Source organism: Budorcas taxicolor, chromosome 25 (assembly GCF_023091745.1).
Source record: "Budorcas taxicolor isolate Tak-1 chromosome 25, Takin1.1, whole genome shotgun sequence".
Classification (NCBI taxonomy): domain Eukaryota; kingdom Metazoa; phylum Chordata; class Mammalia; order Artiodactyla; family Bovidae; genus Budorcas; species Budorcas taxicolor.
Genome location: NC_068934.1, coordinates 38,913,934 through 38,975,269, shown reverse-complemented (window position 1 = coordinate 38,975,269; position 61,336 = coordinate 38,913,934). Strand labels below are relative to the sequence as shown.

General features: G+C 41.7%; 2 pseudogenes; both read left to right on the top strand.

Moving 5' to 3' along the window:
- The first annotated feature begins 18,928 nt into the window (after positions 1-18,928).
- Positions 18,929-27,746, top strand: LOC128069175 (pregnancy-associated glycoprotein 1-like; annotated as a pseudogene).
- Positions 27,747-54,422: 26,676 nt separating this feature from the next.
- The window catches only part of LOC128068915 (pregnancy-associated glycoprotein 1-like), a 10,684-nt pseudogene continuing 3,770 nt past the window's right edge, over positions 54,423-61,336 (top strand).

The following is a 61,336-nucleotide window of genomic DNA, read 5'->3' as shown; positions in this document are numbered from 1 at the left end:
TTGTGTGCTCTTTGTTGTTTTTTCCCTTGCTGCTTTTAATATTTGTTCTTTCTGTTTGATCTTTGTTAATTTGATTAATATGTATCTTAGGATGTTTGGTCTTGGGTTTATCTTGTTTGGGACTCTTTGGGTTTCTTGGACTTGCATGAGTATTTCCTTCCCAAATTGAGGGAAGTTTTTGACTATTATCTCAAGTATTTTATCATGGTGTTTCTTTTTGTCTTCTTCTAGGACTCCTATGATTCGAATGTTGGGGCATTTGACGTTGTCCCAGAGGTCTCTGAGATTGTCCTCATTTCTTTTAATTCGTTTTTCTTTTTCCTCTCTATTTCATTGATTTCTACCATTCTATCTTCTACTCACTTATCCTATCTTTTGCTTCCATTATTCTATTCTTGGTTCCTTCCAGAGTGTTTCTGATCTCATTTATTGCATTATTTATTATATATTGACTCTTTTTTATTTCATCTAGGTCCTTGTTAAACCTTTCTTGCATCTTCTCAATCCTTGTCTCCAGGCTATTTATCTATAATTCCTTTTTGTTTTCAAGATTTTGGATCATTTTCACTATCATTATTCAGAATTTTTTATGAGGTAGATTCCCTATCTCTTCCACTTTTGTTTGGTTTGGTGGACATTTATTCTGTTCCTGTAGCTGCTGGGTATTTCTCTGCCTTTTAATCTTGTTAATATTGCTGTTTTGGGGATTGCCTTTCAGTATTCTGGCAGTTTTTGGAGTTCTCTTTATTGTGGAGATTCCTTGCTGTGGGTGAGTTGGACGGGTGGCTTGTCAAGCTTTCCTCATTAGGGAAGCTTATGTCGGTGTTCTGGTGGCTGGAACTGGATTTCTTCTCTCTGATGTGTAATGAAGTGTCCAGTAATGAGTTATGAGATGTCAGTGGGTTTGGATTGACTTTGGGACGCCTGTATATTGAAGCTCAGGGCTATGTTCCTGTGTTGCTGGAGAATTTGCATGGTATGTCTTGCTTTGGAACTTGTTGGCCCTTGGGTGGTGTTTGGTTTCAGTGTAGGTATGGAGGCATTTGATGAGCTCCTATTGATTAGTGTTTCCTGGAGTCAGGAGTTCTCTGGTGTTCTCAGAAATTGGACTTAAGCCTCCCGCCTCTGGTTTTCAGTGTTATTCTTACAGTAGGTTCAAGACTAGTTCTCCATCTATACAGCACCAATGATATAAAACATCTAGTTTAAAGATGAAAAGTTTCTCCGCAGTGAGGGACTCCAGGGACGTTCACAGAGCTACATGGAGAAGAGAAGAGGGAGGAGGGAGATAGAGGTGAACAGGAGTAGAAGAGGGGGAATCAAAAGAGGGGAGAGCAAGCTAGCCAGTAATCACTTCCTTATGTGCTCTCCACAGTCTGGATCCCTCAGAGACACTCACAGAGTTACGAAGAGAAGAGGGAGAAATGAGACAGAGGTGGCCAGGGGGATGAAGGGGGAGGGGGATCAAAAGGAGAGAGACAGATCCATCCAGTACTCAGTTCCCTAAGTGTTATCCACAGTCCAGAACACACAAAGAGATTCAGAGTTGGGTGGAGAAGAGAAGGGGGAGGGAGGAGATAGAAGCCACCTGGTGGAGAAAAAGGAGAGCCAAAGGGGGAGAGAGCAATCAGGCGAGTGATCTTGCTCCCAAGTACAAATGGTTACTGAAGATTTGGTTCTTAAAGGTACAAAAGCAAAGATTAAAAATCTAGAGTAGAGGTTGGATTCTCAAAAATACAATATTAAAGAAAAAAAAAGTCAGAAGAATTATATATATGAAGTTTGCTTTAAGAAATAGAGTCTTTTTTTCCCCCAAAGTAATATTAGGTTATAAAAAAGAAAATAAAAGAGAAGCAGAAGACTTAAAAATAAATAAAAAATAAATTTAAATAATGAAAATCGTAAAAACATATCTAGGACTTTCTCTGGTGTTTTTGTGGACAGTGTGGGTCAGTTCACTTTCAGATAGTTACTTGAACCAGCTTATACTTCTCAAGATCTATAGGCCCCTTCTTATGTACTTGGTGCTAACTACAGGATTTTGATCTATTGCACCTGTCACTTCCAAGGCGGTTCCCTCTGTTGTAGCTTCTTCTGTTTGCTGGTCTCTTCAGTGTTTAATTTCCACCCTGACCCAAGGGGGTGGTGGTGGAAAATTTTTTAGGCTCACTTTGTTCAGTTGTGCTGTGGGGAGGGAGGGACGCTGCCAACAGATAACACTGGTGTGTGCTCACAGTAATTTGGCCACACTGAGTTTGCCCCCGCTCATGGCGTGTATGCTTTCCCAGTCTACACTGCTCAGGTTCTAGGTTGCTCTGCCCTGAACTGTCTGAGGTGGGCCCTGGGTTGCATGCACTTTCCAGGTCTAAGCTGCTTGGGTTCAGGTACTCGAGTACACCCCAAAGGTGCAGATGCTTTTAGGCCTTCGTTTTATGCCCTACCCTGGCCCGAGCTGCTCAGGTGACCAGGTGTTTGGTGAGCGTGGTCACTCCTACTTATCACCTCTCCTGTTCCTTCTGCTTGGTTTTCTGAGTGTACAACCAGCTCATCTTCTCAGGTGGATGTTGACCATCCAGAATCTCATAAAGTTTAGGTTAGCAGTGAATACTGCTTGCAGTTTGGTAGATGACGCCTCTCTGAAGCTGCAATTGCCACCTTCCAGCTCTGGCTGCCCTCTCTCCCCTGTTGGCAGGGGATGGGCCAGTCTGCAAACTCTGCTCACTCCTTTATTCTGTGAGCAGGCCTGGTGGTGTCTTAGCTTAGGACTTTTCACCGGGGTGGCTATCCCAGGGTCTGGTTTGCTATCTCATGTTAGTTCCCTCAGATTGCCCTCTGGCCATGCAAGCCCTGTCCTTACTCTAAGCAATGCAGCCCGTCCCTCCTTGCCCAGCCCCCACTTGCTAGTGGTGGATGCAGGCATCTGTGCAGCTTCTCTGTTGGGAGTTACCTTTGGCCATGTAATCTGTGGGTTTAAATTATTTATTTATTTATCCTCCCAGATATATTGCCCTAGAGGTTCCAAGGCTTGCCACAGACTCACTAATGAAAGTGTTTCCTGGTGTTTGGAAACCTCTGTGATTTTAAAACTCCCTTCCTGGGATGCATCTCCATCCCTACCTTTCTTGTCTCTCTTTTTATCTTTTACATTTTTTTCTACCTCCTTTCGAAGACGAGCTGCTTTCCTGGGTGCCTGATGTCTTCTGCCTGCATTCAGAAGTGGTTTTGTGAAATTTGTTTGACGTTCAAATGTTCTTTTGATAAGTTTGTTGGGGAGAAAGTGGTCTCTTTGTCCTATTCCTCCAACATCTTAGGACCACCCCCGAAATTACTCATAATTCTCATGAGATCAATAGGGCCCTGAAGACAATATTGCCTTGCTAGTGGGGAATAGTAAACCTGGTCTAAAGGCTGGTTTCATCTCAGCTTAATAAACAATACAGCAAGCCTTCAAAAAATGCAGTTGTTGCCAAGAAATTAACAGTGTTTGCAAACAGTGAAAGGAACAATTTGTAAAAATTTAAAATCTCCAGCATCCAAAGGTAAAGTGACCACATCCACAATTCAATTTAAAATTTCCATATAAATTGTGAAAGTATTTGTCCTAGTTTCATCTCAATTTTGTAAGGTAATTATCCTCTGATTAAGATAAATAATTAAATTTAAAAAGAAAAAAAAATCCAGATGTCTAAAGAAGCCTGAAAATATCCATAATGAGGGAAAAATCAGTTAGTGAAAACACAAGTTAAATATATATTACATAATTAGCAGGGAAGGACATTAAAATGCTTCAGTTCAGTTCAGTTCAGTCGCTCAGTCGTGTCTGACTCTTTGAGACCCCATGAATTGCAGCACACCTGGCCTCTCTGTCCATTACCAACTCCCAGCATTCACTCCAGACTCACGTCCATCAAGTCAGTGATACCATCCAGCCATCTCATCCTCTGTCGTCCCCTTCTCCTCCTGCCCCCAGTCCCTCCCAGCATCAGAGTCTTTTCCAATGAGTCAACTCTTCACATGAGGTGGCCAAAGTACTGAAGTTTCAGCTTTAGCATCATTACTTCCTAGGAAATCCCAGAGCTGATCTCATTCAGAATGGGCTGGTTGGATCTCCTTGCAGTCCAAGGGACACTCAAGAGTCATCTCCAACACCACAGTTCAAAAGCATCAATTCTTCGGCACTCAGCCTTCTTCACAGTCCAACTCTCACATCCATACATGACCACAGGAAAAACCAGAGCCTTTACTAGAGGGACCTTAGTCGGCAAAGTAATGTCTCTGTTTTGGATATACTATCTAGGTTGGTCATGACTTTACTTCCAAGGAGTAAGCATCTTTTAATTACATGGCTACAGTCACCAATTGCAGTGATTTTGGAGCCCCCCCCCCCAATAAATCAAAATAAAATAAAGTCTGACACTGTTTCTACAGTTTCCCCATCTATTTCCCATGAAGGGATGGGACCAGATGCCATGATATTCGTCTTCTGAATGTTGAGTTTAGGCCAACTTTTTCATCCTCCACTTTGACTTTCATCAAGAGGCTTCTTAGTTCCTCTTCACTTTCTGCCATAAGGGTGGTGTCATCTGCATATCTGAGGTTATTGTTATTTCTCCCGGCAATCTTGATTCCAGCTTGTGTTTCTTCCAGTCCAGTGTTTCTCATGATGCATTCTGCATATAAGTTAAATAAGCAGGGTGACAATATACAGCCTTGTCACACTCCTTTTCCTATTTGGAAGCAGTCTGTTGTTCCATGTCCAGTTCTAACGGTTGCTTCCTGACCTGCATACAGATTTCTCAAGAGGCAGGTCAGGTGGTCTGGTATTCCCATCTCTTTCAGAATTTACTACAACAATAATCCTTATATTCATGAAGCTGAAGAATATTGAGTATGTTAAATAGAGACATGTAAAATAGAAATGCAAAGACAACGGGAAAAATTAATTTTGCAACAGAGAGCTTTGAAGTAACTTAAGTGTGCTAAAATGTATGTTAAAATGAATCCCACAGAAAGTGAAAGATGGGAGAATAAAGCGAATGACTTCATAATTAATGGCTGAAAATTTTCCAGGTATGATGAAAGCTTGTAACCCATTAACACAGAAGCTCAATTAATTCAAGGACAAGAAATGAGACAACTATACAGAGGCACATCATAATTCATGGTTTAAGACAATCAATCAAAGAAATATAACCAGAAGGAAAGACAGATACAGTAGAACAGAAAATGGGGATGACAGCAGATTAGGCAAATGAAACAATGTTAGCCAGGAGACACTGGTGCCATGTCTTAAATGCTGAGATAAATGTAATTTACTCAGAATTCTATACCCAAGAAAAATACATATCAAAAACAGGAAAAAATACATTCTCAGACATACAACAACTACAAGACTGCATCTCCACCAACAGACCAATGTAATAAATGTTTTCTAAAAGGTCTCAAGTCAGAAGGAATTTAAAACCAAGTGAAAATCTGGATCTACAGGGGGAATGAACAGTACCCAAAAGGATAAACATGTAATATGCGTTAAAAGGTAAATATAGCGACTTTCTTGGTAGTCCAGTGGTTAAGGATCTGCTTTGCAATGCAAAGCATTTGCAAATGGCAAAGGTTTGTTCCTTTGCCAGAGAGCTAAATCTCACATGCCACTGAGCAACTAGGCTTTCATGTCTCAAATATAGTTTACATGCTGCAAGTACTGAGCTTGCCCTCCTCAAATAGAGTCCCTCCCACAAGGAAGATCCTGCATGCCACACTAAGACCTAGTACAGAAAAAGAAATGTAAATGAATAAAAAATTTAAAATTATCATAATTAATAATGATAGACTAGCAAGTTAAATATGTATACCATGAATCTTAAAACCACTTAAAAACTCTTATGCTTAATAAAGTGACAAAGGATATAAAAGGGAATCAGAAAAACTACTCAGTCACAAAGAAGTCAGGGATAAAAAGAGACATGGAAAGAAAGAACATGGGACAAACTGAAGATGGAGAACAAGATGATCAAATTAAAGCTATCTAGAGTTAATTCCTCAGATGTGAACCCAGAATGAAGATATAACCCAGGCCCCAGACAACAGCAGATCCCCATACACTGCACAGTGCAGCTGAGCAGAGCCTTCCAGGCGACAGGGCCACATGTGCCTGGGCACAGAATAGCACCAAAAGTTTATATGGAACAGTAAATTAGAAGACTTCAATCATACAAAGTACATCCTCTGTTTATTAAAAAATGGTATTAAAATCAATGTTCACTGGACAGAAGAAGAATAAGGTGCTAGCATAGTGTGGACCTTCCCTCTTTTACAACTCTAATTCTTCTCAGGAGGGAACATAAAAATTGACAGGACTTACATCTCTTCAATACTAGACATACTTGACATACATAGACAATACTAGACATTCATGTTTGATTCTCACGGTTCAGTCTCCTCTCTCTTCCCCTCTCTTGCTCATCCTGGGCAAGAGGGACTGCTGCTATAACACACAGCTCAATCACTACACACAAAGCTGGATGATATTTGCAGAGTCTTCCCCATGAACCAGTGAAAACTTGTTTCTTCCTATTTCGCACTCTTGGCTCTTTTCAACCAACCACGGCTCTTCTCCTACCTCCTGGGATTCCGGTCCTGTCACTTGCAGTCATGTTCCCATACACCAGGCCTCAATTACACCCAATGAAATTCCTATTTAGAGAGGCCATAATACATCAAAAAAGGAAAAAAAAAAAAAAAAGGGAGCTCCTTATTTTCCTCTCTTTTTCCTTCACTATATACATTCACTGAAAATCTGTGTAGAAAGTTTGTTACATACAAACGTTCAAGTTGAAAACTTTCAAACATGTAAAAGAGCATTTACATGTGCAATCACATCAGTGAGTTCACAGATCTGACACACATTGTTGCAGAAACATATAAAAAAATTAGATGTGCATTTGTGTAGTTTACAGTACAGAACTGTATGGAGTACAATAGTGCAGGACTTTTATTTCAAGCCTACACTGTTTGCAAGGAAGCATAAATGCAGTGGTAATGTAGATGGTACTACTTTTCTATTTTTAAAGGTGTGAAGAGTTGCTCAGCTGTGTCTGATTTTCAACATATGGACTGAAGTCCACCACACTCTTCTTGCCATGGGCATTCTCCAGACAAGAATACTGGAGTGGGTTGCCATGCCCTGTCCAGGTACTGCAAGATTAAAATGTTTCTTTGATTGTTTGTGTGGTTTTTTTAAATGTATTATTTGTGTGAAAAGTATCATAAAGCTAATAGACTACAGTAATATATAGCCAATTATCTTATTTGGCTACCTAAGTAACTTTGCTGAATTTTTGAAGAAATTGGAAGTATTGAGCACCCCTTTCAAGTGTAACTTTTTCATATACAGGGGATGTGCTCTTCTGCTAAGACCTGTAGATCCAAAAGTGAACAAGCCCCTCCAGGTCCAAGGAAGTCACATTCTTGGTTGGGATTTTAGAGGAAAAGTGAGATCTCCATAATTCTAGCCATTTCAGTCTTTTCCAAAGACCTTGATCAGGACAAACAAATGCTAGAGTAGAAATAGTCATTGTGTTTCTACCCACTTCCAGAAAGTGTTGCTAAGTTCTCAACACTGGATCTTGTAATGCTGGTGGACTAGATGGAGAAGCGATGTGAACAGAAACAGGGAAGGTGAGACAGGTAGGTCAGAATGTGAGGTAACAAACACAAGGCATTTAGAAGCTGAATAATTGAGAGAGATTTGAGACCTGAGTTGAAAAAGCAGTTCTCAAACCAAATTGGGTCATGTGGTATGTGTAATCCTCATTTCAATACTTAGAAGATCTCCACTTACCAGTCTGCCTCTATTTTCTGGAGCACAGTTCAGATCCATCTAGCTGTTTCTCATTGCTGCTCTTTTCTCCTGGCTTCCACACTGTGCCCAGCCATTCAGCCTATTTCATTCATTTATGTTGTTGTTGTTCTTTAAGGCAGGTGCAGCAGGCTATGTACAAAATGATCTATTTTCTGCTTCTCTTTCAAAACTGAAAATACTTTGTTATATAACCATAAGCCCAATAGCTTCAGGACTGCACTTCCTACCCACCCGTGCTCTTAGTCATGACTGGTGACTTAAAAATGCAAGCAGATCTGTAAGAGGGTTTTATTGGAAGACTGCTTTCAAGGAGCTGATTTAGCTGAGTGATGGGACTCTTCTCTTCCCTACTGTCTTTCTAACTTTTGTCTGGATTTTACGTGTGATGGCTGGAACTCCTGCACTTCTATTTGACAATAATGTAACCTTGGAAAAGAACAGAATGGGAAAGACTAGAAATCTCTTCAAGAAAATTAGAGATACCAAGGGAACATTTCATGCAAAGATGGGCTCGATAAAGGACAGAAATGGTATGGACCTAACAGAAGTAGAAGATATTAAAAAGAGGTGGCAAGAATACACAGAACAACTGTACAAAAAAGATCTTCATGACCTGGATAATAACGACGGTGTGATCACTCATCTAGAGCCAGATATCCTGGAATGTGAAGTCAAGTGGGCCTTAGAAAGCATCACTAAGAACAAAGCTAGAGGAGGTGATGGAATTCCAGTTGAGCTCTTTCAAATCCTGAGAGACGATGCTGTGAAAGTGCTGTACTCAATATGCCAGCAAATTTGGAAAACTCAGCAGTGGCCACAGGACTGGAAAAGGTCAGTTTTCATCCCAATCCCAAAGAAAGACAATGCCAAAGAATGCTCAAACTACTGCACAATTGCTCTCATCTCACATGCTAATAAAGTAATGCTCAAAATTCTCCAAGCCAGGCTTCAGTAATATGTGAACCGTGAACTTCCTGATGTTCAAGCTGGTTTTAGAAAAGGCAGAGGAACCAGAGATCAAATTGCCAACATCCACTAGATCATGGAAAACGCAAAGGAGTTCCAGAAAAAACATCTATTTCTGCTTTATTGACTATGCCAAAGCCTTTGACTGTGTGGATCACAATAAACTGTGGAAAATTCTGAAAGAGATGGGAATGTCAGACCACCTAACCTGCCTCTTGAGAAATCTGTATGCAGATCAAGAAGCAACAGTTAGAACTGGACATGGAACAACAGACTGGTTCCAAATAGGAAAAGGAGTGCATCAAGGCCGTATATTGTCACCCTGCTTATTTAACTATGTGCAGAGTACATCATGAGAAAAGCTGGACTGAAAGAAACACAAGCTGGAATCAAGATTGCCAGGAGAAATATCAATAACCTAGAATATGCAGATGACACCACCCTTATGGCAGAAAATGAAGAGGAGCTAAAAAGCCTCTTGAAGAAAGTGAAAGAAGAGAGTGAAAAAGTTGGCTTAAAGCTTATCATTCAGAAAACGATGATCATGGCATCTGGTCCCATCACTTCGTGAGAAATAGATTGGGAAACAATGGAAACAGTGTCAGATTTTATTTTATTTTTTGGCTCCAAAATCACTGCAGATGGTGACTGCAGCCATGAAGTTAAAAGACGCTTACTCCTTGAAAGGAATGTTATGACCAACCTAGACAGTATATTCAAAGCAGAGACATTACTTTGCCGACTAAGTTCCATCTAGTCAAGGTTATGTTTTTTCCAGTAATAATGTATGAATATGAGAGTTGGACTGTAAGAAGGCTGAGCACTGAAGAATTGATGCATTTGAACTGTGGTGTTGGAGAATACTCTTGAAAGTCCCTTCGACTGCAAGGAGATCCAATCAGTCCATTCTGAAGGAAATTAGCCCTGGGATTTCCTAGGAAGTAATGATGCTAAAGCTGAAACTCCAGTACTTTGGCCACCTCATGCGAAGAGTTGACTCCTTGGAAAAGACTCTGATGCTGGGAGGGAATGGGGGCAGGAGGAGAAGGGGACGACAGAAGATGAGATGGCTGGATGACATCACTGACTTGATGGACGTGAGTCTGAGTGAACTCCGGGAGATGGTGATGGACAGGGAGGCCTGGCGTGCTGTGATTCATGGGGTCTCAAAGAGTTGGACACGACTGAGCGACTGAACTGAACTGAACTGAACTGAACCTTGGAGATGGATACCACCCAAGATCTGGCTGGCCCACATCCAGCTGTGTTTCAGTGGGAGAGAAAAATCAAGTTTATCTTGCTAAAGTTACAGTTGTTTTATTTTTTTGCAATGTGCTTCCCAACTTAATCCTGATACTACCATGTGTTTATTATGATATCGTCTTATTATTTTGTTGGGTTTAGTGAATATACTTATATTTTACATTTCTCTAATTTTTTATTTTATAAATTGATTCATCAACCATTATACTTAAATTGTATAAATGCAAAATTACTATTGTAAGCATGCTTTCTGATGAATTTTGAATTTTTATACTTTCTTATCTTCTTTCCTTTCTTTCTTTTTTTTTTTTTTTCCATATTTGTACAGGCTGCACCATGTCCTCTCTTATAACTTCATCCATATCCATATCTGCAAGCTAAAACAGACTGAAAGCTGGGTGGGGAGAATCAAAGAAGAATGAATTACAGGGGCATGAATGAAGGGTGGTGGCCATTGTTACTCATCATGAATGTTCTGTAGTAGGATCTCATTCCCCTGCCCTTCTGTGTGTCCACCAACCTCAGGTTTTCCATGATCATGAAAGATACTTCGGCCAGTGGAATTTGAGTAGAGGTGATATCTCACTTCCAAATAGAAGTATTATTTTCTGCCCCACTAGCTGGAATGCAGATATAATGACAGGAGCTGGAGCAGCCATGTTAGAGCAGAGGTAAGTAGCACAGGTGCAAGATGTGACAAGAAAGAAGTGGGCCCTCATTTCTGTGGAGAGACCTGCACTAACGTTATATGACAGTGAATTGAAATTGTGTTGTATTTAAGAAAATGTTATTTAGTTTTTTATTACAATCATTGAACCTATAAAGTAGCAATCATAATAGAATAGCTGATCTTCGTGTTAGCCTTGTCTTGACATTAGTATCTGAATGAGACAGTATCTACTGATGTATACTTACAAGTGAGTCAAGTGACAGCCCTGCCCTCTGGAATTGTGGTCTAGTGTGGGATTTAGTAACTGAAGAGGGAACAAAGCCACATGGCAGGAGAGCTTCAAGATCCTGTAGAAACCCTGGGGAGGGGAAACTCAATCATTCCTGATCTCAGGAGGTTGCTTGAAACAGGGACAATCCTCTATCAGTCTCCTCATAAACAGTCCATGTTGCCAAGTTTCATGTAAAAGTGATGTATTTCAAATTCCTTCCAGAGTGCTTTCCTGCCAGGGTCCAGCCCTGGTGGATCCAGGGCAATTCGAAGTGGGCTGGTGTAGGCGATAAGGAAATAATTATTTAATTAGAGATATAAAGAGAGATTAGGGAAGAATAGTGTAGTGAGAGAGAGGAGGGAAAATAGAGGAAAAAATGAGGCTGTATTCCTTTGTTTACATAGAAAGCCAATAAAACCGGAGACAAGGGACTTGCACCATTTATGTAGATTGCAGGCACGTGCTTGAATAGCAGAGGGTGCCCTGCCTTATCTCCCTCTCATGTGGGTCTTAGAAACCCAGGCAAATAAGTAGAAATGGCGAGACGCTATGCTCCAGATGGGAATCAGCCAGAAAACAGAGTAAGAAAGAAAAGAAGACATGGGGGGAGCCAGATTTCTGAGAAACTAGTCCATCTTTTTATTTTCCTGGAAAGCTTTTATACTTTAGGTTGTACATAGAGATCAATGGATAATACAAAGTCATGCAGGGTCAGCAGCCCTGACCCTCATTGAGACCAGGCTTTCTCTCTGTATACCTAGCTGTATACACAGGTCTTAGGTGATTTACATCATCTGCTGGCCAGGAGGCCTATTAGCATTTTATGGCCCTTTTCTGATAAGGGTCTGTTAACCAGAAACCTTATTTGCCCTAAAAGTGTTGTTCTTACTAAAGTCTGGTTCCACTCTCAGAAAGCACTAATTAAGGTTACATTCTTACATATAGAGGATACAACACTTTATAACAAGGAAAGAGAAGTACAGTGATTTATAACAAAGAGAAAATTCATTAACTCAAAAGTCTAGTATTGCTAACATCAAAACTACCATATTCCTTTTTCTACATCCTTGTTACATTGATTAATATTCTCCAGGTGCCAAAAAGATAAAGGATATGGAGGCCTGGCAGCAATCATTCACTCGAAAATGAAAACCCTTCACCAATATAATTCTTTAGTACAGTTCAGTTCAGTTCAGTTCAGTCGCTCAGTCGTGTCCAACTCTTTGCGACCCCATGAATCGCAGCATGCCAGGCCTCCCTGTCCATCACCAACTCCCAGAGTTCACTCAGAGTCGCGTCCATCGAGTCAGTGATGCCATCCAGCCATCTCATCCTTGGTTGTCCCCTTCTCCTCCTGCCCCCAATCCCTCCCAGCATCAAAGTCTTTTCCAAGGAGTCAACTCTTCGCATGAGGTGGCCAAAGTACTGGTTTTTCAGCTTTAGCATCATTCCTTCCAAAGAAATCCCATGGTTGTTAGCTCTTAAAAAAAAAAAAAGGCTCTATCATTAAGATGTTTTAAGCTTCATACCTCTTGCGGTTGGGGGACTGTAAACAATCACATGCATAGTTGTAAAAGTCCGGGTAAACCTGTCAGGCAAGTTAGAGAGCCATCAGAGGGATCTGAGCTGAGACACTCCTTTTATATGCAGGAGACTGTTAAATGGAGCTCTAAGTTAACTTTTCCCTGAGAAAGGTGGTCGGGGATAGACTTTGTTAATGTCAGAGGAGTCAGTGAAAATCATAAAATAATAAGACAGACAGATTCTGGTTTTGGGGTATATGCTCAAGAAGTTCCAGGGGGCCCCCACAAGGCCTGATCCCGCCTTTGCATATCAGATCTCTTCCTCATGACCTTTGCCAAGGGCAGTATTCCCCATGCTGATTCCCGGCACTTTCCCTTTTGATCCAGAGCTTAAGATGTGTGTTTGAGACCTGATTTCCGAAGATTGCAAATGCCCCAGGGCAACTAAGCTGGAGGGCCACAACTATTGAGCCTGGGTGCCCTAGAGCCTATGATTTACATCAAGAGAAGCAGAAGATTGAAAGGCCAGTGCACTGCAATTACAGAGTAGCCCCTGCTCACTGAAAACAGAGAAGTCCTGAGCAGCAATGAAGACCTGCTGCTGCTGCTGCGTCACTTCAGTCGTCTCTGACTCTGTGTCCCCATAGACGGCAGCCCACCAGGTTCCGCCATTGCTGGGATTCTCCAGGCAAAAACAGTGGAGTGGGTTGCCATTTCCTTCTCCAATGAATGAAAGTAAAAAGTGACAGTGAAGTCGCTCAGTCGTGTTTGACCCTCAGCGACCCCATGCCCTGCAGCCTTCCAGGCACCTACTTTCATGGGATTTTCCAGGCAAGATTACTGGAGTGGGGTGCCATTGCGTTCTATGCAATGAAGACCTAGTGCTGCCAAAAAAAAAAAAAAAAAAAAATTCTCGCAGATAAACCAGTGACGTCTCAGGGGAAGCAGGACGTGAAAAAGGAAAAATAAACAGTCTGTGTCTGATATCATGCAAGTCATGGACAGGGAAGCTACAGCCTGTTTTCACAGAGAACTTGGGATATAAGTTGTGCCTCAAATGTGCCCTAACCCAAGGCTAGGGAGCTGGGATTTCACTTTCCCACTAGCACCTCCCTCTCATCCTTCAACTAACAACAAGCTGATGTCTCCAAGCTCTTGTATTAGATCCTCCAAAGACAAATCAAAGGTGACACTAGAAGCAAAAGACACAAAAGCTCAGGAAAAGGCAACCTCAGATAATATCTAGATTTCTGCACCCAGTCTGCCATATCCAGCATCATATCTGAAATCCTGTGATTCTAAAAAAACTCCATGGGTTTCTAAATGCAAGCATTTATATATATATATATATATATATATATATATATATATATATATATATATATGTTTTAATTTATATAGGAGTGTAGTTGATTTAGAGCATTGTATTAATATTAGTTGTATGAGAAATTAATTCCCTTATATATAGACATGTATCCATTGTTTCTTAGATTCTTTTCCCATACAGGATATTACAGATTATTGAGCAGAATTTGTGTGCTGTACTGTAGGTCTTAGTTGATTATCTATTAAATAAAGTAGTATACATATATTAATTTCAAACTCTCAATTTATCCCTCTCCATCTATCCAGTTTTGTAACTATAATTATTGTTTTGATGGAGGGAAGGGTCTAGGCACTTTTTGTATCAGGGTCTGTGCTTGTGAGAGTGCAGTGGTCAGGGAAAGCAAGCCTGAGAGAGATTCATTTGAGATGATGATAAATGTTAAGAAGGACCTGGTCATGCAAAAAGCTGGAAGATAAATATTCTAGATGTGGGAAGTAGCCCCTGCTAAGGACCAAGGTAACCAAGCTTAATGAATGGTTACCCTTCCACTACTAATCTTCCTTCCATTCTTGGAATTTGGCCTACAGGTCAACCACCATGACCTCATTCCATGCTTCAGGTGTGAGTTAGCAGCAATGAGGTATGTCAGCCTTCCCAAGAAGGGAGAACCTGGGGCTATCACGAGGCTGAATATGCTCTGGACTAAGGGAAATGTCCATAAACTTGTTATCACCAGGAGCATCACGTGCCAGGGGCAACACCAAAGACTCTGACCATCTTCATGTACTTGTTCTCAGGAGTAGAAATGCCAAGGAACTGATAGAGGAAAAAAAAAAAAAAGTTATGACTCTTGTTTCATCTTGCGCCGTGTAATTCCCAAGGCCCTTTAACCACACTGCTCTTGGCCCAAAACTCTCCTCTTTTGCTTCTTTGAGGATGTAAATTACATCAGCACCTGACCGTGAAGCCTAGTGGCTGGAACTCAACTCACAGTCAGGTGAGACACAGAGATGTCCAGCCTTTTCCGATGTTTCTGTCCTTTTTCTCCAACCAGATTCATAAAGCAAAGTCCCTACAAAATATAAGGGTGATTGTCATTCTCTCAAGGCCTTTTAATCTCCAAGGTCTATTTGGAGCATCAAAGAGGGAACACATTCCCTGCATCCAGGCTAGTTTCAGACTCCAACCTTGCTCAGCCAAGTGTTCCCTGAGGAAACATAAGGCACATATCTAAGTTACCAGAAGGCTGAGAAGACAATGCAGGTTCATGTTACCCAGTCAGCCAAGGGTCTGTCTTGTGTGAATGAGGAGCAGAAGCTCTGGGGATCTGAGTTGGGAGTGAGTCAGTCACCACCTGCTGGACTGCCTCCTAGGTTCACCACAGCTGGGGCTCTCCCACTGTGTTTGGAACCCAGAAGAAACAACCCTGAATATTGCTTTCCTTCCGCTACATGGAAGCAGGTCTGCTGATAAAATCGGAACCAGACTTGAGGGACAACAGGAAAGAAACTTCCACTCTGGTCCTTGCAGACATCTTAGAGCTACCCAGCAGTGTATGCAATTGAGCTTTCTCCCATCTTTCTCTTCCTGGAAGTCTCCTAGCCTGGGAAGCAGAGTTCCTGAGTCCCAAGTTTTCACTAACTCACCTGCAGCTAAAGTGAGTCATACACCCCAGGGTTATGTTTCCCATCTCTTGAATGAGGGAGACTGGACTTTCTGCAGAACACTTGTTCCGACTGAGGCTCAATGCCAGTGGACAAGTGGCTCAGAAGTGAGTGTTGATGAGGATGATGAGGTTGCCTCTAGTGGGCAGGGGCATGTAATTGGCTGGTGATGTTCATGTGCCGAACTGAGAGTGGTAGACCAGTTGGCATACAGCTTCTGTGACACCAAGGACCTTAGAGGATTTAATCACTGGAACTTATCATCTTTGGGATCTGTGGGATGAGATCAGGTAGTTATAAGCCAGGAGTTACCAACGGGGATGCTTGTATATTCCTCAGCAGAAACCCAAATTACGCTGATGAATCATCTCTCCAAAAAAAAAACCACTCTGGGAACTAGATATTCCAGGACTCTGAGGCAAATATTGTAGTATTTTAAATACTATTTAAAGTAGGTTATCTTTTGGATGACCTGCCATTTGCTCTCTGGCTTGGGATGATGCCCACAGTTAGAGAGGAATCAAAGGGCCTCTGGGGGAGGCTGTCCTTCTCCCTGTCACTCATTAGCAGTGAGTACAGCTCTGTCCCCTCCACATCTGGAGCAGGAATTCCAGCAGGAAGGAAGTGACCTCCAAGTGTAACCGGAAGACTCAGTTAGATCTGGCCCTCAGGTAGGCTCTATTCTTTTCCCAATGCTTCTTCCTTCCCTCCTGGGTCCTGTGCAAGCTGCCCACCTCCTGGTTACTGGGTTCTGAATTCCTCCACCCTTCACTTGTAGATATCTAGGCAGTCCCGCTTGTGGCTCCCTCCTTACCCAGGCCCAATCCCTCACCTGCAGATGGCACTAAAGAAGGGAAAACCGAGATGGGTCTTTCCAGTTCATTTTTTCTAAAAATGTCTGCATTCCTTCTGCTTCCAGACCCTGTCCTGAATCATCCACATCTCCAGCTGGATGACTCAGCTTAGCAGAGGAATGGAGATGCAGATGGGGATGGGGGGTGGTAAGGGTGTCAGGTGTGGGTGACAGTTTTCAGATGGCAAGAGATGAGTTGAGTAAGAAGCCTGTGGTCCTCCAACCACTCATTCACTGGGGACATGCCTGAATCTGCTATCTTGGGCTCCTCAGGATATCACTAAGACAGAAACTTCAAAATGGACTTTCTATGAACTTCTTCCTGGAAACCAACTTCAAACATAACAAATATAAGAAAGAAGAGTGACATGAGCCCTATATTTCATCATTCAGCATCAATAACTACAAAACCAATCTCTTAGTCCCACCGGTTGTCATAGACTGGAGACTATGCAACATCAAGGTGGTGGCCAATTGATTTCCCAGCAGAGACATTCTTGACTTGCATCAGTCTTTCTCTTTTTGTATGTTCTCACATGTGGTGGTTGAAGGGAAGGAAGGAGAGGGAGAATGAGAGAGAAACAGAGAGAGAGGCTAATCCCATCATGAGGGACCACAAGTGTGAACATAGACATTCTAGTGAACATCATGAGGGACCACAAGAGTGAACACAGATATTCTAGGAATCAGCGGACTAAGATGGACTGGAATGGGTGAATTTAACTCAGATGACCATTATATCTACAACCATGGGCAGTAATCCCTGAGAAGAAATGGGGTAGACATCATACTCAATAAAAGAGTCTGAAATGCAGTACGTGGATGCAATCTCAAAAACGACAGTACGATCTCTGTTCATTTCCAAGGCAAACCATTCAATACCATGGTAATCCAAGTCTATTCCCCAATCAGTAATGCTGAAGAAGCTGAAGTTGAACAGTCCTATGAAGACCAGAAGACCTTCTAGAACTAACAGCCTAGAAGAAGACATCTTCAATAAAGGGGACTGGAATGCAAAAGTAGGAATCAAGAAACACCAGGAGTAACACACAAATTTGGCCTTGGAGTACAAAATGAAGCTGAATGTAGAGTCATAAGTCTGAATTTTAAAGCGACTTAAGTAACGTGTTGTTTTAGGTAGCTAGTCAACAACTTGATGCAATTAGATTTATTAGCCTTTGCTCTCAATTTCTTCAGTTCAGTCCTTCAGTTGTGTCTCTCTCTTTGCATCGCCATAGACTGCAGCATGCCAGGCTTCTCCATCCATTGCCAACTCCCGGAGCTTGCTCAAGCTCATGACCATCGACTTGGTGATGCTATCCAACCATCTCATCCTCTGTTTCCACTTCTCCTCATCCCTTCTATCTTTCCTAATATCAGGGTCTTTTCAATGAATCAGCATGTTTAGTATGCATTCAGTCTCTTTTAAAATCAACCAACGTGAATTAAATTCCTCTCTGTCTCCACTGCACTCCCATCTCTAGGCCAGAAACAAAAACCTGCAGACTGAAGACTGATTCCAGCACATTGCTATGGAGATATCATTCCCAATCTTTTTTTCAGGAAAAAAAAAAAGTTTCTAAATCAGTAGATTATACATATACATCCAAAGTTCTGATTCTTTTGAAAACATGGCCAACAGGCCTGCTTTCCAGCATGGGTGAAGTGGAGGAAAGGCTGCTCCTGGTGGTAAGGCCTGTGATGCCCAGATTCCAACAGGGCAACCTAGTCCTAGTATCATATCTCCTGCCTCCTGGGGCCATGAGTTTGTGAGAACTAGACTTCTAGCTCTCTTAAGATAAAGACTACTTTTGTCTTGATCAACTTTGACTTTGAAGCCTTCCCAGAGCCTAGTACACAGTTCTTCCTTGTACAGTTGCTGGATGGTATAAAATATTTTGTGGATGCATATGACATTTCTTCCAATATTGAAACCATGAAATTGAAGTACTGCTCTGTCCTAAATATGTGATGCAGACTGGCATCATAAGTGCCCCTGATGTCTGCCATTAGACCCACTACCTAAAGCCAGTTGTATGTCCCTGGGTTTCCCATTAAGTCTTCAGTTTGCTATTTGACAACTTATCCTCCTAGCAATCTCCTCTCCAATGAAGACAGCAATGCATATCGCATGAAGTGGCTAGAAGATATGAAACCACGACTATAGAGCATGGTCCCTAGTATCCATTTTCATGACGTTCTTAGCAGTTATTTCTCCAAGTAGGCAAGGTTTTCCATCTTCTTAGATGTACATGCAGATCAGCTTGATTGTCTAGCCAAGCTTCAAAGAAGAGATTACAGCTCAATTCTCTGTATTCTGAAAAGTTTCAAAGGCCACTCGCCAAGGACACTGATGAAGGTAAAGATTTTATCGATACCTTTGTGGGTTTTTTTTTTTTTTTTTCAGATCTTTTAGTAGCCTAAAGGTGAAAACTAGGGTAAGTCAGAGCATATATAACTAGGAGGTCCTGGTCACCACTACATGCTAAGAACCCAAACTTCCCTGAATACTTGGAGCCAGGAAAGAAATATGAAGTGGCTTGTGCTCCTCGTGCTGGTGGCCTTCTCAGAATGCATAGTCAAGTAAGTATGGGGACTGTAAGTCACATCATATTCCTTTTTTGGATTTTTCTTGTCATCTGATTATTCTTCCACCCATCAGGTTTAGAAGGGAATGGAATATTTCCCTCAGAGTCTTAAGGTTCAACTCTTACTTATTAATAAGTAAGTTGCTATAGGAACTGTGGATCCCAAGGTCTTGGTGCAGATTTGGGTTGCACAAATCTTGGGGACCAGTCATGTTATGGCCTATTGAAGATGCAACTCCTTGTAACTGTTCAGTGCACAGTCTATGCGGATGTCGATGTGATCGTGTGGAATAGCACTTTTCTACATTTTATTCAACATGTCCACTTTTATCCCAGTCTATTTCAGTGTGTGTATGTCTATGTCAGCATCTCTGTATCACTGTCATTTATCTCTCCATCTCTTTGGAAGTCACTGGGAGTTTATTTTTCTTTGTGTAGTTTTCTTTTAATTTTTCATTTGACTCTTACTTCTTTCTCAATCCTCTCAATTTCCCTTACTTGTTCCCTATATCTTGGATTCTTCTTTCAACTCTCTCTTCTCTTTCAACTTGGAGAAAGATACACAATTTTACCATGTTTTATATCGTACAAGCATTGTGAACACAGTCAACTCAGAAACCTCTTGCATTTCAAATTGCTCCCTTGTAAAAGAAGTTAAGAGTCCCTCTTCTACCTCCTTCCTTGAGGTTCTTTCTATGAGAAGGAATGAGTGAGATGATAACAGCAATGCTAATGGCTGTCACTGTTGAGACTTCCTATTTATCAGGTACCTTATATCCATCACTTCACTTCTCCCCAAGAGATTTCATTTGGAGAGTTTGTATTGTTACATTTCATCATTTTACCCAAGGGGAGACTTAGACACCACATGGTCATATGCCTTACCCAAGATTGCAGAACAGAACCTGTATTCAAATCTATGACTTTGCCATGGTATATGCATAAAATTCTGATAAAAATGTGCCTAATAAAAATGATTAGAAAATACACAGGGCCATTGCAATGACAGTTATACCTTAACACTGACAGCTAATTGTAGCATCTTCTTTGTTTTTGTCAAATGTTCAGTTAAAGAATACCTCTAAGGAGAGTGAAGACCATGAGAAATACCGTCAGTGGAAACAACATGCTGAACAGTTTCCTGAAGGAGCATGCTTACAAACTCTCCCAGATTTCTTTCGTGGCTCTAATCTAACTAGTCACACCCTGAGAAACATCAGGGATGTGAGTATTTTGGGAGAATGGTGCTCCACAGCGCCCCCTGCTGCTCTAGCCTAGCACTGGGGCTCATCTGGAGGTACCAGGTGGGACGTTGGGGTTGGGGTTACTGCAGGAGGCAGAGACACTGGAAAACAGGGATCCGACCCAGAGAAGAGGGCACACTCATCCTCAACTTTTGGTCTTTGATTGGGCCTCACAATTACCAGGTGGCAGTTAAACATCCATTTGTGTGTCAGAGATGTGTCATTAGTTTGAGGGTGATTGTTCCTTCTGAACTAAGTGAGCCACTCAGTTATAGATGAAAAGTGAACCATCACTGATCAAAAGGTAGAACCAACTCCAAAGCAATTGTGAATCCACAGGTAGAGGAACTCAGTTGCCACAGATGCAAGAACCACAGCAGTAAAAAGTTACTGAACCTGTATTCTGAGTATGGCCATAAGAATCACTGGGGTTCCTGTTTTTAGATTAGAAAAAGGGCTTATTTTGTCTTCAAGATGTCTTTAAAAATGTCCATGCTAGCCTGAGAGATAGGGAAAGAGTAAATACATGTCAAATGAGAGGGTCAACTGTGTGCTGTTGATTGGATATGGTCTGAGTTTAGAGGGACTGGCTGGGGTTGATCATGAAAGACCTCCTGGAGAAGTGGGTGCTAAGGCTGGGTTTGAAGAGACGACAGAGCTTCTCAAATGAAGGCACCAGGACTTCCCTGGATTTCTAGCGATCCTGGAGGCCCACTGGTTATGCCTCTGGGCTTTCCATGCAGGAGGTACCACTTCAACAGTTGTTCATAGAGTCAATATCCTGCATACAATGTAGCATAGGAAAAATACATCAAATATAGATACATATGTGACCAAAGTCTGTGAGTTGCATGGTGGTTAGAAAGTGATCTCAAGAGATATGTGACACCAAGAGGGAGGCATCAGTTTGGGAATAGAGGGTAGCCAGTTCTGCACTAACCCATTCCCTCGTTCTCCCTGTAGTTGTTCTACTTGGGTAACATCACCATTGGGACACCCCCTCAGGAATTCCAGGTTGTCTTTTACACAGGCTCATCTGAGTTATGGGTGCCTTCCATCTTTTGCAACAGCTCAACCTGTTGTGAGTACAGATACTCCCTACCCAGACCATCCTTCACTTGCCCTGCGACCCTGTTTCCATCCTTGGCACCTGATGACACTCATCGCTTGTGTCTGCAGCTAAACACATGAGGTTTAGACATGTCCAGTCTTCCACCTTTCAGCTTAGCAGGAAGACCTTAAGCATCACCTATGGATCTGGGAGGATTAAAGGATTTGTTGCTCATGACACAGTTCGGGTAACAGTGTAACAAATGCTGAGGCAGGACTGGCTATGGAGTGACCACTGCTTGCCAAACAGGTGCAGGACCATCTGGCAGGACCCTTCCTAGACTAACTCCCATAGATATTGGCCATATTATCCATAGGATCATGTCTCTGGGGAGGCAGTGCCTGTGGTGACACATGAGCAAATAAATTAGCTAATCCAGAGAGTGGCTTGAGATGTGGACTTGTAGCTCCTGTGCCCATGAGCAGTTCAAGGTTCATGTTGCTGGGAGCGAGCATAAGGCATAAAAGAACCCACTTTTATATTCACCGAATGTTCCAGGCACTTTCAGGTGATAACTTGTTTAATCCTGCAACAACCTCACATAGCAGTTACTCTGATTAGCTCATGAGACATATGAGGAAACTGAGGTGCAGACAGCAAGGGCCTTGCTGAGGGCACATATGTGGTAAGTGGTAGAGTTAGGCTGGCTTTTCTGGACTGAAGTTGCTGTGGGGTGTTTGGGGATAGAATAAAACTCATCTGTGGACCTTGGGGGCAGTCAAGGGCTTCAGGTATCCATAGTGGGAAACTGGAAGCCTGAGAAGTCAAGAGGCCTGATAAATGAATTCTCACTCTAGACGACCATTGAGAATCTAATAAACCTATGGCCTGCCTCCCCTAAAATACTTAAGTTGATCACCTCTCTCTGTTGCTCTCTCATTCACATTCACAGAAATATACACATATCCCAAAAAGTGAATTCCCCAGACAGTAATTTCATAGAACCCTGCAAGCAAGATTGTGTTTTTGGCTTCTGTCTTCCTGGACAGTTGCAGAATCCTCAGTACATTACAGATAATACAGTCCTTTCCTGTCATTAGGTCACAGTGATGTCAAAGAGAAGGCTATCTTGCTCTCGATTGTTTTGTCTCTAGGGTGACACCTATGTCACCTGGCCTGACTCTTGGTTGCCCCACCTGGACAGAAGCCACTAGGCGAATTTGACTCGCCTAGGTGGTGTTTGTCAGAGAGGCAGATGTTTTAAAATGCACATTCTCTCTCAAATGGAAACCAAATTCCTCTCCCAGCTTGATCTAACCATCTGTGGGCCACTGAAGACAGAGCCCAGCCTGAATTCTTCTCTGAAGATCTAATGGCAATGCACCCCAGCCCAGTCCTAGCCTCACTTCACATATCTGTAAGTGGAAACACTCTTCTCTCTCACAGATGTGGGACCTTGTCAGTACTGACTAGCAGTTCGGTCTATGCATGGAAGAATCTGGGTTTGAGGGCATGATTTTTGATGGCATCTTGGGCTTGAGCTACCCCAACATATCCTTCACTGGAGCCATCCCCATATTTTACCAGCTGAAGAATGAAGGTGCCATTTCCGAGCCTGTTTTTGCCTTCTACTTGAGCAAGTAAGTCTGAAATAGACAATCCTCTTCTCCAAATATGCTGTACAATGTTTTCAGGGGCACAAAAATTATAGAACACTTGATAAAGAAGTACCCTGAAAGATAATCTAACCCAGGATAACTATGGCCTCAGGGCCCAACTAGCTTCACCCCTGGCTTTTATAAATAATATTTTATTGGACTACAACCCTACTCCTGTGCTCAAGACCAGTAACATGCTCTAGGGTGATGAGTGAGGAGGAACACTGAAGGAAGGCAACAGAAAACAAGTTGAAGGAAAAGGCATTGAGATTTGCTTATGAATTTGATAAGGAAGGAAGGAGAAGGATGGTGGATATCTTTCCTTCCTCGTTAGCATTCCACTGGGAGCCCAGGACCAGTTACCAAATTTGTAGGAGCCAGTGACAAATGAAAATGTGGGACACAAAAGTGTGGGATTCCTTGCTCAAGAAATATTAGGCATTTCAAGACAGGGAGAGCAGAGGTGGGGTCCCTTCTGAGTGTGGGGCCCTGTGGACAGTAGATGTCACAGGCCAGTGATGCCAACTCTGGGTGAACTGAACCCACACCCTTAGAACTCCCAGGCCTTGATTTTCCTGAAAAATGACAAGGTGGACAATGGGAAACCAAAAACACTTCAGCACCATGTCTTCTGAGGGTGGCTGAGCACTCAGGTCGCTGGAGGTCCAGGGTGCCTTCAAAGAAAAAGTGGGTGGAGCCCAGCCAAGTGATTCAGCTTCTAACCTCCTCTGTACCACTCACTAGCCAGTAACAGACCTCAGTCTGTATCTCAGTCTCTCCTAGACACTATTTCTGCATTTGTACATTGGGACCTTATTAGGGCCTTGAAGAGTGGACAAGCACAGCTCTCAGACAGTGCTGTTGTTACTGTCCTACAAAGATCACCCCCACACTTCTCTCTACAGAGACGAGCAGGAAGGCAGTGTGGTGATGTTTGGTGGGGTGGACCACCGCTACTACAAGGGAGAGCTCAACTGGATACCATTGATGAAAGCAAACGAGTGGATTGTACATATGGACTGGTAAGCCTCTCCCTGTGAGGGACAGCCCAAGTGATGCTCCACTCTACATTGACACAGGCAGACACACACAAATGCATTCTCAGACACACAGTCACACAGACATATACACCACCTTCAACGACACAGACACACAGGGAAATGGAAACACACAAGCAGACACATATAAACCTACACAGGGACACATAAAAACATGCATAGCTAATCAGAGACACACAAGCACACACAGAGACACATACAAACACACATACAAACAAACACACAACACATAGATACACAAAGAATCCATGGGTTCATAATCCCCATGCCTTCTGAGCAAGGCTCTGGCAAGGGTTCTAAAGGGTCCAGAGAGGTCTGTGCCACTGGGAGAGGGCTGTACCCACTGCCCTTTGAGGTGGGGAGCATGGTTAGAGGACTCTACAGTGTGGTGAACAGAGGAATCAGGGAGAATATCTCCAGCCTGAACAGAGTTATGATAAGATGACCAACTGTCCAGGGCTACCTAAGACATAGGAAGTTCTCAGGGACAGCCCTGAGGAAATGGGGAAAACTGGTCTTAGGGAGCAGCTACCCAGCAGTGGAGAGAGGTTGGCTGCAGTCTTAAGATGTGAAACCAACTAATAAAAAGGACACCCCATGTTCTTTGGCACACAGTGGGACAAGGGCTATAATAGAGAATCAGGAAGGTGGAATCCAGGAGTGACCTGAGGACAAGAAGCATAATTGATAGGATTCTGTGTGATACCCTCAAACAAAAGCTGACCTATCTTTTGGAGTTTCTGTGGCTAGTCATGTATTTCCTGGCCAAGGTCTCAAGTTCTGAACTGGTTGTAGGAGCAGTGCTGGGAGACAACCTGTCACATAGGATCCCCTCTCTCCCTCTACTATGAGAATCTGCCACCCCTGTGAATCTCCACCTTCACTCTGTATGTGACCCGCTATTTGTTCCCCATCAGATAGAGCTCTCTGCATGTTTCTTATTATTTTCTCAGTCTTCATTCATTCGCTGAACAGACAAGCATTGAGAGTCCGCTGTGTGCCAGGCACTTTAGGGAGTCAAGGAGAATAAAACTCACTCTCACATCTAAGAAGGCGGATGTACATAAAGTGACTTGCCCACATAGTGAATTGTGACTTTGGTTCATGCTAGACATGAGGAGGAGAAGGCAATGGCAACTCACGCCAGTACTTTGCCTGGCAAATCCCAGGGATTGCGGAGCCTGGTGGGCTGCATTCTATGAGGTCCCACAGAGTTGGACTTGAGTGAAGTGAATTAGCAGCAGCAGCAGCAGCAGTAGCAGACATGAGGAAGGGTCCACGGAAAGTGACCAAGATAGGAGACTGATAAACACCGGAAGAAAGACTTCCTGAAAACAATACAATTAAGGTAGAATCTGGAAAATGAGAAGAAATTTGCTAGTCAAAGGGGAGGGGGTTTCTCTAGGAAGGAAGACCAGCTTGTGTCAAGGTACAAAAGATCCTAATGTATTCAAGTACTGCATTTGAGGATGTCAAGAAAGGAGCCGTGTCGGAGTAACGGAAAAGAGGGCAACAGATGAAGGGCTGTTAATGAGAAGGTTGGGAAGGGGGCAACTCTGGGTAGTCTCAGAGTGACCTTGATGCCCCCTTTCTTCCACTGTCTCTCAGCATCTCCATGAAAAGAAAGCTTATTGCTTGTTCTGGCGGATGCAATGCCCTTGTGGACACTGGGTTATCAGAAATCGTAGGCCCAAGTACACTGATCAAAAACATCTTGCAGCTCATCGGTGCCAAGCCACGGGGTTCCGAGATGAAAGGTCATGCCCCAGGGTCACTCCCAGTCTCTACACACAAGACGCGTCTCCAGGGCCAACCGCTCTCCCTCTCTCTCTAACAGCACTACATTTCATGTTCTGCAGTCAATAGCCTACCCTCTATTATCTTCACCATCAAAAGCAACAACTACCGAGTACCAGGTCAAGCCTACATCCTCAAGGTGAGGAGACAGTACTGAGGGTTGGTTCTCACACTGGAGCTTTCAGGAACCCTTGGGCTGCTGCTGGGAGGAGCGCGCCCTCTGGAGGCCATGCCACACAATTGCAGATGCTGCTGAGCCCTGTGGCTGGGCCAGTGCCTCCCACAAAACCAGTCACTTGAGAAGTAAGGGCTGTGTGGGACACTGATCTTCCTGAAATAAATATGGAGATGACACACCTTATGGCATGGTGGGAGTCACAAGGAGAGGGGAACACTAAGGTCGTCAGTCCTCAAATAGTTTTAATTCAATCTGAACCCGTAGGTGTACAACATGAAATTCAGCTCTAGCAGTCCCTGAAATAGGCCATGTTACAAGGAGAATGGCTGGGGACAGAATAAATTAACAGTCTCTGTTCCCTTCTCAAACTTTTCCTGGTTTGGATGATAAATTACATGGTCAGACTAGTTCTCAGCTGCATCTTCTCATTGCTCCGGCCAGATGCCTCCTTTGTTAGTTGAGGTACCAGACCCTTCTGTGGGGAGGTTGGATATTAAGGTGAATAAAGGGTGCACAGTGACTGCTCAGTCCCAGCACAGGATGGAGGCTTCATGTCAGCTGCCTGCGAGAGTTCAGAGCTGGCTGATGGCCTCAGAGAAGGCTTTGAGGAAGAGAGGGAATTTCAGGAATTCGAAAACCATAAACGCATTGAGCCATATGGATGGTTGTTTGGTTCTAGGCAAAACTGCACTGGATTCCATGCAAGTGGCATCTCAAGGTGCTCTGCACTGGGGCACTGGAGACTTATGAGGGGTGATGAGGGCTATGGACTGACCAGCGGGAATGGGGAACCAGAGTACGTTACCCAACCAAGCCTGGAGTGGCCAAAGAGGGTGAGTGTGGGACGAAGGAGGCTTCTCAGAGTTCCTGAGTTAAGTCTTCAAGAACGTGTTGTGGGCACTGCTCTATTTAAGATGGATAACTAACATCGAGTTACTGTGTAGCACAGGGAACTCTGCTCAGTTATATGACAGCCTGGATAGGAAGGGTGTCCTGGGGACAAGGATACCTGGATACATATGGTTGAGTTCCTTTACTGTCCACCTGAAACTCAGAATATTGTTAATCAGCTATACTCCAATACAAAAAACGTTTTTTAAAAAAAGTATGCATTGTTGGGATGCAAGAGGAGAACCAGCATTCTCTGCAGAGAAAACAAGGAGTAGGAGTCAGAAGAAAAGAAAAAGGGAGTGAGGGGAAATTTGGACACACTTTTTATTTTCTAAAAATTTATACTGAAGTATGGTTAATCTTCAGTGTTGTAAGTTCTGCACACAACAATGTGACTCAGTATACACATAAAATATATTTTTTCTTAATCTTTTTCATGTGGTTTATCACTGAATATTGAATATAGTTCCTTACACTCTACAGTAGGACTTTGTCGTTTTTCATTCCTCTGTTTCCCCAACTCCCAGTCCTCCACTCACCACACCCTTCCTCATGACAACCTCATGTCTTGGCCCTCTTTGGTTTTGGATGAACTCTCACATCCCTGGCTGCTGAGAAAACCCCTTGATACCAAAAGAAGGAAATAAAGCAAAGAATTGTGCTGGGTCTGGATTTTGGGGGAAGTCACCAGTAGTGGCTCATGGTGACTGGTGTGTGTCTCTGACTCCCCCAGGATGATAGAGGTCACTGCTTTGCTGCCTTTAAAGCACATAGACTGAGTTCATCTACAGAGATCTGGATCCTGGGTGATGTCTTCCTGAGGCTGTATTACTCGGTCTTTGATCAAGGGAATGATAGAATTGGCCTGGCACAGGCAGTGTAAATGCTTGGAGTGGTTCAGGAATCAGTAAGGCTGCTTCTGACACACACTCACTCACATTTTGGGCACTCCTGCCCAGGATGCTGTGAACTGTATTTTGTGGTCTGTACACCCTAGTCTCAATAAAGAATAAAGGATTTCAGTCTTAATGGTGTGGATACAAAGTGTTGCCTCTGTTTGTGTCTGAAGTGAAGGATCTAGAACCAAGTTTGAATCAAAATAGAGAGGAGCCCTAGTCCAACTGGCTTCAAGGAAAAGGGAGAGTCATTGAAATGATTCTGGGAACCCAGGATACAAGAATCAGAGAAAATACAAAGATCTCAGTGACTAGACACAAGAAATCAGAAGTCATCAATTCTCTCTCACCTTTGCTCTTACCCTTCAGTCTACTTTGATGGTCTTAGCGTGACAACATTCTTCCTTAATGCTTCTACACCTAGTGAGGGATTTCAAGCTACCTGCCCTAGGTTTTTAAATCCAAAAAGTATCACTAGTAAGGAAAGAATATTGCAGACATCAGAGTTCAAGGGTGTTCTCTGAATGACCCACCTCAGCTCACAGGTACAGCCCTAGATCATCCATCCTGTCAGAGGACCTGTGGTCTTATGACTGGCTTTACATGGTCTCTGGCCCTGACTCAGCAGCACACATGATTGTCAATTTCCTCCAGAACTACATGAGTGAAGCTGGGGAGAGGCAGCCCCAAGGATAGCAACTGGCAGATGGTCTAGGCCATGGAAGAGTTTGTGATGACCCACTACTCCACCACCTCCTCATTCAGAGGAGTTACAAGGGATAATGAAATAAACTCTCTTTGTTGCATCTCAGATGATCTTGCCACTAGGCTTCTCCTCCAGGGGATTTTGGGTGAGGTACTTCATGCACAGCTGGTTCCCTCTTGTTCCCACACCCCAGACACCAGCTCTCTGCAAATATGCCTGCTCTGTCCTTTACAGTCTCAATTTGTAAGTGGTGGCCATAGTGGATCCCTGAGCCATCCCCCTCCTCCAGGGTCCAGAATGCCCCTTCCTTGCCTCCAATGCTACTAGGGAGAATGCAACACATGTATCAGGGGACCCAGGCTACACAGAGCCTTCAACCTTACTGAGCTTCCTCCAGGGGTGGAGCTACAAACTATTTGCTTGGAGCTGCCATGTTTAGGCACTTTCAAAGTGGAAGCATCCATTCTTTCCACTTGGAATCCCTCAGTAGATTCCTCAGCTGAGTCAGCAGGGGTCACAGGTTGATTTCCTTTCAGATTGATTGGTTTGATCTCCTTGTTGCACAAGGGACTCTCAAGAATCTTCTCAAAGATCACAGTTCAAAAGCTCAATTCTTTGTCATTCACCCTTTATTATGGTCCCGCTAGCATATCTGTTCATGATTACTGGAAAAATCATAGCTTTGACACTAGAGACCTCTGTAGCAAAGTGAGTCTCTGCTTTTTAATACAGTGTACAGGTTTTTCATAGCCTTTCTTCCTTCCAAGGAGCAAGTGGCTTTTAATTTTGTGGCTGCAGTCAAGTTTCATAGTGCTTTTGGAGCCCAAAAAATAAAATCTGCCACTGTTTCCACTTTTCCCTCATCAATATGACATGAAGTGGTGGGTCTGGATGCCATGAATGGTGAGTATCTTTTTGTGAATAGTTGTTTGAATGTTGAGTTTTAAGCCAGTCTTTGCAGCTGCTCTCCTCACCAACAGGCTCTTTAGTTATTCTTTGTTTTGTGCTATTAGGGCAATGTCATCTTCATATCTGTGGATGTTGATATTTCTCCTAGCAATCTTTATTCCAGCTTGGGATTTATGCAAACCAGCATATCGAATGATATATCCTATATAGAAATATAGGACACATATATAGAAATTAAATAACCAGAGTGAGAATGTACACCTTGTCACACTTCTTTCCCCATTTTAAATCTTTAAGTTGTTTTGTGTCTGATTCTAAGTTCCATTTTTTGAACCACATACATACTTTTCAGGAGACAGGTAAGGTGATCGGGTACTCCCACTTCCTTAAGAATTTTCCACAGTCTGTTGTGGTCCACAGAGTGAAAGGCTTTATCATAGTCAGTGAAGAATATGGAAATGTTTTCTGGGATTCTCTTGATTTCTCTATGATCCAATGGATATTGGCAATTTGATCTCTGGTTCCTCAAACCAGTTTGTACATCTGAAAGTTTTCAGTTCATGTAGTGTTGAAGCTTAGTTTGAAGGATTTTGAGCATTACCTTGCTAACAATTGAGATGAGCTCTATTTCATGATAGGTTGAACATTCTTTGGAATTGTCTTTCTTTTGGATTGGAATAAAAACTGACCTTTGCCAGCACTGTGGCCACTGATGAGTTTTTCAAATTTGCTGACATATTGAATGCAGCACTTTTACAGCCTCATTCTTTAGGATTTTTAAATAGCTCAGCTGGAATTCCATCACCTCTCCTATCATTGTTTCCAGTGATGCTTCCTAAGGCCCACTTGACTTCATACTCCAGTATATCAAGCTTTACATGAGTGACCCAAGCATCATCACTCTCCTGGTCTTTATGACCATTCTTGTACAGTTCTCCTGTGCATTCTTGCCACCTCTTCTTAATCTCATCTGCTTCTATTAAGTCTTTGACGTTTCTGTTCTTTATTGTGCCCATCCTTCCATAAAGTGTTCCTCTGGTAGCTCCAATTTTCCTGAAGCAATCTATAGTCTTTACAATTCTATTATATTCCTCTAATTATTGCAGTGTTTACCTATGAAAACTTTCTTATAAGTCTTGCTATTCTCTGGAAGTCCACATTCCATGGGGTATATTTTTCCCTTTCTCCTTTGCCTTTCACTTCTCTTATTTTCTCAGCTGTTTTTAAGGCCTCCTCAGGCAACCCCTTTTCCTTCTCACATTTGTTTTTCTTTGGGATGGTTTTGGTGACCACCTCCTGTACATTGTTACAAACCTCCATCCATAGTTCTTCAGGCTTCAAGACCTAATCCCTTGAATTATTTTTCATCTCCACTATAAAATCATAATGGATTTGATTTAGGTCATAGCTGAATGTTCTAGTGGTTTTCTTTATTACTTAAATTTAAGGCTAAATACTGCTTACCTAAGCATTGTTGCCAGATCACCACCCACCACTCCCAGTGGGTGTGGAGCAAAAACACACAATTTAAGGACTGTTACCCTGGGTTTCTGGCTTTTCACATGCTTAGCTGTGTGACCTTGATCAAGTACCTTAACTTCAGTATTCTCATCTTATCAATGGGCACGATGATAATAATTTCACCTTTAGGTGCATGTGTGCCCACTAAGAACAATTGGTCCTGAGAGGGCTTTCTGGGTTCCTGAGTCTGGAACAAATATGAATTACTCTACCACCTGGGAAGAAGGAAGTCTTCTCTTTAGAGGTTATGGGTGCCATCCCCAAGGCTAAATATTGATTCAAGCCAAATGACATCTATCTCTGAACCCTGCCCAGAACTCTGACTGAGCCGATGCTTCTGTTTTCTGGGTCCCAACAAGAGCTAATGATTACAGGCTCAAATTGCTCCCTTCCCAGGCTTACCAGTCAGCCTTTCCTTGTCAACTACTTCTATCCTGAAATCATACTGCAAGGAGAGTTGTAAGGCTTTTCATCTCTTTTCAGTTTCCCACATCTCCAGTGTAGCAAGAAGTAGCTGTTATGGCTACTTGGCATCGCAACAGCTATGAAAACCTGTACAGTCCAATCTCAGCCTGTTAAATGAAACTGTCCCCATTTGGCCCTTCATTTTTAAATTACCTACAGTTGCCTTAGAAACCTTCCTATGCTTGCTGTTTAACGACCAACTGTGTGTGAACTGGATCTAGTTTTCTTTCCCAAGCATAATTCCAACCATGCAATGAAATAACCAAACATTTAGTCATCTAACTACCCACAGGAATTGACAAAAGCAAACCACCCATCCATTTCTTGCTTGCTCCAAAACAATATTGAAGTGATCTGCTGAAACAATGTGGTAGATTGGCATGTACATGCCAGAAGGGACACTTTTTCTGGATTCGTTTTCCACCTAATGCAGAATGTCTACCACAAGCTTCTCCCTGCAGCAGCTGGTCACTTAATTTTTGCAGACTCATCCAACTCCAGATCCATTCGACATCCCTCAGTAAAATCTAGCAAACAAACTCAGTCAAAGCTCTCTTTCCTGCAGAAAAGAAATTCTGTTTTTTAGAAAACAATACTTGGTAACACATTCAAAATCTTGTGTTCCTTGCCTTGCATTCAAGGACCTGCACCAGATGATTGGAAACCTCCCCTTCCAACTAAGTCTTTCTCCACTCCAACCAGGACCAGAGCCTTCACTGGACCCTGTATCCTCACTGCTATCGTTCAGTTGCTAAGTCATGTCTGACTCTTTGTGATTACATGTTCAGCAACAAAACAGGCCTCCCTGTCTTTCACTATTTCGTGTAGTTTCCTCAAATTCATGTCCTTTGGGTAGGTGATGCCATCTCACAATCTCATCCTTTCATTTCCTCTCTTTCTGCCCAAAATTCTTCCCAGCATCAAGGTCTCTTCCAAAAAGCTGGGTCTTGACATCTTTGGCGTAAATGTTGGAGCTTCATCTTCATCATCAGTCCTTCCACTGAATATTGCTCTACCACTTAAAAAAATTCTCATGTTTCCAATCACCTAACAGTATTGACCATTGAAAAAGTTTAATAGAAGTGGGATCTAGTCATCTGGGAAATCCCAGAACTGCCACTCTGCTTTTCTTTTACCATTCTCTCCACCTGGCATTGAAATGCTTCTCTAGAACTTCTCCAGCTTGAAATGGCCTGCTGACCCAAAATTTTCAGCTATCCAGGAATTGTTCTTTCCTTCTTCCTTAAAGACTTTGCCTGCTCCCTGATTGTCCTCTGTACATCGGTTCAGTTCAATCTCTCAGTCATTTCCAACTCCTTGATATATATCATGGGGTGCAGCATGCCAGTCTTCCATGTCCATCACCAACTCCCAGAGCTTGCTCAAACTCATGTTCATCAAGTTGATGATGCCACCCAACAATTTCATCTTCTGTCTTCCCCTTTGTCTCCTGCCCTTAATCTTTCCCAGAATTGGGGTCTTTTAAAATGAATCATTTCTACCCATCAATTCGCCAAAGTAATGGAGGTTCAGCTTCAGGTTCATTCCAATGAATAGTCAGAACTGATTTCCTTTAGGATGGACTGATTGGATCTCCTTGCAGTCTAAGGGATTCTCAAGAGTCTTGTCCAACACAGTTCAAAAGCATCAATTCTTAGGTGCTCAGCTTTCTTTATGGTCCAACTCTCACATCTGCTCACGACTTCTGTAAAAACCATAGCTTTGACTCTACAGACCTTTGCTGGCAAAGTAATGTCTCTGCTTTTTAGTATGCTGTCAATTTTTTCATAGCTGTTTTTCCAAGGACCAAGTGCCTTTATTATTATATTTTTTTTAATTTTTTCACAGCTGCAGTCACTATCTACAGTGATTTTGGAGCCCGAGAAATGAAGTCTGTTATTGCTTTCATTGTTTCTCCATGTATTTGCCATGAAATAATGGAACTGGATGTAGTTATCTTCATTTTTTTTTGTTGTTGTTTTTTTTTTTTGATCTGTACATACCTCATCAAGACCATCCCCAAGAAAATGAAATGCAAAAAGGCAAAATGGTTTTCTGAGGATGCCTTAGAAATAACTTAGAAAAAAAGAGAAACAAAAGGCAAAAGAGAAAAGAAACACATACCAATCTGAATGTAGAGTTCCAAAGATAGCAAGAAAAGATTTTTAAAAAGTCTTCTTAAGTGATCAGTGCAAAGACATAGAGAAAAAAATAGAATGGGAAAGACCAGAGATCTGCTCAAAAAAAATTAGATATAGGGAAGGATCATTTCATGCAATGATGGGCCAAATAAAAGACAGAAATGGCATGGACCTAAGAGAAGCAGAATATATTAAGAAGAGATTGAAACAATATATAGAAGAACTATACAGAAAGGATGTTAATGACCAAGATAACCACGATGATGTGATCACTCACTTAGAGCTGGACCTCTTGAAATGCATAGTCAAGAGGGCCTTAAGAAGCATCATTACGCGTAAAACTACTGGAGGTGATGGAATTGAAGTTGAGCTATTTCAAATCCTAAAAGATGATGCCGTTAAAGTACTGCATTTCATACGCTAGCAAATTTGGAAAACTCAGCAATGGCCACAGGATTGGAAAGGTCGTTTTCATTACAATTTCAAAGAATGGCAAATTCAAAGAATGTTCAACTACCACACAGTTGCACTCATCTCACATGCTACCAAAGTAATTTCTCCAATCAAGTCTTCAACAGTAAATGAACTGTGAATTTCCATATGTTCAAGTTGGATTTAGGAAAGGCAGAGGAACCAGTGATCAAATTGCCATCATCCATTGGTTCTTTGAAAAAGCAAGGGAATTCCAGAAATATAATTACTTCTTCTTTATTGACCATGCAAAAGCATTTGACAGTGTGGATCACAACTGTGTAAAACTTACTGAGATTGGAATACGAGACCATCTTACCTGCCTTCTGAGAAATCTTTTTTTTTTTCTTTTTTCTTTTGTTTTTATTCTCATTATTCTATATTGAAGGAAAAGATTGATTAAAAAAGAACTTGATGCAATTTATGTCAGAGTGTTTTGCCTATGTTTTCTTCCAACAGTTTTACATTATCTGGACTTACATTTAAGTTTTTAATGCATTTTGAGTTTATTTTTGTGTATGGTGTTAGGGAGTGTTCTAATTTCATTCATTTACATATAACAGTCCAGTTTTCACAGCATCACTATCTTTTCTGCACTGCATATTCTTGCCTCCTTTGTTATAGAATGGGTGACCATAGTTGCATGAGTTTATTTCTGGGCTTTCTAGCCTGTTCCATTGATCTATACTGTTTTTGTTTCCATACCATACTTATTTGATGACTGTAGATGTTTAGTATAGTCTGAAGTCAGGGATATAATGGTCTTCTGAGTTAAATTCACACATTCCAGTCCATTTTAGTTCGCTGAATCCTAGAGTGTCGATTTTCACCCTTGCCATCTCTTGTTTGACCACTTTCAATTTGCCTTTATTCATGGACGTGAAATTCCAGTTTCCTATGCAATATTGTTCTTTACAGCATCAGATCTTGCTTCCATCACCAATCACATTCACAACTGGGTATTGTTTTTGCTTTGGCTCCATCCCTTCATTCTTTCTGGAGTTATTTCTCCACTGATCTCCAGTAGCATATTGGGCACCTACTGACCTGGGGAGTTCCTCTTTTGGTATTCTATCATTTTGCCTTTTCATACTGTTCATGGGGTTCTCAAGGCAAGAATACTGAGTGGCTTGCCATTCCCTTCTCCAGTGGACCACATTCTGTCAGACCTCTCCACCATTATATCTACTACCGCAGCCAGGAATCCCTCAGAAGAAATGGAGTAGCCATCATGGTAAACAAAAGAGTCCAAAATGCAGTACTTGGATGAAATCTCAAAAACGACAGAATGATCTCTGTTCATCTCCAAGGCAAATCATTCAATATCACAGTAATCCAACTCTATGTCCCAACCAGTAACATTGAAATAGCTGAAGCTGAACTGTTTTATGAAGACCTACAAGACCTTTTAGAACTAACACCCAAAAAAGATGCCCTTTTCATTATAGAGGACAGGAATGCAAAAGTAGGAAGTCAAGAAACACCTGGAGTAACAGGCAAATTTGGCCTTGGTGTGCTGATTGAAGCAGGAGAAAGACTAATAGTGTTTTGCCAAGAAAATGCGCTGGTCATAGCAAACACCCTCTTCCAACAATACAAGAGAAGACTCTACATATGGACATCACCAGATGGTCAACACCAAAATCAGATTGATTATATTCTTTGCAGCCAAAGATGGAGAAGCTCTATAGAGTCAACAAAAACAAGACCAGGAGCTGACTGTGGCTCAGATCATGAACTACTTGTTACCAAATTCAGACTCAAATTGAAGAAAGTAGGGAAAACCGCTAGACCATTCAGACATGACCTAAATCAAATACCCTATGATTATACAGTGAAAGTGAGAAATAGATTTAAGGGCCTAGATCTGAAAGATAGAGTGCCTGATGAACTGTGGAATGAGGTTCGTGACATTGTACAGGAGACAGGGATCAAGACCATCCCCATGGAAAAGAAATGCAAAAAAGTGAAATGGCTGTCTGGGGAGGCCTTACAAATAGCTGAGAAAAGAAGAAGAGTGAAAAGCAAAGGAGAAAAGGAAAGATATAAGCATCTGAATGCAGAGTTCCAAAAAATAGCAAGAAGAGATAAGAAAGCCTTCTTCAACGATCAACACAAAGAAATAGAGGAAAACAACAGGATGGGAAAGACTAGAGATCTCTTCAAGAAAATTAGAGATACCAAGGGAACATTTCATGTAAAGACGGGCTCAATAAAGGACAGAAATGGTCTGGACCTAACAGAAGCAGAAGATATTAAGAAGAGGTGCCAAGAATACACAGAAGAACTGTACAAAACAGATCTTCACGACCCAGATAATCATGATGATGTGATCACTCATCTAGAGCCAACATCTTAGAATGTGAAGTCAAATGGCCCTTAGAAAGCATCACTACGAACAAAGCTAGTAGAGGTGACGAAATTCCAGTTGAGCTGTTTCAGATCCTGAAAGATGATGCTTTGAAAGTGCTGCACTCAATATGCCAGCAAATTTGGAAAACTCAGCAGTGGCCACAGGACTGGAAAAGGTCAGTTTTCATTCCAATCCCAAAGAAAGGCAATGCCAAAGAATGATCAAACTATTGCACAATTGCACTCATCTCACATGCTAATGCTCAAAATTCTCCAAGCCAGGCTTCAGCAATCCCTGAACTGTGAAATCCCTGATGTTCAACTGGTTTCAGAAAAGGCAGAGGAAACAGAAATCAAATTGCTAACATCCACTGGATCATGGAAAAAGCAAGAGAGTTCCAGTAAAACATCTATTTCTGCTTTATTGACTGTGCCAAAGCCTTTGACTCTGTGGATCACAATAAACTGTGGAAAATTCTGAAAGAGATGGGAATACCAGACCACCTAACCTGCTTCTTGAGAAATCTGTGTGCAGGTCAGGAAGCAATAGTAAGAACTGGACATGGAACAACAGACTGGTTTCAAACAGGAAAAGGAGTACGTCAAGGCTGTATATTGTCACCCTGCTTATTTAACTTATATGCAGAGTACATCATGAGAAATGCTGGACTGGAAGAAACACAAGCTGGAATCGAGATTGCCGGGAGAAATATCAATAACCTCACATGTGCAGATGACACCATCCTTATGGCAGAAAGTGGAGAGGAACTAAAAATCCTCCTGATGAAAGTGAAAGTGGAAAGCGAAAAAGTTGGCTTACAGCTCAATATTCAGAAAACGAAGATCATGGCATCTGGTCCCATCACTTCATGGGCAATAGATGGGGAAAGAGTGGAAACAGTGTCAGACTTTATTTTTTGGGGGCTCCAAAATCACTGCAGATGGTGACTGCAGCCATGAATTTAAAAGACGCTTACTCCTTGGAAGAAAAGTTATGACCAACCTAGATAGTATATTCAAAAGCAGAGACATTACTTTGCCGACTAAGGTCCGTCTAGTCAAGGCTATGGTTTTTCCAGTAGTCATGTATGTATGTGAGAGTTGGACTGTGAAGAAGGCTGAGCGCCGAAGAATTGATGCTTTTGAACTTTGGTGTTGGAGAAGACTCTTGAGAGTCCCTTGGACTGCAAGGAGATCCAACCAGTCCATTCTGAAGGAGATCAGCCCTGGGATTTCTTTGGAAGGAATGATGCTAAAGCTGAAACTCCAGTACTTTGGTCACCTCATGCGAAGAGTTGACTCATTGGAAAAGACTCTGATGCTGGGAAGGATTGAGGGCAGGAGGAGAAGGTGACGACAGAGGATGAGATGGCTGGATGGCATCAATGACTCGATGGACGTGAGTCTGAGTGTACTCAGGGAGTTGATGATGGACAGGGAGATCTGGCGTGCTGCAGTTCATGGGGTTGCAAAGAGTCGGACACAACTGAGCGACCAAACTAAACTGAACTGCTGTCAGGGAGCCTTACTCCTCCAGCTCCTTTTTTTTTTTTCTTAAAGATTGCTTTGGTTATCCAGGGTCTCTTGTATTTACCTATAAATTGCAAAATTTTCGGTTCTAATTCTGTGAAAAAATGCCATTGGAATTTAATAGGAATTGCATTGAATGTATAAATTGCTTTGTGTAGTATGGTCAGTATCATTTTTTTTTCTTCCAGTCTAAGAACAGGATATATCACTCTGTTTGTGTAATCTTTGATTTCTTTCTTTAGTATTTCATGGTTTTCTGAGTACAAGTATTTTGCCTCCTTAGGTAGTTGTATTCCTAGATAATGCAGGTCAAGAAGTAACAGTTAGAAGTGAACATGAAACAGCAGACTGGATCCAAATCTGGAAAGAGTATGTAAAGGCTGTATATTGCCACGCTGCTTATTTAAATTATATGCTGAGTACATCATGTGAAATGCCCAACTGGATCAAGCACAAGCTGGGATCACGTTTGTTGGTAGAAATATCAATAACCTCATATATGCAGAAGTCACCACTCTCATGGCAGAACATGAAGAGAAACTAAAGAGCCTCTTGATGAAAGTGAAAGAGAGGAGTGAAATATCTGGCTTAAACTCCACATTCAGAAAATGAAGATCACGGCATTTTGTCCCATCACTTCATGGCAAATAGATGGGGAAACAATTGAAACAATGAGACTTTATTTTGGGGGGCTCCAAAATCACTGCAGATGATGACTGCAGCCATGAAATTAAATGATGCTTGCTTGTTTGAAGGAAAGACAACAAGTCTCACAGCATTTTTAAAAGCAGAGTCGTTACTATGCTGAAAAAGTTCAGTATAATCAAAGCTATGATGTTTCCACTTGTCATGCATGGATATGACAGTTGGAGCATAAAGAATGGTGAGTAATGAAGAATTGAAGGTTTTGAACTGTGGTGTTGGATAAGACTCTTGAGAGTCCCTTGGACTACAAGGAGATCCAACCAGTCAATGCTAAAGGAAATCAATCCTGAATATTCATTGGAAGGACTGATGCTGAAGCTGAAACTCCAATACTTTGGCCAACTGATGTGAAAAACTTACTCATTAGAAAAGACCCTATTACTGGGAAAAATTGAAGGCAGGAGGAGAAGAGGATGACAGAGGATGAGATGATTGGATGGCATCGCCAACTTGATGACATGAATTTGAGCAAGATCCAGGAGTTTGTGAAGGACAGAGAAGCCCTGCATGCTGCAGTCCATATGGTTGCAAAGAGTCAGACATGACTGAGGGACTGAACTGAACTGAACATACCCCATAGCAAATGCTAGTTGCAATTGTCATGTTTCTCCAACAAGATGAGCCTCCCCAAATCCCCAACACATCTCCCTAGTCAGTCTGCACCTATGCACAGAAGTCACTGCCTAGAATTCATAAGGCATTCAGTGAGTTCTGATTGTAGGGGAACCTTCATTTTGGTCGACATAGAGGAGCAAAGGACACATTTATCCTCCTGTCTCAAACAATTTGAAAGTAGATGAGATAAATGGAAGAGCAGTTTTTTACATCAAATGTCAGGAAGCAGAGAATGATTCCTGAGGTGGGGAGCAAGCAAGGTGAGTTCTACAATTGCCCCAACTCTAGAAATAGTTTCCAACACATACATGGAAATGCTATCTAGGCAGAGACAAACGGTCTCCTCAAGAAGAGAAATTTCACACTCTAGATAGTTAGAGTTCACAGGAGAGAGCTACACAGAGAACTGGGCGAGTGTACAGGTGATGCCCTTCCAGTTTTCAGCAGAGGGTTGATAGTAATGGTCAGGATTATAGGGAGCAATCCTTGAGTCTCAAATTGTGCCAAGTCTTTTGGAGTCCCCACCCTCCAGCATGGAAATTACCCATAATTCCCGTGACATCAGTATGGCCCTGAAAACAATATTGCCTTACTAGTGGGGAATAGTAAACTTGGTCTAAAGGCTGGTCTTTTATCAGTTTAAAAACCTGAACAACAAGCCTTCATAAAATACAATTGTTTTCAAGAAATTAACAGTATTTGCAAACAGTGACAGAAATAATTTATAAAAATTAAAAATATCCAGCTTCCAAAGAGTAAAAATTGCCATATCCATACATCTGTGTCTCTTTTGCTGTCTCAGATACAGAATTATCATTACCATCTTTCTAATCCAATATCCAATTTAAAATTTCCATATGAATTGTGAAAACATTTGTCCTACGTCAATCAAAATATTATGAAATAATTATGCTCTAATTAAGATAAATACATAAACTTAAAAAGAAAAAAAAATTCCAGTGTGTAAAGAAGCAAGAAAATATCCATAATGAGGGAAAAATAAAGTAGTAAAAGCACAGTTAAAATATACATTACATAATTAGCAGGGAAGGACATTAAAATGCTTCCTAGAATAATCACCTTTATAATCATGAAGCTGAAAAATATTGAGCGTGTGAAATAGGGACATGGAAAATAGGAATGAAAAGACTGTGGGGAAAAATTAATTGTGCATCACAGATATTTGAAAAAACTTTACTAACAATGAAATATATGATAATGGAATCCCACAGGAAGTGAAAGAAGGTGAATAGAGAAAAGAACTTCATAATTACTGGCTGAAAATTTTCCAGATATGATGAAAGCTTTAAACCCATTAACACAGAAGTTCAATTAATCCAAGGACAAGAAATGGGACAACTATTCAAAGGTGCATGATAATTAATTGTTAAAAACAATCAACTGAAGAAATGTAACCAGAAGGAAAAACAGACACAGTAGAACAAAAAATGAGAACGACAGCAGATTAGGCATATGAAACATTATTAGCCAGAGAATACTGACACCACTTCTTAGAGTGCTGAGAGAAATATAATTAACTCAGAATTCTATACCCAAGAAAAATACATATCAAAAACAAGATAAAATACTTTCTCAGACGTACAACAACTATGAGACTGCATCACCACCAACACACCAATGAAACAAGAAATGGTTTTTAAAAGGCCTCAAATGTGAGATCTTTATAATTCTAGCCATATCAGTCCTTCAAAAGACCTTGACAGGAGAAACTAATATTAAAGTAGAAATAGTCATTGTGTTTCTACACACTTCTAGAAAGTGTTGCTAACTCCTCAGTATTGGATCTTGCAATGCTGGTGGACTAGATGGGGAAGTGATGTGAACAGAAGTAATGAAGGTTAGACAGGTAGGTCAGAACGTGAGGTAAAAAAGACAAGGTATTTAGAAGCTGAAGAATTGAGAGAGATTTGGGACCTGAGTTGGAAAAGCAGTTTTCAAAATAAATTGGGTCCTGCAGTATGTATAATCCTCATTTTAGTCCTTAGAAGATCTCTACTGACCAGTGTGCCTTTTTCCTTTACTTTTTTTTTTTTTTTAATTTTCTTTTCTGGAGCACAGTTCAGATCAATCCAGCTGTCTCTTATTGGTGCTTCTTCCTCTGGCTCCCACACTGTGCCCAACTGTTCAGCCTAATATATTCTGAAAAAGTTTGTTCTTTAAGGCAGACAGAGCTGGCTGCCAAAAAAATGATCTATTTCCTGCTTCTCTTTCAAAACTGAAAATCGTTTGTTATATAGCCATGATCCCAGTAGCTACAGGACTGCATTTCCTACTACCCCCCCCTCCCCCCATGCTCTTGGTTATGTCTGGTGACTGAGATGCAAGCAGACCTGTAAGAGGGATTTCTTGGAGGACTGCTTTCAAGGAGCTGATTTAGCTGAGAGATGAGTCTCTTCCATTCCCTACCTTCTTCCTAACTGCTCCCTGGATTTTAATTGTGATGGCTGGAACTCCTGCAGTTGTATTGGACAATCATGTAACCTTAGAAAAGGATACCACCCAAGCTCTCACTGGCCCACCTCCAGCTTTGTTTCAGTGGAAGAGAAAAAAATTAAGTTTATCTTGCTAAAGTTATGGTTGCTTTAGTTTCTTGCAATGTGCATCCAAACTAATCCTGATAATACTATGTGTTTAATATGATATGGCCTTATTAATTTGTTGGGTTCAGTAAATATGTTTATATTTTAAATTCCTCTTCTTTTTTTATTTTATAAACTGATTCATCAATCTCAGGTATATCTAAATTTTATAACTGCAAAATTATGATTATAATCATACTTTCCTTTAGATTTTGCATTTTTATACTTTCTTATCTTCTTTTGTTTCTTGTTTTCTCCATATTTGTACAGTCTTGGCCATTTTTTTTCTTATAACCACATCCGTATCTATATCTGCAGACCAAAACAGGCTGAAAGCTGTGTGGGGAGAACCAAAGAAGAATGAGTTACAGGGACACGAATGAAGGGTGATGCCCCTTGTTACTCATCATGAATGTTCTGTAGTAAGATCACGTTCCCCTGCCCTTCTATGGACCCACCGCCCCCGGGTTTGCCATGACCATAGAAGATATTTTGGCTAGTGGAATTTGAGTAGAGGATATGTCACTTCTGAATGCAAGTATTAATTTCTGTCCCACTAGCTGGAATGCACATGTAATGACAGGGGCTGGAATAGCCATGTTAGACCAGAGGTAAGTAGCACAGGTGTAAGATGTGACAAGAAAGAAGTGGGTCTCCATTTCTGTGGAGAGACCTGCACCTATAGTATATGAAAGAGAATTGAAATTGTATTGTACTTAAGACAATGTTATTCAAGGTTCAATCACAGCAGTTGAATCTGTAACCTAACGGTCATAATAGAATAACTGATCTTTGTGTTAGCCTTGTCTTGTCATTAGAGTCTGGTATAATGAGACAAGATCTACTGGTGTATACTTACAAGTGAGTCAAGTGACAGTTCTGCCCTCTGGAAGCTGTGTTCTAGTGTGGGTTTCAAAAACTCAAGCAAGAACAAAGCGACATGCTGGGGACAGCTTCAAGATGCTGTAGGAACACTTGGAAGGGGAACCTAAATCAGTCCTGGTCTCAGGAGGTTACTTGAAGTAGCGAACCATCCTCTATAGGTCTGCTTAAAAATAGGCCATTGCCAGTTTCATGTAAAAGTGATGTATTTCAAATTCATTCCAGAATGTTTTCCCTTTTGATCCAGTGCTTAAGATATGTGCCTGAGACCTGGCTTGGGAAGATTTCAAATGTCCCAGGATAACAAAACCAACTGGCCCAAACTACTGAGACTGAGTGCCCTAGAGCCTGTGATATGCATCAAGAGAAACACAGGATTGAAAAGCCAGCGTACTACAATTACAGAGTAGCCCCAGCTCGTTGCAAATAGAGAAGTCCTGAGCAGCAATGTAGACCTAGTGCAGGCAAAAATTAAATAAATATATAAATATATGGAAATTAACAATAACACAAGAATTGTGGGAGACTTTAATATCGCACTCACACCTATGGATAGATCAACTAAACAGGAAAATAACAAGGAAACACAAACTTTAAATGATACAATACACCAGTTAGACCTCATTGATATCTATAGGACATTTCACCCCAAAACAATGAATTTCAGCTTTTTCGCAGGTGCACGTGGAAACTTCTCCAGGATAGACCACATCCTGGGGCATAAATCTGGCATTGGTAAATTCAAAATGACTGAAATAATTCCAAACATCTTTTCTGGCCACAATGAAGTAAGATTAGATGTCAATTACAGAAAAAAAAAAAAAACTATGAAAAATTCCAACATATGGAGGCTGATCAACACGCTGCTGAATAACTAACAATCCACAGAAGAAATAAAAAAAAAAAAAGAAATCAAAATATGCATAGAAACGAATAAAAATGAAAACACAACAACCCCCAAACTATGGGATGCTGGAAAATCAGTGTTAAGGAGAAGGTTGATAGCAATATAGGCTTACCTCAAGAAACAAGAAAAAAGTCAAATAAATAGCCTAACACTTCAACTAAAGCAACTAGAAAAGGGAGAAACGAAGAACCCCAGGGTTAGTAGAAGGAAAGAAATCTTCAACATTTGGGCAGAAATAAATGCAAAAGAAACAAAAGAGACGATAGCAAAAATCAACAAAGCCAAAAGCTGATTCTTTGAGAGGATAAATAAAATTGACAATCCATTATCCAGACTCATCAAGAAACAAAGAGAGAAGAATCAAATCAACAAAATTAGAGATGAAAGTGGAGAGTTCACAAAAGACAAGACAGAAATATACAGGATCATAAGAGACTACTCTCAGTAACTATACGCCAAAAAAATGGAAAACTGGGAAGAAATGGACAAATTCTTAGAAAAATAAACTTTCCAAAACCGAACCAGGAAGATATAGAAAGTCTTAACAGACCCATCACAAGCACAAAAATTGAAACTGTAATCAGAAATCTTCCACCAAACAAAAGCCCAGGACCAGACGGCTTCACAGCTGAATTCTACCAAAAATTTAGAGAAGAACTAAAACTTGTCCTACTCAAACTTTCCCAGAAAATTGCAGACGAAGAAAAACTGCCAAACTCATTCTATGTGGCCACCATCTCCCTAATACCAAAACCAGACAAAGATGCCACATATAGGCCAATATCACTGTTGAACATAGATGCAAAATCCTTAACAAAATTCTAGCAATCAGAATCCAACAACATGTTAAAAAAAGATCATACATCCTGAGCAAGTGGGCTTTATCTGAGGGATGCAAGGATTCTTCAATATCCATAAATCAATCAACATAATACACCACATTATAAAAATTGAAAGATAAGAACCATATGATTATCTCAAAAGATGCAGGTAAATCCTTTTAAAATTTCAACATCCATTTATGATAAATCGCTCCAGAAAGCAGGAAGAGAAGGAACATACCTCAATATAATAAAAGTTATATATGACAAACCCACAGCAAACGTTATTCTTAATGGTGAAAAATTGAAAGCATTTTCCCTGAAGTCAGGAATAAGGCAAGGGTGTCCACTCTCACCATTACTATTTGACATAGTTTTGGAAGATTTGGCCACAGCAATCAGAGCAGAAAAAGAAATGAAAGCAATCCAGACTCGAAAAGAAGAAGTAAAACTCTGAATGTTTGCACATGACATGATCTTCTACATAGAAAACCCTAAAGACTCCACCAAAAAATTACTAGATATAATCAATGCATATAGTAAACTTGCAGGATATAAATCAACTCAAAGAAATCCCTTTCATTCCTATACACTAATAATGAGAAAATAGAAAAGAAATTAAGGATACAATTCCATTCACCATTGCAATGAAAAAAAAAAATACATAGGACTATATCTACCTAAAAAAAAAAAAAAGACTTATATATAGAAAACTATAAAACACTGGTGAAAGAAATCAAAGAGGACACTAATAGATGGAGAAATATACCATGTTCATGGATCAGAAGAATCAATATATTGAAAATGAGTATACTACCCAAAGCAGTCTATAGATTCAATGGAATCCCTAGCAAGCTACCAATGTTATTTTTCACAGAACTAGAAAAAATAATTTCACAATTGGTATGGAAATACAAGAAACCTCGAATAGCCAAAGCAATATTGAGAAAGAAGAATGGAACTGGAGGAATCAACCTGCCTGATTTCAGGCCCTACTACAAAGCTATAGTCATCAAAAATTATGGTACTGGCACAAAGACAGAAATGTAGATCAGTGAAACAAAATAGAATGCCCAGAGATAAATCCATGCACCAATGGACACCTTATCTTTGAAAAAGGAGGGAAAAATACACAATGAAGAAAAGACAATTTGTTTAACAAGTGTTGCTGGGAAAACTGGTCAACCATTTGTAAAAGAATGAGACTAGAATGCTTTCTAAGATCATACACAAAAATAAACTCAAAATTAATTAAATATCTAAACATAAGTCCAGAAACTATAAAATTCCTAGAGGAAAACATAGGGAAAACTCTCTTTGACATATATCACAGCAGGATCCTCTATGACCCAACTCCCAGAGTATGGGAAATAAAAGCAAAAAGAAACAAATGGGACCTAATTAAACTTAAATTTTTACACAATAAAGGAAACTATAAGCAAGGTGAAAAGACAGCCTTCAGAATGGGAGAAAATAATAGAAAATGAAGCAATGGACAAAGAATTAATCTCAAAAAAATGCAAGCAACACATGCAGCTCAATTCCAGAAAAATGAATGACTGAATCAAAAAATGGGCCTAAGAACTAAACAGACTTTTCTCCAAAGAAGATATACAGATGGCTGACAAACAGATGAAAAGTTCCTCAACATTGCTAACAATCAGAGAAATGCGAATCAGAACCAAAATGAGGTACAATTTCACGCCAGTCAGAATGGCTGCTATCCAAAAGTCTACAAGCAGTAAATGCTGGAGAGGGAGTGGAAAAAAGGGAATCCTCTTACACTGTTGATGGGAATGCACACTAGTACAACCACTCTGGAGAACAATGTGGAGATTCCTAGAAAACCTGGAACTTGAACTGCCATATGACCCAGCAATCCCACTGCTGGGCATACACACTGAGGAAACCAGAATTGAAAGAGACACGTGTACCACAATGTTCATCGCACACTGTTTATAATAGCCAGGACATGCAAGCAACCTAGATGTCCATCTTCAGATGAATGGATAAGAAAGCCATGGTACATAAACACAATGGAATATTACTCAGTCATTAAAAAGAATACATTTGAATCAGTTCTAATGAGGTGGGTGAAACTGCAGCTTATTATACAGAGTGAAGTAAGCCAGAAAGAAAAACACAAATAGAGTATACTGAAACATATATATGGAATTTAGAAAGATGGTAATGCTTATTCCTTGGAAGAAAACTTATGATCAAGCTAGATAGCATATTCAAAAGCAGAGACCATTCTTTGCCGACTAAGGTCCGTCTAGTCAAGGCTATGGTTTTTCCTGTGGTCATGTATGGATGTGAGAGTTGGACTGTGAAGAAGGCTGAGCACCAAAGAATCGATGCTTTTGAACTGTGGTGTTGGAGAAGACTCTTGAGAGTCCCTTGGACTGCAAGGAGATCCAACCAGTCCATTCTGAAGGAGATCAGCCCTTGGATTTCTTTGGAAGGAATGATGCTAAAGCTGAAACTCCAGTACTTTGGCCACCTCATGTGAAGGGTTGACTCACTGGAAAAGACTTTGATGATGAGAGGGATCGGGGGCAGGAGGAGAAGGGGACGACAGAGGATGAGATGGCTGGATGGCATCAGTGACTCGATGGACGTGAGTCTGAGTGAACTCCGGGTGTTGGTGATGGACAGGGAGGCTTGGCCTGCTGCAATTCATTCAGTCCAAAGAGTCGGACACGACTGAGAGACTGAACTGAACTGAACTCATGGCAAAAGAACTAACATATTGTAAAGTAACTTGCCCCCAATTAAAGTAGATAAATTTGTATTTTAAAATATTCTCATAGAGAAATCAGTAAGGACTCAGGGGAAGCAGGACATGAAAAAGGATGAACCTGTCTGAGTCTGTTATCATGCAAGTCGTGTAGAGGTAAGCTACAGCCTGTTTTCATAGGGAACTTGGGACATAAGTTGTGCCTCAAATGTGCCCCAATCCAAGACTAGGGAGCTGGGATTTCACTCTCCCACTAGCACCTCCCTCTCATCCTTCAAATAACACCGAACTGGTGTCTCAGAGCCTTTGTATTAGATCCTCCAAAGACAAATCAAAGGTGGCACTAGAAGCAAAAAGACACCAAAGCTCAGGAAAATGCAACCTCAGAAAATGTCTCGATTTCTGCACCCACTCTGGCATTTCCAGCATCATATCTGGAATCCAATGAGTTTAAAGAACTCCACGAGTTTCTAGACATAAGTATTTTTCACAATTCAGCTTTTAATTTATATAGGAGTATAGTTAATTTATAGTATTTTATTAATATTAGTTGTATGGTAAATAAATTCCCTTATACATACACATGTATCCATTCTTTCTTAGATTTTTTTTCCATACAGGTTATTACAAACTATTGAGCATAATTCCTGTGTTGTGCAGTAGGTCTTTTTCGATTATCTATTAAATAAATTAATATACATATATTAATCTCAAACTCTTAATTTATCCCTCTCCCACCTTTCCACTTTGGTAACTATAATTATTGTTCTGATGGAGGGAAGTGTCTATAGGCACTTTTTGGATCAGGATCTGTGCTTGTGAGAGTGCAGTGGCCAGGGAAAGCAAGCCTGAGAGAGACACATTTGAAATGATGGTTAATGTTGAGAAGGACCTGGCCATGCTAATGCTGGGAGAAAATCATTGATGTGGGAAGTAGCCCCTGCTAAGGACCAAGATAATAGAGCTTAATAAATGGCTACCCTTCCACTGCCAACCTTCCTTCCATGCTTGGAACCTGGCCTACAGGTCAGCCACCATGAACTCATCCCATGCTTCACTTGTGAGTTAGTAGCAATGAGGCATGTCAGCCTTCCCATGAAGGGAGAACCTGGGGCTATCATGAGGCTGAATATGCTCTGGACTCAGGGAAGTGTCCACAAACTGTTTATCACCAGGAGCATCAGGTTCCAGAGCACCACCAATGCCTCTATTTTCATGTACTTGTTCTCAGGAGTAGAAACGCCAAGGAAATGATAGAACAAAGAAACAACTAATGACTCTTGTTTCATCTTGCCCCATGTGATTCCCAGTGGCCCTTTGAACACACTGCTCTCTGCCCAAAAACTTTTTCCTCCATTCCTTCTTCAAAGGTGGCTTGTGAATAGCATTAGCACCTGACTCTGAAGCCTGGTGGATGGAACTCAACTCACAATCAGCTGGGACCCATAGATGTCCAGCTTTGTCCTGTGTTTCTGTCCGTTTTCTCCAACCAGATTCATAAAACAAAGTCCTGAAAAAACGGAAGTGTGATTGTAGCCCTCTCAAGGCCTTTGAAACTCCAAGTTCTATTTTGAGCATCAAAGTGGGAACAAATCCGATTCATCCAGGCTAGTCTCAGACACCAGCCTCACTCAGCCACGGGTTCCCTGAGGAAACATAAGACACCTATCTATGTTACTTGCAGGCTGAGAAACGGATGCTTCTCGCTTGAATGCAGGTGCATGTTATCCAGTCACCCAAGGTCTGTGTTGTATGAATGAGGAGAGGGAGCTCTTTGGATTCTGAGTTGGGAGTGAGACATTCACAAGCTGGAGGACAGCCTCCTGGGGGCACTACAGCTGGGGCTGCCCAACTATGCCTGGAACCCAAAAGAAACATCCCTGAATATTGCTTTCCTGTTGTTACATGGAAGCAGGTATGCTGATAAAATCAGAACCAGACTTGAGGGGCAAAGGGAATGGAACTTCCACTCTGGTGTTTGCAGAAATCTGAGAGCTACCCAGCAGTGGAGGCAATTGAGCTTTGTCTCATCTTTCCCTTCCTGGAAGTCTCCTAGCCTAGGAGTTTCTGGGTCCCAAGTCTTGACTAACTTACCTTCAGCCTTAAGGTGAGTCATACACCCCAGGGGTCAGTTTCCCATCTCTTGGATGAGGGAGACTGGACTTTGCTCCAGAATACTTGTTCCAGACTGAAGCTCAGAGCCAATCAGTGGACAAGTGGCTCAGAGGTGGGTGTCGGTGAGGATGCTGAGGCTTCCTCTTGCGGGCAGGGGCCTGTAACTGTCTGGTGATGTTCATGAGTTCTTGCCTCAGGACTGGGAGTGGTAGACCACTTGGCACACAGTGGCTGTGACACCGAGGACATTAGAGGCCTTGCCCACTGGAACTTACCATCATTTGGGTTCTGTGGGATGAGGTCAGATAGTTATAAGTCAGAAGTTACCAATGGGTAGCTTGTAGAATCCTCAGCAGAACCCAAATTAGGATAACACATAATCTCTCCTAAAAAACACTGGGAACAAGATATGCCAGGACTCTTAGACAAATTTTGTGGTATTTTAAATACTACTTAAAGTAGGTCATCTTTTGAATGAGCTGACATTTGCTCTCTGGTTTGGGATGATACGCATAGTTAGAGTGGAATCCAAGGTCTCCTGTGGGAGGCTGTCCCTCTCCCTGTGACTCATTAGCAGTGAGTACAGTTCTAGCCCCTCCACAACTGGAGCAGAAATTAAAGCAGGAAGGACGCAACCTCCAAGTTCAACAGGAGGATTCAGGTAGGTTTGGCCCTCAGGTAGACATTATTCTTTTCCTAGTGCTTCTTCCTTCCCTCCTGGGTCCTGTGCAAGCTGCCCACCTCCTGGTTATTGGGTTATGAATTGCTCCTCCCTTCTCTTGCAAATATCCATGCAGTCTCACTTATGACTTCCTCTCTACCCAGGCCCTATCCTTCACCTGCAGATGGCAAAAAGAAGGGAAAACCAAGGAGGGGTCTGCCCAGATCATTCTTTCTAAGAATGTCTGCATTCCTTCTCCTTCCAGACCCTGTCCTGAATCATCAGTATCTCCGACTAGATGACTCAGTAGCTTAGCAGGGGAGGAGAGATACAGATAGGGTTGGAGGTAAGGTTGTCAGGTATGGGGGGGGGGTGGCATGGTTTTCAGATGACAAGAGAAGAGTTGAAGTAAGGAGCATGTTGTTTTTAAAACAGTCACTCATTAGGGACTTCCCTGAATCTGCTATCTTGGGCCTCTCAGGGTATCTGTAAGACAGAAACTTCATTATATAAACTTCTTACTACAAAACAATTTCAAACATAACAAATATAAGAACAGGGTCATGAACCCTATATTTCTTCATTTGGCATCAATAACTATAAAACTAAACTCTTAGTCCCACAGGTTTTCATAGACCGCAGACTGTGCAATATCAAAGTGGTGGACAATTGAATTCCTGGCGAAGATATTCTTGAATTACATCAGTTCTTTCTCTTCTTGCTATGTTCTCACTTATGGTGGGGAAAGGGAAGGAGGAAGAGGGAGAATAAGAGAGAAAAAAGTGAGAGGATAATCTCATCATGAGCGACCAGCATCAAAACCCCATGTCAACTTGCGTACCTCTCAACGGCCCTACTTCCTAATACCATCACATTGGGAATCAAGGGTGGACACAGTTTAGTCCATAGCAGCTATGCAGTTCTGTTTTTAAAACAAGACAGAACGTCATTTCATTCTCTCTTTTACTCCTTATTCATTTTTCCTGGGCTGTTTTGGGACAAGATGAACATTTCACAAAATATACATAATGAGGATTTGGGATAAAATGATAGGATGTAAAAAAAAACGTTCGTTTGTTCCGGATAAAATTAGCATCTAATATCCAGTCCATGTACAAATTTCCCTGATTGTCAAAAAGCAGTTTTCATAGTTTATTGAAAGAATGTAGTCATATGTTGCACTTGGTTGTTCTCCTTTAAGACTAAATAGCTGTTCCTCTCTCAATTTTAATGCCATTTATTTGTTCAGAAACTGGGCGGAAGCAGGGTGCTTTGTCTTACACAATGTCCCACTATTGAGTTTAGAGCAGGAGTCCACAATACCAGCACAGTGGGTCAGGACCAGTACCAGTCCTTGGTCTCTTAGGAAGCAGACCTCCACAGCACTAGGTGAGCCACACGCCAGTGAATGAGGCTTCATCTGTATTCTAGCTGCTTTACATCACTCTCTCATTGCCCCCAGAAGGGACAGTCTAGCTTGTTTTTCTGGAAATGTTTGTAGTTACATAACCCATGCTTAACAGAAACAAAAATAGCATAAATATTGATGATTATTTTCCTTTCTCAGTGCTCAGAATGATGAGCTGGTGCCCTAGCAATCTATCACAGTTAAAATTGAATATTAAAAAACTAAGACCATGATCCAGCCCCATCCTTCATGGCAAATGGAGAAAATGTGGAAGCAGTGACAGACTTCTTCATCTTAGCCTTTAAAACCACTATGGATGGTGCCTGTAGCTGTGAAATCAGAGGATGTTTGCTTCTTGGCAGGAAAGCTATGAGAAACATAAACAGTGTGTTGGGAAGCAGAAACATCATTCTGCCCAACAAACTGGTAGATGTTTGACCTTTTCATTTGGGTTTCTAGACTTTCTGTCCAGTCCCCAATGGGCTTCGAAGTGCCTTAGCTTTCTGGTCTTTCATGATTCCCAAGATTATATTCTGCATTTCTTTACCCAGTTCTGAAATCAGCCATCTCTTTAAGAATCCATGCATCGTCTGATGGGAAAAGGAATTCAGAAGCTAGATGTTAGACCTCAGAATAGTCACTTTTACCAAGCTGTCATTGCTTGTAGGCTTTACATTGGTCAGAGAAGGAAGTACACATTTTCCTTAAAATATAAAATAAAAATAAATATAATTAGTTGGTACAAACTTATGCTTTCAGTTCAAGATTTAAGACAGCAAGGTTTGAATTAAACTTCTTTACGTTATGTGTGAACCTCTTCTTCTAGCCACTGAAAAGATTACTTCAGAACATTAGTATTAATTATTGTCTTGCTTTTATCTGTTAACATGCATATGATTATGTCACAATAACAGAAGCAATATGAGGAACAATAAGTTGAATATAGTTTCAGATTTCTTTCCTGTTTTTCTCTTGATTTCTTTGGTTTTGTTTTGGATGGGCAGTATTTTTGTTTTTTTCTTAGAAGATATTCTACTTTGAATGTAGTCATAATTCTGAATTTTAAAGCCACTTCAGTAACGTGTTGTTATGGGCAGCTAGTCACCAACTTGATTCAATTATATTTAACAGTCTTTGCTCTCAATTTGTTCAGTTCAGTTCAGTCCTTTCAGTCGTGTCAGTCTCTTTGCAACACCATTGACTGCAGCACGCCAGGCTTCCCTATCCATCACCAACTCCTGGAGCTTACTCATGCTCATGTCCATCGACTTGGTGATGCCATCCAAACATCTCATCCTGTCTTCCTCTTCTCTTTCTGCCTTCAATCTTTCCTAATGTCAGGGTCTTTTCCAATGAGTCAGTTTTTCCCATCAGGTGGGCAAATAATTGGAGCTTCAACTTCAGCATTAGTTTTTCCAGTGAATATTCAGGACTGATTTTTTTTAGGATGGACTGGTTTGATCTCCTTGCAGTCCAAGGGACTCTCAAGAGTCTTCTCCAACACCATAGTTCAAAGGGCATATATGTGTGTCATTTGTCAGTGATGTCGTATTCCCCTTGTTGGGATTTAACCAACAAAACTGAATTTAAACGATGTGCAAAAATGCTTGTTAAGACACAGTGCCCCATCTACACACATCTAGTGAATAGGAGAGGCTCCTGCTGTATTCGAGGGACAGTCATGGATAGATCTCATGCAGGAATAGGCCCTGGGAGTCCTGGATGAATCATTAAACACGATTGTCTTTACTTTGGGTGCCACAGTTGTTTTGTCTTCTTTGATTGGAAAGACATTTCAAAAAAATTTTTTTTTGTATGTTTGGTTTGGCAGACAAAATTTTTCACAGCATATACCCTATGAGGAAATTATATCAGAAATAATATCCATTTATCTTCAGCAGTTAAATTCGTTGGTTTGTATGTCCCCAGTGATATTTCTTTATAAATAGAAAGGAAACACACATGTTCAGTATGCATACAGTCTCTCTGTAACTCAACCAACATGAATTAAATTCCTCTCTGTCCCCCCTGCACTAACTCTGGGAAAGAAATAAGAACCTGCAGAGACTGAAGGCTGATTCCAGCACATTGCTGTGGAGATTTAATTCTCACTGAGGTTTCTTTTGAAAAAAAAAAAAAAATTAGTTGCTAATAATAAAATTAGTACATTGTACATAAATATCCAACTTCTGACTTCTCTTAAAAACATGGCCAAGTTGCCTGCTTTCCAGCATGGTTGAAGTGTAGGAAAGGCTGCTCCCAGTGCTGTGCTGGGAGGGTCCTGTGCTTCCCAAGTTCCAACATGGCAACCTAGTCCTAGTATCATTTCTCTTGCCTCCTGGGGCCATGACTTTGTGAGAACTAAACGGCTAGCTATCTTAAGATAAAGACTACTTTTGTCCTGATCAACTTTGACTTTGAAGCCTTTACCCCAGAACCCAGAACGCACTACTTCCTTGTACGTTTTTTGGATGATATAAAATATCTTGTGGATGCATATGACATTTCTTCCAATACTGAAACCATACAATTGAAGTACTACTCTGCCCTAAATCTTTGATGCAGCCTGGCATCATAGGTGCCCCTGATATCTGCCATTAGACCCAAAACCTAAAGCCAGGTGTATGTCCCTGGGCTGTCCCTGAATTCTTCACTTTGCCATTTGACAACTTATCCTCCTAGCAATCTCCTCTCCAATGAAGACAGCAATGCATATCTCATGAAGTGGCTAGGAAGATGACATGAAACCACGGATGTCGAGCATGGCCTTCAGTATCCATTTTCATGATGTTCTTAGCAGTATTTTTCTCCAAGCAGGCAAGGTTCTCCATCTTCTTAGATGTCCATACAGATCAGTTTGATTTTCCAACCAAGTTTAAGGAAGTGATTGCAGTTCAGTTCTCTGTATTTTGAAAAGCTTCAAAGTCCACTCACCAAGGACACTGATGAAGGTAAACATTTTATCAAGAGATTTGTGTTTTTTTTTTTCAGACCTATTGTTGGCCTAAAGGGCTAATCTTGGGCATGTCAGGGCATATATAACTAAGGAATCCAGGTCACCATTACATGCTAAGAACCTGAACTTCCCTGAGTCCTTGGAGCCAGGAAAGAAGCATGAAGTGGCTTGTGCTCCTCGACCTCGTGGCCTTCTCAGATTGCAGATTCATGTAAGTAGGGAGACTGTAAGCCACATCATCTTCCTTTTTGTGATTTTTCTTTTCATCTGAGCATTCTATTCATCAGTTTTAGAAGGGAATGGGATATTTCCCTGATAATCTTAAAGTCAACCCTTACTCATTGATAAATATGTTGCTATACGAACTGTGGGTCCCAAGGGTCTTGGTGTAGATTTGCATAGCTGTACAACTCTTGGGGTCCAGTCATGTCATGACCTATTGAAACTGGAACTCCTTGCAGTTGTTCAGTGCACAGTCAGTGCAGATGTCAGTGTGGTCCTGTGGAAGAGCACTTTCTACATTTTATTTAGTATGTTCTCTTTGTTCCCTCGCTACTTCAGTGTGTATATGTCTATGTCTGCATCACTATATCATCATCATTTATCTCTCCATCTCTTTGGAAGGCTCTGAGTGTCTTTCTCTCTGTGTTGTTTTCTTTTAAATTTCATTTGACTCATCCTTCCTTCTCGAGCCTCTACTTTTCCCTTACTTGTTCCCTATTTCCTGGATTCTTTTTTCAAATATCTCTTCTTTTTCAACTGGGAGAGAGATTGAGAGACCTGCTTATACAGTGTGACCACAGCCATTTCACAAACCTTTTCATTTTAAATTGCTCCCTTGTAAAAGAGAATAGAAATCCCCCTTCTACCTCCTTCCCTGAGCTTCTATGAGAAGGATACAGTGGGATGGCAACAGTGATGCTAGTGTCTTTAATTGTTGAGACTTCCTATTTATCAGGCACCTTATATACATCATTTCACTTATCCCCAAGATGTCCTATTTGGAGGGTTTAAATCATTACATTCCACCATTTTACTGAGGTGAGATGGAGACCCCACATGTTCATACAGCCTACCCAACATTACAGAACAGAATCTTTATTCAAACCTATGTCTTTGCCATGGGATATGTATAAAATTCTGATGATAAGGTGACTCATAAAAATGATTGGAAAATACACAGTGCCATTGCAATGACAGTTATTTCTTAACACTGACAGCTAATTGTAGCTTCTTCTTTGTTTTTTTTGTCAAGTGCTTGATGAAAGGATACCTCTAACAAAAGTGAAGATCATGAGAAAAATCCTCAGTGAAAAAAACATGCTGAACAATTTCCTTAAGGAACATGCTTAGAGAATGTCCCAGATTTCTTCTCATCACTCAAATATAACTATTCACCCCCTGAGGAACATCATGGATGTGAGGTTTTGGGAGGATGGTGCTCCAAAGTGACCCTGGTGCATTAGCCTAGAACTGGGGCTGATCTGGAGGTGACAGGTGGGATGTCGGGGCTGGGGCTCCTACAGGAGGCAGAAACCCTGGGCAACAGAGGCCCCATCCAGAGAAGACACTATCATCTTCAACTCTTGGTCTTGGTGACTGGGCCCAGAAACTATTAGGTGGCAGGAAAACATGCATTTCTCCGTCAAAGATGTGTCATTAGTTTGATGGAGATTCTTCCTTCTGAGGAGAAGGCAATGGTGACCCACTTCAGTCCTCTTGTCTGGAAAAACCCAAGGATGGAGGAGCCTGATAGGCTGTAATCCATGGGGTCGCTAAGAGTTGGATACGACTGAGCGACTTCATTTTCACTTTTCACTTAACTGAATTGGGGAAGAAAATGGCAACCCACTCCAATGTTCTTGCGTGGACAATCCCAGGGACGGGGAAGCCTGGTGGGCTCCTCTCTATGGGGTTGCACAGAATCGGATATGACTGAAGTGACGTAGGAGCAGCAGTAGCAGATCATTCTGAATTAAGGGGGACATTCAGTTACAGATGAAGAATGAACCATCTCTGATCAAAAGGTAGAACCAACTGCAAAGCAACTGTGAATCCCCAGGAGGAGGAATTCAGTTTCCACAGATGCAAGAACCACAGCAGTAAAAAGTTACTGAATCCGTATTCTGGGTAAGGCAATCAGAATCGAACACAGTGCTTATTGTTTTTAGATTAGAAAAGGGTTTATTTTGTCTTCAATAATGCCCATGCAAGCCTGAGAGATAGACAAAGAGTAAATACATGTCAAATGATAGGGTCACCTGTGTGGTGTTGATCGAATGTGGTCTGATTTGGAGGGAGTGGCTAGGGTTGATCAAGAAGGACCTCCTGGAGAAGGGGATGCTAAGGCTGAGTTTGAAGAGACTATAGGGCTTCTCAAATGAAGGAACCAGGACTTCCCTGGGTGTCCAGTGGTCCTGGAGGCCCAGTGGTTATGCCTCTGGGCTTCCCATGCAGGAGGTACTACTTCAACGCCTGGTCATAGAATCAATATCCAGCATACAATATAGCACAGGAAAAAACAAAAAAAAAAAAAAAAAAAAAATCAAATGCAAGCACCTCTGTGATCAAAGGCTGTGAGCTGCACAGTGGTTTGAAAGTGATCTCAAGGGATATGTGACATTCAGAGGGAGGCAGCAGTGTGGGAATAGAGGGTAGCCCATTTTGCACTAACCCACTCCCTCCTTCTTCCTTTAGAATCTCTACGTGGGTAACAATATCATTGGAACACCCCCTCAGGAATTCTAGGTTTTGTTTGACACAGGCTCATCTGACTTGTGGGTGCCCTCCCAATTTGCCCCAGTCCAGCCTGTTGTGAGTACAGACACTCTGTACCCCGACCATCCTTCACTTGCCCTGCTGCCGTTTTCCACCCTTGACACCTGATGGCACTCATCTCTTGTGTCTGCAGCTACACAAGTTAGGTTCAGACACTACAAGTCTCCCACCTTCCGCCCTACCAAGAAGACCTTCAGCATCGTCTATGGATCTGGGAGCATGAAGGGGTTTCTTGCTTATGACACCATTCAGGTAACTTGTAAACAGAAGCTGAGTCAGGACTGGCTATGGTGACCCCTTCTTGCCAAACAGATGCAGGACCATCTGGCCTGACCCTTCCTAGACTAACTCCCATAGATATTGGCCATCTTAACCAAAGGATCATGTCTCTGAGGAGGCAGTGCCCATGGTGACACACGAGCAAGCAAATTAGCTAAGACAGAGAGTGACTTGAGGTTTGGACTTGCAGCTCCTCTGCCCATGAGCAGTTCAAGATTCATTTTTCTGGGAGCGAGAGGACGGGATAAAAGCACCCACTTTTATGTTGACAAACTGTTCCAGGCACTCTCAGGTAATGATTGCTTTATTTTGCAACAACCCCACACAGCAGGTGATCTGATTAGCTCATGAGACATATGAGGAAACTGAGATGCAGATAGCAAGGGCCTTGCAAAGATTACACATACAGTAAGTGGTGGAGCTGGGCTGGCTTTTCAAGACTGCACTTGTTTTGCTGTGGGGTGCTTGGGACATGATAAAACTGATTTGGGCACACTGGGGGCAGTTAAGAGCTTGAAGTTTTCAGAGTGCAAAACAGGAAGCCAGACATGTCAGGGCCTTGATAAATGAGTTCTCACACTAGGAGACCTTTGAGAGTCTAATAAAACCTATGGCCTGCCTCTCCAAAGTACCTGAGTAGTTACTTTTCTCTCTTTCTCTTTCACACATACTCACAGAAATACACATATATCCCCAAAAGTGAATTTTCCAGGCAGTAATTTCATAGAACCCTGCAAGTAAGATTGTGTTTTCTGCTTCTGTCTTCCAGGACAGATGCAGAATCGACAGTACCTTACAGAGAATGCAGTCTGTTCCTGTCATAACATCATGCCAAAGAGAAGGCTATCTTGCCCTCGACTGCTTTGTCCAGAAGGAGGCACCAATGGGTCCTGACCTGACTCTTGGTTTCCCCACATGAACAGAAGCCATAAGGCCAATTTGACTCACTCAGGTGGTGTTTTTCAGAGGGGCAGATGTTTTAAAATTCAAAGTCTCTCACAAATGGAACAAAATTCCCCTCCCAGCTTGATCTAACTGTCAAAGACACAGCCCATCCTCAATTCTGCTTTGAGGATCTAACGGCAATGCACCCAGCCCAGTTCTAGCCCCACTTCACGTAACTGTAAGTGGGAACACTCTATTATCCCACAGATTGGGGACCTTGTAAGCACTGATCAGCCGTTTGGTCTAAGCATGGCAGAATATGGGTTTGAGGGTATACCTTTTAATGGCATCCTGGGCTTGAACTACACCAACATATCCTTCTCTGGAGCCATCCCCATCTTTGACAAGATGAAGAATCAAGATGCCATTTCTGAGCCGGTTTTTGCTTTCTACTAGAGCAAGTAAGGCTGAGATGGACAATTGCTTTCTCCAAATTAACTAAGATGCTTTCAGTTGCATGAAAATTATAGAACACTTGATGAAAAAGTATCCTGAGAGATAATATATCCCAGGATAACTATGGCTCCAGGGATCACCTGGCATCACCCCTGGTTTTTATAAGTAATGTTTTAATGGAACACCTCCCTGCTCCTGGGCTCAAGAGCAGTAACTTGGTCTAGGGGAGTGAGTGAGGAGGAAGACTAATGGAAGGCAACAGGAAACAAGTTGGAGGTAAAAGCAATATGATTTGCTTGTCTATTTGATAAGGAAGGAAGGAGAAGGATGGTGGATATCTATTTTTCCTCATTATCATTTCACTGGAAGCCCAGGTCAAGCTGCCCAATTTGCAGGAGCCAGTGAAAAGGAAAGTTTGGGACACAAAACAAAATGCAGGATCCCTTGTTCAAGAAATATTAGTCATTTTAAGACAGGGAGAGCAAAGGTGGAGTCCCTTCTGAGTGTGAAGCCCTTTGGACAGTAGAGGTCACAGGCCATCGGAGCCAAATGTGGGTGATCTGAACCCACATTCTTAGCATTCCCAAGCTTTGATTTTCCTGAAAAATGACAAGCTGGACAAGGGGAAAGCAAAAATTCTTTAGCACCCTGTCATCTGAGGGTTTCTGAGTGCACAGGTATCAGGAGGTCCTGGGCCTCTTCAGAAGACATAGTGCGTGGAGTCCAGCCATGTGAATCAGCTTCTAACCTCCTCTGTACCACTCATTAGCCAGTTACTGATCTCAGTATCCAGAAAAGCATCTATTTCTGCTTTATTGACTGTGCCAAAGCCTTTGACTCTGTGGATCACAATAAACTTTGGAAAATTCTGAAAGAGATGGGAATACCAGACCACCGGACCTACCTCTTGAGAAATCTATATGCAGGTCAGGAAGCAACAGTTAGAACTGGGCATGGAACAACAGACTGGTTCCAAATAGGAAAAGGAGTACGTCAAGGCTGTATATTGTCACCCTGCTTATTTAACTTATGTGCAGAGTACATCATGAGAAACGCTGGGCTGGAAGAAACACAAGCTGGAATCAAGATTGCTGGGAGAAATATCAATAACCTCAGATATGCAGATGACACCACCCTTATGGCAGAAAGTGAAGAGGAACTGAAAAGCCTCTTGATGACAGTGAAAGAGGAGAACGAAAATGTTGGCTTAAATCTCAATATTCAGAAAACGAAGATCATGGCATCCGGTCCCATCACTTCATGGGAAATAGATGGGGAAACAGGGGAAACAGTGTCAGACTTTTTATTTTTGGGGGCTCCAAAATCACTGCAGATGGTGACTGCAGCCAGGAAATTTAAAGACGCTTACTCCTTGGAAGAAAAGTTATGACCAATCTAGATAGCATATTGAAAAGCAGAGACATTACTTTGCCAACAAAGGTCCATCTAGTCAAGGCTATGGTTTTTCCTGTGGTCATGTATGGATGTGAGAGTTGGACTGTGAAGAAGGCTGATTGCTGAAGAATTAATGCTTTTGAACTGTGGTGTTGGAGAAGACTCTTGAGAGTCCCTTGGACTGCAAGGAGATCCAACCAGTCCATTCTGATGGAGATCAGCCCTGGGATTTCTTTGGAAGGAATGATGCTAAAGCTGAAACTCTAGTACTTTGGCCACCTCATGCAGAGTTGACTCATTGGAAAAGACTCTGATGCTGGGAAGGATTGGGGACAGGAGGAGAAGGGGACGACAGAGGATGAGATGGCTGGATGGCATCACAGACTCAATGGACGTGAGTCTGAGTGAACTCCGGGAGTTGGTGATGGACAGGGAGGCTTGGCATGCTGCGATTCATTTGGTCACAAAGAATCGGATATGACTGAGTGACTGAACTGAACTGAACTGACCTCAGTATGGTTCTCAATCACTCCTAGCCTTGATTTCTACATCTGTAGATGGAGACCTTATTAGGGCCTTGGTGGGGAGACAAGCACAAACACAAGCTCTCCAACAGTGCTGTTGTTACTGTCTTCCAAAGATAGGCCCTTCTTTTCTCTCTACAGATGCAGGGGAAGGGCAGTGTGGTGATGCTTGGTGGGGTGGACAAAGTCTACTACCAGGGAGCACTCAACTGAGTACCATTGATCCAAATGGGAGACTGGAGTGTAAACATGGACCTGTAAGTCTCTCCTTCTGAGGGTCAGCCCAAGTGATGCTCCATATCTGTACATGGACACAGGCAGACACACACAAATGTATTCTCAGATGCATAGTGACACAGACATGTACATCATCCACAATGACCCAGAGAGACACACAGGCACATGGAAACACACAAGCAGACATATAAACAGAGACACATATAAACATGTATAGCTAGTCAGAGACACGAAAGCACATTAGAGATACATACAAACACATATACAAACAAACACACAAACACATAGATATACAAACAACCCATGGGTTCATAATCCCCAGGCCTTCTGACCAGGGCTCTGACCAGGATCCTAAAAGGGTCCAGAGAGCTCTGTGCAGCTGGGAGAGGGTTGCACCCACTACTCTGTGAGGCATGGAACATGGTTAGAGGACGCTGCAGTGTGGTGAACAGAGGATCAGGGAGGATTACACCAGCGTGAACAGAGTTATAAGATGACCAATTGTCCAAGGCTACCTG